The sequence below is a fragment of the Scomber japonicus genome, chromosome 17 (genome assembly GCF_027409825.1).
Source record: "Scomber japonicus isolate fScoJap1 chromosome 17, fScoJap1.pri, whole genome shotgun sequence".
Lineage (NCBI taxonomy): Eukaryota > Metazoa > Chordata > Actinopteri > Scombriformes > Scombridae > Scomber > Scomber japonicus.
The window spans coordinates 27,188,822-27,254,552 of NC_070594.1; the positions used below are offsets into that span (position 1 = coordinate 27,188,822).

At 39.4% G+C, this 65,731-nt stretch overlaps 2 protein-coding genes across 2 annotated transcripts in view; both read right to left on the reverse strand.

Annotated features, from left to right (window-relative positions):
* Positions 1-5,554, reverse strand: part of LOC128376750 (gamma-aminobutyric acid receptor subunit rho-2-like) — a 19,320-nt gene extending 13,766 nt beyond the window's left edge. The window contains exons 1-2 of the mRNA XM_053336571.1: positions 5,433-5,554; positions 2,312-2,418 (exon numbers count right to left, since the gene is read on the reverse strand). Of these exons, the coding sequence (XP_053192546.1) occupies positions 2,312-2,418; positions 5,433-5,554 (229 nt within the window). The remainder of the gene's footprint in view (positions 1-2,311; positions 2,419-5,432) is intronic.
* A 4,261-nt stretch (positions 5,555-9,815) lies between these two features.
* ube2j1 (ubiquitin-conjugating enzyme E2, J1) lies at positions 9,816-58,727 on the reverse strand. The gene is made up of 8 exons (XM_053337170.1): positions 58,418-58,727; positions 39,243-39,316; positions 37,319-37,450; positions 36,751-36,835; positions 28,307-28,412; positions 17,782-17,911; positions 15,847-15,975; positions 9,816-12,891 (listed from the first exon to the last, which is right to left on the reverse strand). Exons 1-8 carry the CDS (start codon positions 58,446-58,448, stop codon positions 12,598-12,600), a joined length of 981 nt encoding a protein of 326 aa, XP_053193145.1. The 5' UTR covers positions 58,449-58,727; the 3' UTR covers positions 9,816-12,597.
* Positions 58,728-65,731: the final 7,004 nt, after the last annotated feature.

Sequence of the window (65,731 nt, forward strand, 5' to 3'; positions counted from 1 at the left end):
CCTTGCTTGGAGATCTCTCAGTGTCATCTTTTAAATCTCTTCTTAAGACTCACTTTTATCACCTTCACATCATTTTAGAGCTAACTTATCACCTTCTAACAGCTCTAGAGCTCATTAAAACACATTGTATTTTAGGTTATTCAGCCTGCAGACAAACAGAAATGTAGACTGATGAACAGTCAAGTTTTGGTGTCACAGTGATGTTGAAGTTCGCTACCACTGCGTCTATACAGAAATCCCAACCTGTGATTACTGGCCACAGGCTGCTGGGTGGTGGTGGTGGTGGTGGTGGATGGAGACACTGATGTACTGTGAACACCACAAACAAAAATTCCATTCAACTGCATTGTATTGAGGTGGAGAAATCCCACAGACAGTTCTCTAATAAATAATCATGAAACTATCTGCATGGGTTAGATACTGGATGTAAATTAGGATCTGTTACAAGCTGCTGGTCAAAGGACAATCCCTTTAATGTATTCAACTGAGCATTAAACTGAGCAACAGAGTGTTTTATTGCTCCTCAGTTCAACTTTTTATTTGTAAGAGATCATTTGTGTCCTGACCTGCTTCAGTTTGTAAATCAAATAGCTCTGATTATTCCAGCTGCACCTTGTGAGGATTCTCAGTTTTTCCATTTGCTCAGCTGTGCTTTCAAAGATGGAAATGTCCTCATGTCATTTGTACAGATGTATGGAGAACAGAGGGGGGGGGGATAAATCCTTCCCCCTATCCATCCTACCTAATGATGCTGGACTGCTCCTCTTTTCAGGGATTATAGCAACTATAAATCCAGCGCTGGTTCACCCTGGCTAAATTAGACAGCTAGGATACATATGGTGTCTCTTTAATGCGAACGTGACTAATGCATGACAAGTCTATCCGAGCTGCCACATGTTTTTTTTAAAAAGCTGCAGCAGACAGGAGGAGGAGGAGCTGCATGAATGGATGTACACAGCGAATACTCCAAATGTCTTCTTCAGCTTTGGCTTCTTGGAAATGTTTAGATTTGTGAAGCGCAGCAGAGGAGCGACCAGTGGGAGCAGTGCAGGTGCTCAAAATTCAGATAACACACACCTTATCAATATTCACACATCCACCTGCACATCATTGATCATGCAAACCTCATCTGTTGCTGCTGGGAAGCTACAAGAATCTTAATTTTTGTTTTTTTAGGATCAGCTTCCATCACAAGCAGTTCATAGTGTGCATTTGGACAATAAAATGCATTTTTGACATCTTCGCCGGCTCCTCGCAACGTGGTTCTCGATAGCAGCAAACAGGAAGAGGCCGCGTAAGAGGCTTTCAATAGTAACACTGCAGTCACTCTTTTTGAAGCTGGGCAGGAACCACACAGCAGCTGCCGCGTACACACACTTCTTCCTCAGCCAAATGAGCGTGAGGCGGTCTCGCAGGCGGCGGCGGTGGCGGCTGCACACACAAGTACAAACAAGTCAGCTTTTGATGATGTTTGAATAAGATGATCGCATTCTTCTTCCTCTTCTTGCAGGAGCTGTCTGAGGCTGTGTGTGTGTGTGTGTGTGTGTGTGTGTGGGTGTGTGTGTGTGTGTGTGTTGGGGGGGGGGGGCAAAAGCTGACAAACATAAGACAAAGAAAGTGATCCTCAGTGGGATCGGCGGCGTCGTCTGCGGCTAAGAGCGTAGTCACAGAGAGGAGCGTGACATTTCATTTAGCTCGCCACCTCCTCCCGCGCTTTAAACGGAGCTAAACACCAGAGTACCACACTCTTTAGTTCAACAAATAAGCTTCTTATTTTTTTTAATTGCCTCCCCAAATCCCAGCAGCGTTTGCCGTCGTCTTGTCATTCAAGGTGTAATGCAAGGTTACATACACACACACACACACACACACACACACACTTACGCTGACCCTTACATGAGTGATCAGTTTTACTTCAGGAAGATGCATACAGGGGAATGTCTGAACTCATCATGAGTCATAATGCTGTATGAAAGGATTTTCTCAGGTTTCCTGTGAGGTGACCTCAACCTGACTCTCCATCAGTATGTGTTCAGAATGAGGCTATGAACTCCACACATCTCCACTACATCCGTCCTCTTTAGGTCTCCAAGTCGAGTTCAAAAGACGACAGGTGGGAAGATGTAAACCTTCCTCACCAGTCAGCGTGGCATCGTCATCATCATTCAGTCCATGCTCAGGTTGAACCAGAGGTGAAGCTTTCAACAGCAGAAAGGATGAGTGGTACGAACGGGCCGCTGAGCTCAAATGTCTTATTATGGCCACGCGGTATATAGAGCGGTTTTCTTTAAAGATGGAGAAGTTAGCTTACCTGCAAAGGCGGGCCTCATGGTGAAGTCATGTTCGTCTATGCGCAGCAGGTGGGCGGTCTTCACCTTTCGGGTTTTGGTTCCATCCGCGACCTTCTTGGACAGGGGACTGACAGAGAGGAGAGAGTGATGTTAGAATAAAATAACAATCCTATCAGCAGTCTCTTCATACTGCCAGAGAAGGTTTATATTCTCCTGTAAACACAGCTTTTTTTAACATTTTGGGGTCAAGATTTCCAAGAGTGGTTATAGCATGGACACTAAGGTGAAGGTGAGGCAACTCAATCACTCTGTTAGGTTTGAGAAAATATTGTGTTTTAAGTCCATCTGTCAACTTTTGTCCTCCCAGATCAATGTTGCCTAGTTTGACTATTAATAAAGTCAAAGTATACACCTGATTCTGAGTTACACCTTATCGGCCAACTTTATTCTAACTTCAAGTTTTACAAATATTGTAAAATAATAAAATAATAATAAAAATAATAATAAAATAAATGAAATTATACCTAATTATTGAGTTAAAAAAGCAGAAATAATGAATGATTTAACTAGATTTAAGGTCCATATGTTGATGGATTATCACAAAGTGGCAGCACATAATCACACCTGTTGTCCTCCTGGGTCAAAACTGACTGTTTATAATAAAGCATAAAGTACAAATGATCACCCGATTCAATGAAAGTAGTGATGATTATACTTGCAAAGAATTTAATATGGAAACATCCCGGTGATTTTCAGGCAATAAAACAGGTGGTTCAATTTGACCCAATCCAACAGGAGGGTTAAAAAAGAGAATGAATATTAAGGATGTGATAGAACATGAAAGCAGCCATGTGAAAGTTAGATCTACAGTAGATGTGTCTAATCACCAGCCAGATGTCTCCACCCTTAATTAAGAGCAACATATTGAGGCATGTGATGTGTTGTCAGTGTTAGCCGTCACACCGGTGGCATCTTATTACACCACATGCTCTGTTTCATCACATCCAGGCTCAGGATGGGCACATCCTGGCTACTCTGTTTTAACTGTGTGACTTGTTCAGCGTGCGCTAAAGGGCAACAAATGATGCAACGATGCACAATGCGGCCGCTGCGTGTTGCTGCATTGGCTTTCCATCCCTCTACATAAAGGGTACACTGCTCCCTACGTCACCACACTGAATGTTTAATGGCATCGCATGCAAATCATGAGACGCAGAAACATTTGATATGAAAATGTTTCCTACAATTCTAGGTTAGATGGCCCCTCTACGCTCCAACACACAATGGTTACTTCTGAAGATGCAAATTTTAAAATAAATAAAATAGATATGAACACATTGTATCTTATTGTTGAACCTCTATCTAAGTTCTATTTTTAAAAAAAAGACTCCAGCTGGGCACTGTGGTTTTCAGTAGACAGGAGGAGATGAATGCATACAGTACAGTATGTGAGGGACTATTTTCAGCAGCGAATTAATATGTTTTTGGTGCTTTGGTGAGTATTTCAGGCAGCAGGATGGTGTGTGTGTGTGTGTGTGTGTGTGTGTGTGTGTGTGTGTGTGTGTGTGTGTGTGTGTGTGTGTGTGTGTGTGTGTGCATGATTGAGTCTAAGTAAACTACAGTGTGTGTTCATGGTAATGAAGGATTATGTCACCCAGTGCAACAATTTTGGCTCATTGATGTGTTTTTAATCATTTTTGGGCAACAATGGAGCTTTACAGAGGAATAAAATGTACCAGGCTTCAACACACACAATACTTGTCAGTAGATGAGTTCAGTGTTGGTTTTGGGTGAAAAGTGAAGGGAGGGAGGGGGGGAGGGAGGGAGGGGCCCCTGGCTTCTGGCTTTATAGAGGATCTTATGTGAGAATATTACAAATGTGAATCCCTCTGGAGACTTTTTTTGTTATATTCTTATTAAAGTAAAGTATCATCTATGAATGTAACTTTAGGTGATGGTTGTTCTGCACATTTAAACTGCACCACAGCTCATTTCAAACATGTTCATCATTGAGTTTGCTGTAAAAAACTCACAACATGCTTAGATGTAGAGCTTAAAAAGGATTAGATTGACTCTGAGCACTGTCAGAAAACAATTAGTTAATTAACTGAATTGTCAGTTTTGACAGCGCAGTCTTTTAAGTTAAAGCAATATTTGCAGCACCTGTGAATGTGAATATTTGCTGCTTTTCTTGATCTTTTGAAAATAAACTGAATATCTTTGTTGTTGTTCATCAGGCAGAACATGTGTCATTTAACTCAGGGAATTTATTATCACTGTTTTCATTTAAAGATCAAATGCTTAATCAATTAATAGAGACCCTACTTTCGGGCCCCTTTTGAAATTGTAATTGAGATGAAGCACTATGTGGTTCTGGCCCCGGAGCTCTATGTTAGGCACAAAGATCAAATCCAAGAGAGCTGTTTGAAAATGACAGAGGAGTGACAAGCAGGAGGAAATAACAAGCACTCTCTCCTCTCATCTCCGCTCCTCTCTGCTCCTTCCTCTCATCAGTCCTAACAAAGACTCTGCGTTCACCTGAATAACAACCAACATGTTGTATAATGATGGATGGATTCTCTGTGTCGTTGTAAAGACGCACAGAAGATGTAAGACGCTGCGCAGAGAGAGCGGACCGCTGCGCTCTGAACGCACGGCTGTTTTTTATGCACGGTTTGGTTCCTATAAATGAAACCCAAAATAGCAGTGATGTGAGGTGTTCAGCTACAAATCCTGAACTAATGAATGACTCACGCTAGAAACTGATAGAAACTGATAAGAACAGGATTTAGCAGTGCGCAGATTTTTATATTGGCATTCTGGATGTACTTGGAAATGAAGTGGAGGGAAAACCCGCATAGACGCACGAGCGCACGAAATGTTTTCTACTTTTTTTTTTTTAAGGATGACATGAATGTTAACAATGCCTGTGCAGTTTCCTGTCACACCGATTCCAGTCTTACCAGGTCTATTGCTCAGAGTTGTGCGTAAATGTGAGAAACAGTGGAGGAAGAACAAGCGATGTCCGCTGATCTGCTGATGTGTGTTTGTTCTATGATCATGTCTGGAGGTCAGAGTTCATATCACAGCTTCATTTCAATCAAATCACATTTTAAAACAGAAAACTTTTTCAACACTTACCTTCCTGGCTTGTGAGTCTCCGCCGGCGCAGACCACCGCTTTTTCCTACTTTTGTGTTTCCGGCACTCAGCGATCAGAATCAAACACAAAAGTAAAAAGAGAAACCTGACGTAATACGGCATGATGAGCTTTAAAAGTCCCGCAGCGAGTCGATCAGTGACGCCTTCGGTCCGCGTGCAGGACGCACTGTGCACGGTACCATCTTCCTGTCAGAGGAGAGAGGAAGGTGTGAGAGTGAGAGTGGAGGGACTGTGAGCTGAACTAGTGCGCCGGCTGCTTCTCAGAGAGAGACGGGATGGTGAAGTCTGATAAGCGCTCTGATTGGTCTTCAGACTCCAGAGAGGCTTTTTTCTGGCTCAGGAGCGCGCGCAGCATCAGCACCACATGCAGAGCGCTGCAAAAAAAACACATGCCCCCCCCCGCCCCCCTCCAACCCCTGACGAGTCGTTTAGAGGCAGACACTGCTGAGAGAAGGCAGCCTATCCTCCTAGGACACACACACACACACACACACACACACACACACACACACACACACACACACACACACACACACACACACACACACACACACACACACACACACAGAGGGAACATGATGACACCAGTATTCCTTCTGCGGATGTGTTTGTGTTAAGTGTTGTACAGATTGAGAATCATCCAATCTGCTCAAATGAGTAAAGTTATTTGTTCTTTGATATTTGAAAACATCTGTCTTTCAAAAACTGGAAGAAAAGTGAAATTATTTCATCATCAGTTCTCTACTTTTCAGAACATGTGAAGACTGGTTGCATGGTTTTATTAAGATGGAGATTTTTTTGCAGTGGACAGTGGAAGAGCAGCTTCTTAAACTGACTTGGATGAGCACATCTGTCTCACTCTGAGCTTCTCTCTTTACTCCAGCTGCAAACTGAACCAGAGCAAGCCTCAATCTGTGTCTGAGGAAAGATTGAGTGTGTAACTCAGTGCAGTGATGAGCTTTACATAGAAACATTCTCAGAAGATGTGAAATTGCATTAGAGATCAGTGACATTATCTCACTCATATTGTTATGCACAATTAAATCAAAGGGAATGTGTGAGGACAGAGTGTGTTGCTTGTTCTTGTCTTGATCGTTGACCTCTATCACACAGCTGCCTGTGGTGCCAGCTTTGTGGCTCTTTGTGGATACTGAGGAACATTCGGTCCACCCAAAACTCCCCACATGACAAAGTGTTTTTGATCTCAACAGATTAAAAGGTATAATCCAGCCAAAATCATATTTTCTAGACGACACAGTGCAGCTGGATGAATGCAGAGTGTTCAGTGATTGAGGAGTTCCAGCAACCGGAAAAGATTCCTTTCTTTTTAAAAAGCTTCTGAAGTTTTAAGGCCAAACTGTGTAAAAGATAGATTAGTTGAAATACCAATTTTTTTATGCCTTTAAAGGCTGTCAGATATTAGACCTAAAAATACACAGTAAGTATACTCTGCCTTCGGGAATGGAAAGAAGAAAATGCAGCAAAACTGCTGATTTCTGACATTCTCTACCAAGAAAATGTGCTTTTTCAGTTTCCCTATCAGTTTCACCTAATGAACTAGTTCATTTATCATCTCTTACACTTACAGATGTGGTTTAAAGACCGTGTAAAGTGAATTCAAACATTTTCTTCTAAACACATTAAATAGGTCATAAATGTATTAATAAAAAAGGTGTAAAAAGCATTTCAACCATTTAGATTTGAATTGTTAGCTAGGCTTCACAAACTGTGTTTCAAGATTTATAAATAAATACGTTCAGCACACACTACTACTACTACAGTCTCCAGTTAGCCAGTTAGCTGAGGGGCTAGCTGCCGGGCTAGCAGCTAAGTTAGCAGCAGAAAGCTCTCAGAAGTAGCGTCCATGTTTCTGGTAGAGGTGGTGACTTTGATTGACAGGTGACACTTGGTAGGGGGCGGGGTTTCAGCGGACTCAGCGGGCACTCCCACAGTGTTTGGGAGCAGAGAAAGAGGCTGATTTTTTTGATCCTTCAAATTTGGCAGGGTGGTTAACAACACACTCTTCTGTGGTATGTCAAACTCAGAACACATATTTATTCTTACTTTAAACAGACTTTAAAGGTAAACTCTAACTCTAAATCATAGTCAAGTCTCAAGTCAAACACGACTAGCCCAAGTCAAGTCTCAAAGTCCTACCACAGCAGGTCTCAAAGCTTTGAAGGAAGTCCAGATCAACTCAGCAGATTGAGATCTCTCAGAGCTCTGAGGCAAGTCCAACATCTGACTGAGGACAGTCCAACAACTATCGACTCAGTCAAATCAAATTTGAGTCAAGCCTCAAGTCTCACCAACGTCTTCATCTTTTCAATTCCTCGAGGGTGAGTCTGAGCCAAGTCTGCAGTCATCAGAGAGCATGTGACTCTGTTCTTCACTACAGTGAAACATGTCAGAGTGAAGCCAACTCTTTATGAGCACACTGCATACTCTGTGCTTTCTGGATGCTGGATTATAACATTTTGCTTTTAAAACTGTTAATAGTGTTTCTTTACATCACTGAGACCAGCTGATTTCAATGCACATGGCCTCACAATTAAATATAAGTATAGTGTGATACAACCTGCCTGTGGCCATATTATTTATTCTTCACTGAGTCAGACTGGAGTTTACAGCAGGGGTGTCAAACTCATTTGAGTTCAGGGGAAACATACAGCCCAATTTCATCTCTTCTTCAAGTGGGCCAAACAGTAAAACCATTGCATAATAACCTACATATGATATATAATATATATTAACTTTAACTAACTACTATAATAAACCATCTATTTACAAAACAGATAAACAATGAGTGCAATTTCAACAATATTATGTCTTTTACAGATGATTTTGCCAAGAAGCTGCTGATTGACAACATTTTGCACAATGTTTAATATATGAACACAATATGGATTCATTGTTTTCTCAGAGTATACTGGTCCCTCTGAAACAACAGAAACCTTTCTGCCATTTTCATACTTTGATTGACACCCTTGGTCAATTTTGCCCAACTATGTAGTGAGTAGATCTAGCTTTGCAGGAGGAATGTGAATGCATGTTTCTATCACTGTCAGATATCAGTGTCTTCAGGTCATCAGTGTAAGATTGAAAATCAAGTAAACACAACTTCATAGAAGAGAAACAACTCTTAATTCAGGGGTACCAAGTTATGGAATAGCTTTTCCCTCCTTTCATCTATAAAAAGTTAGTTGATACATGAGTTTTAAAGACCTCTAAATCATGTTATCACATAAGTGTTTTGTATTGTATTGTGTCTGTTTTCATGTATCGTACAGACGTTGAGGCCAATGCCTCCTCACATACACACACGCTTGCTCACACTTGGACACTCGCACACACACACGTGCCCACACACACACGTGCCCACACACTTACACTCATTTTTCTGTTTTAAGTAACTGACTGACAGTGACATTTTTTTATTACTCGGTCTGTGACTCTTTTTGTTTTTATGAACTTTTTTGTTGTTCTTGAACAGTTTCCCTTTTGCTCGTGAAGAGTTTATTTTTTATTTTTTTATTTTTTCTCTTCTCTTTCTTACACTGGGATGAATTTTTGTTTTGAACTGTATGAATTGAATTTTGTGTTAAGTTTGATCCACAAATACAGTACTTTGCATTTAATATAATGTGTGTTTTTGTGATCTGTGATTTTCTCAGGTTATTTGCATCAGTGAAGATGTGCATGGCCTTTGTGTGTTTTGATGTATTATAATGATGTGGGACATATAAAAGAATAATAATAATAAAAAAACGTAAAGAATTAACTGACTGACAAAAAAAACATCTTATATGTGAGGAGAGAAACCTGGCTGTCACCCCTAGAAGAAACTCCCCCACACATGCCCACAGCAAACCATCACAATATATATTGTAATTATTTGGTTTGTTCTCACTTTGATGTGATCATATTATTTTCTGTAATATTTTGTCATTTTAACATTTTTTATTAAAGGTCAGGTTTTCTACCTCTCCCTGCATTCTATATTTTTGTGTATATTTTAACTAACTAAACTAAACTAAACTAAACTAAACTAAAGAGTTAGTTATTTTAAAGAGACAGGCTGCTTTAAGAAAGAAGAAATATTCCATCCAACTGAACATCTTCCCCAGAAATACACAGCTCACTTCCTGTGTGTCATAGCAGCTATAAATAGTGCAGTGTTGTCTCTGATTTCTGCTATAATCACTGCATTGGTGGTTGCTACGGCGATATCTATTAGAAAATGTGAGATGACAAGGGTAGCTAAATGTATTTTCAACACATTATAACCTGGTAATTAGCAGACATATCATCATGTCTGCTAATTATTTAAAAAGGTCACATGAATGGCAGATATCCCCTGAAGGATGCTGAGGTACAATAAATCTTTATTCAAGCTGACACATGACAAACACATTCTTTCATTCAGTGATTTATTTGCTGTTTATAACTCAGTATACCAGCCCTGGGCACAATAAGTGAAGAGGCAGATATGAAGAGATTCTGAGAACGCGGATACTCCCAGAAGATCTCTGCTGCCTTCAAGTAACACCTGGACACATGCAGGTACGAGTACGTTGCTCAAAAAACCACAAAATAAAACTACCGAGACAGATTTGTTCCCCTCAGCAGGTAGAATGCTACAAACTACCTCAGAGCTACGTGTATGCTGCCAAGTCATCGTAAGCGCTTTGCTTTCATGAAAACCACATTCCTGTTTAACTTGTGCAAATAATCCCTTAAATTATCTCGCTGGTAAACGTTGCCGTGGTGATAGCAGTTCAAAGAACAACGCCCACATGTTGTACTTGGGTAAGCATGCTGTATTTAGCTGATCCTGAATCAGTCAGCTCATTACCGTCACAGAATTGCAGAATTTTTTTTTTTTTTTTTACACTACTGGCTCTGTTTTCATGGCGGTGCAACAACCAGCGCCCTCAAACTTTGCTGTTTTTCTGACTTTAAAATTGACCTCACACACTGAATCCTTCCCAACTTTTTAGTAACTACTAGTTGAGTTTCAATCTAGTGATTTATTCAACCAGGCTACACCATTAAAACTTAAGGAATGTCTTAGCTAGTGTACTGGAAACAGCTGGAATAAAAAAAGCAATAAACTATGTAAAAGGAAATCACTGTATCACCAAAAGCTGTAACATAACTTGTTAAAATTAACCAATAATACCTGTAAATGTTTTATTGATACATACTACATGCATGGAAAATGTTTTGTGTTTATAGCAAAAAAAGAAATATTCAATTACGCCACCCAAGCAACCTCATTTAAACATTTAGTCTTAAAAACATTCCCAATTTGAGATGTATTGTGTTATTTTGTAATTCAATTCTTCTTATTAAAGAGCAATTCAGTCAAGTGTCAGGACAGATGTGACCACCAATAAGCTTCACTCTCCGCAGGTCAGATTGAACTGTTGTGAGTTGGTAGAGTGAGATACACAACAGTGAGTGGGTGTGAACATTCAGTATATGTCTATATAAGGATTACAGTGGTTTATGTGGTGAAACAGGTCTGAATGTTGTAGTTTATAGACACAGGAGCTGCTGCCACTGACTCCAGGTCTGTTTGTGCAGCACTCTGCTGCTACTGTGGAGACTCTAAGCAACAGCAACACAACAGCAAACTAAATACTGTGCAACAATTAAAATAAAGCTCATCATGTAAAAAGCAAACGATTTGAATTAAAGCCTCTTCACTTCCTTTCACCTGCTGAAGGAGGAAATCTCAGTTTAACACCCGGACACACCAGCGGGATTTTGTGATGTCACAATTTCAGAGCCAATCATGGTCCTGCATGTAACCTACACGGCCGTGATGTGGAAAGGCCTGGAGTGCACAAACACTGAGAATAGACATTACAGTGAAGTAGAAGGCATGTGTTGTGATCAGCTGTTAAAATTTGCATGTTGTGGATTTTTAATGAGGGAGAAGGAAGAGGAGACTTTTGTATGACCCTATTGGAATGGATTATATTTTATGCGTCTTAAAAATGTTTTAAAACAATCTCCAACCAGTAGCTGGATGTAAAGGAGCATTAAAAAAAGTCTGTTTCTTACAGTGTGTGTCCACAGTTGCATAATGCTGTATGAAAACCTCCTTCAGGTCATTCTAATGTACAGCCTCTGCCACAGTGCAGTGCCTTTACACACAACCTCCCACTGTGATTACATCACAGTCAAACACTAACCACACATCAGACTGCTTGCTTACTTTACTGTGCCTCATTATTCCCGTGCATCACCGCCTCCTTTCCACCTATTTTTAACAAAGTGGTGTTACGCTGCAGACGCTACTGTGATCATTCACAATGGAAAATGATCAGTTGAGAGTGTCGGATTAATGCGATCACATCATCCTATTAATTAACTGTTACGAACTCAAAGCGCTTCTGCTCACATCAAGACGTCTCTCCATTTGTTGAGCAGCTGTCATGCTTCTCTGTGATTGGTTCAGCACTGCTACAGACTCTCATCCACCACTGTGGACTGGTTGTTGCACTTGTGCCTTTAAAACAGAGCCCCGTGTTGTGCGTGAGCTGATCTATCAGGAAGTTAAAGCACATGAAGAAGTCGTCAGTGTGACACTCAGCCTGCTCATACACAGTGTGCACATGTTCCATGATGAAATCCTTACTTTGAGACAAAATCCCCCTTAATTCCATGTTGTTGACACATTATATTATAGTTTTAATTAAATAACCGGAACAAGTGGCAGCCCTAGGATAGACAACAATTACATGAAAGGGGATGTATGTGTGTGTGTGTGTGTGTGTGTGTGTGTGTGTGTGTGGCTGCTGCTGAACTGATCACAAACATAACAAAGCTTTCCGTTCTTAAAAATGCATGAGACTCTGGAGAGTAAAATTCACATTGATTAAAAGACACCCTGGAGGTGTTGTGGTGAGAGCAGCGCCTCCTCTGCAGGAAGCAGAGTTCCCCTCAGTGGAGACTGAACCCTGTGCTAATGAGCAGGGAGGGCACAATGTCAGTGTCAGCCACCGCCTCGGCTCTGGCCCTGGCTCTGGCTCCACTGCAGCTGATTATAGTTCTGTTGGGCCTGTATAGAAGGAGGTGCTGACTCTGGGTTTGAGGAAGGAGGGAGAGGGGAGGGGGGGGGCAGCCGAGTGCGGTCACAGCTCGTAGTCGAACTTGTACTCGTTAGCCAGGTAGATCCTGCGGAAGATGAGCGCGGCCAGGGCCAGAGTGAGCACCACGATGAGCACGGCTGAGCCTGCGTGGCTGTCGTCCTGAGGCTGGTGAGGAGGAGCGATGAAGGCCAACCGGCTGGCTGCTTCTCTGCCGTCTCTCTGGCCCTGCTGGTTGTGCTGCTGGGCACGACGCTGCCGGGGGCTGAGAGGACGACCTACGCTGGGGGCCGCGGGGGGCTGGGGCTCCTCTTCACTGGGGGCTGGAGACGCCTCTGCCTGTAGAGGATGATGGGATGAGGAAGATGTGAGACTAAACTTAACAACAGAGCTGAAACTAACACTAAAGAAAAAGTAAATGGCAACAATTATGATAATCCACTTTCAGATGAGGAAGAAGGAGATGAGCTTTAAAGAAAGTTTAACCCTTTAATTGCAAACTTTTTGTGGATAAAAAACAGAGAAATTATAATTTTTAAAGATATCTGGAGAAGATTTTAAAGCAACTAACTGACTAGTTTAAGCTTCTCCAATGTGAATATTTTCTGTTTTTTAGTCTTGTATGATTGTAAGATCAATCTTTGGGTTTTGGACAGTTGGTAGGACAAAACTAGACACATATCAGAACATCACTCATAGTTGTGTGAACTTGTGGTGGACATGTTTTACTTTGTTTCCAGACGCTCTAGAGACCAAAAGATTTACATGCACTTTCATTAACACGCTTACATCGACAACTACACAAAACCATGTCTGGACAAGTAGTGTATACATAAGAATAAAAGACTGCTGCAAGCTAATTAGACAAATTGTGTGTGTTTGCTGCCACCAGAGACATTCTCTTCCTCTTAAAACACTTCACAGAAATCATGTGTAATTCATGAGTTTCCTGGATCAGCACATTGAAAACTAGCGTGAATACTTTATGTTCGAGTCTAAAGATAAAGTTATGTTGCTGCTGTTCATTGAAAGTGACTCCTCTGTGGAGGGCAGGAGGCTGTGCGGGGGGGAGGGGGGGGGACTAACCATTGAGTGGAGCTGATGGGCTCAGTTTTTCATACAGAAAGCAAACACTTCACCCAATTAGAGATGGCTGGAGGGAGGAGAGGCGGTAAACAATACACAGTTATCTCTCTGTACTCTTTAAGCTCAGCTGGGCAAGGCAGTGTGGGATACCCAGGACGCACCGGTAACACTTAAATAAGTCCTGTTACCCATACGGATATGGATTTTGAGTATGAACCAATACTAATACCAGTAATAAGCTGTATGTTTCACTGTGTGCAGGAGACTGAGATCAACAAAGAAATACATAGATTTAAATGTACTGATTTGTATTTTTTAATAATGTCATTGTCACTGATACTTGATCCAGCTGTTTGAGTCAGTATCAGATCAATATCTGATATCAGTATTGGTATTACTGCATCTCTACCGCGGGCCAGTCCCTCTCATTTTGGATGAATTTAAAGTCTCCAAGCTCTACGGCAGATGGCGAGTCCTATTTCTGACGTAGCCCTTCTCAATTCATCCAAACTCACAAACATTAATCTAAGTTTACCCCCCTCTCTGTTCCTTCAGACCCGCTCACTGTAACTCTGAGGGTAGCAGCTGGTGCCAAAATCAATCCGCTTAGGCAACCAAAGTTGTCCCAAATCATCCAAACTGGTGAAAAGGAGCCATAGAAACACACACGCACGCATGCACACACGCACGCACGCACATACACACACACACACACACATACAACCAGTACTGGCTGCAGAACCAGTTCCTGCCATTTGCATTAAAAATGATTGTGGAGCTCGCTGGGATGTCATCAGGTGATGAAGCATGCCACCAATTAACAGGAACAATGGGAAGGATGGGTAATTGACTGCACACAGACAGCAGCATATAATCCTTTTGATTGCAGGATGTGGAGCTTGAGAACACCCATCGCTCCTCTGTCCAATATTCTGGAGCTTAAATGGATGAAAAACAAAACTGAAGACGGATCTGTGTTTTAATTAGAACAAACATGAGGAGGAGTATGTTTCAACTCTGTGTTTCATGTCTCACTGAGATTTATAGATTAGTCTAATTGTTCAGTGTCAGCTTTCAGTGCTGCTCCCTCAGAGTCAAATAACAGTAGCTTCTTAGATGAACTATTGGCCAGTTACAAAGGAAGAAGTCCATCATGAAGGTAGAAGATTCAAACATCCTCATTGGAGCTGCAGTATCCTCAACACATGAGAGTTCAAAAAGAGTTAAAATAAATCCTACACTGCACATACTCCAATTAGGGAGGCAGCAATTCAACTCATATGAACTCATACGAATGATTTTTTCACGACACTAAGGAATAAACCTCATTTAGTGTGCATCTATTGGATAGTATAGGTGCATACCTTTGGACCCTGCTGAACGAGTACACCCCCACATCTTCACTTCCTTGCTCAAACTTTGTAATGTGGTTTTTTGTTCAAGGTTTCAAAGTTTAAGGTGAGAAAACCTGATGATGGGTTCAGTCCTCAGACTGTGGAAGGCTCCACACGAGACAGGCTCAGATTCTCCTCATGAAGAATACCACAGAGAGGCTGATGTGTCAAATCAGTGGAGACACCTACCAATGTAGCCTACCAATCACACACTGTTTTATTATATTACAGCCAATGTATTATTACATGAGTCAGTGAAAAGTATCAGGTTTGTTAAAATGTACATTTAGTATTTTTGTTGGTTTTATATCATTTAAATGACATTTGTACCATTTTTACCATTTTCATATTATTGATCAGTTAAGATAACATTATATTCTATAAGTTAAATGCTGGGATCTCAGGTGGTGGAAATAAACATGACGAGTCAGAACCTGAAATCTGTGCAGTAACAGCTCATTGAACAGCAAGCTGTGATGGATGTTTACAGCAGGCAGTGTGGGTCATTATTTTACCATTCACCTTCAGTTTTTTATACCATTGGACAACTCTGGGGATTTGTGTCCAGACTGTTTGACTGTTTGTTTGTTTCTTTGTCACTGATGTCGCCACATTCCCACTTTTCTGCAGTTTACTGGGTAAAATAGTATGATCATAAACTGCAATCTTTTGACTTTCTCCTGAGTTTATTGTTCATTTGGTTCCCTACTAGTTGTTACCTTGGCAACATCCACTGTTCTATAGGAGGTGACCTGGCTGAAGGCAGGTTATGTGCTGACATGTGCAAACCCCACCGTGGCAGTGTAACACCTACCAGTTCAGCCTGGGGCTCCACATCAGCTTCCTGTCCTGCAGATGTGGAGGAGTCTCCCTGGGTGAGTGTGGAAGGCTCGCTCTCTGCACCTCCGCTCTCGCTCGGCTGTCTGGATAAACTGGACTCTGCCTGTACACGTACACACACACACACACACACACACACACACACACACACACACACACACACACACAGCTATCATCATCTCTGCTCCTGACATACAGCTGGACAACATTTATATTCAGTGATGTTAAAGATAACAATTATTCTTTTTTTAAATACATCAGCATGTGATAGTTCCTCCCTCATGCTGGCTCACTGGGTTAATTACCAGTTAAACACATCTGAACATCTGGATTGAAGTGCAGGCTGATAGACTAACTGACTTCTGGTTAGATGTCGTCAGTTGTTATGATTACCATAAATTCTTAAATAAAAGCCATTCATGCATTAAAAAAAGAAATAATGTTCAATAACTAAACATTTTCTTATCACGTCTAGTATTATCTGTTAAACTGCCTGCAGATGTTTCAGATTAAAAACCTACTGAGCTGCTGGAAAGCTTTAAGTGTGAAGTCTCCAGTTTCACTGACTAACTGGGATCAAAAGAAAGAAAGCAGTATTTATTTACCATTTAGCACTATGACTTTTCTCTATTAGTATTTCAGAATATCTGTATCAGCAGAGCTATTTAGCTAAGAGCTGTTTCCATGGTGAACACTATTTTAAGATCAACTTTTAAGCCAGCGTGGATGACAAGTCTTTGAAGTTTCATTAACAAATGAGTAGAAGTGACAATACTGTGAGGTGAATTAAATCATTAGTAGAACAGCTTCTTCACAGCAGCTCTGTGAGGAGAAATCAGAGCAGCGGTGAGTATAACATGACTCATGACTCTGAGAGAAGTAGCCCCGTGATATATTTAAATAATCAATTCATCAAGGCAACAAGTAAACATGGAGGAAGTGTTGAGTTTGAAAGATGTTTGGTATTCTCAATTAAATGATATGGAATATTAAATTGTTAAAGTGATGAGTAATGGTGTAATGTGAGTGCACACAGACAGAAAGAAAGGAAAATGGCAGTGCACAGTTCTTTGCAGCTTATGCCGTCAGCTGTTCTTTTGCTCTCAGGGTTAAATCGTTGAGTGAATGCAGCCATTTCTGACAGACATGGAAACACTAAAACTGTGCTTTACCATAACTGAAATCAAATCACAGCAGAGAAGGTTATGGACAACTGTGACTAGCACTTGATCTATATTACCATGTATTATATGTTTTAACCTTCACATACTGTTCATATTCTGACTCATAATTAGTCTTTACACCAATCAGAGAGCAAACAGAGTGTTTATCTATAGAAAAAGACATAAGCAATCACTATTTTATGGTCCAGGAGAACATTTGATATAATATGATGAGTACAACAACATGTTTGAATGGTCAGTTTTTAATTGTTTTAAATAAACACAGGTCAGATTTGGTCAGGTTTGGTTGAGTGTACAAAAATGTGTATCAGCTGCACAAAAATAAAAATATGAAGCTGTTTTTGGTCATATTAGGAAAAGTCCACCTAAAAGTAATGTATATAGGATGTTTTTACAACTCTCCAACATAATGATGGGTCAGATTTGACCCTGAACAGTATGTAAGGGTTAAATGTGTATGTATATTACTATTAATTATTGCTTTTTTATGTACTGTCTTTTTTTTTTTTTGTTTGGTTTGGTTTTTTTAGATTTGCAATATTTGTGTTTCTGATTCTCTGTGGTGTTTGGGTGGGTGTGAAAATGGACAACATGCAAATTTCGGTATTTTGGCATTTCATACCGACTGTTGTGTTGTTGGAAAAAGGAAAATATATTTTCTTTTAAATTGGCTGAGTGAAACTGAAAATCAAACATGAACTTGTGTATCAGCCTGTGTTTTGTACCTTGAAGCTGATTTGCTGGGCCAGTTCTTTGGCCTGGTGGTCCTCCGGGCTGGGGTTGCTGTTTGGGGTGAGAGCCAGGAGGGCCGAGCGCATGGAGCAGCCGCACGACTCACAGCAGAAGTCCTGGGACCTGCCGGAGAACAGGTAGCAGATGGGGGGGTGAGGTCAACCTGATTGCAGGAGTGTATCGGGCCATTTGGTGACTAATCAGGCAATTCCACTCTACAAGCAAACACGAGTCTTTACCAGTGACACGTAAAGAATGAGACGAGCACAATGGCAGCGGTTCAAACACAGAATAAATGATCTGTTAGTGTTTATTATGAACAGTACTCAACGTGAATGTTCAGGCTCACTGATCACATTACATCAGGTTAACCTTCCAAATTCACTGACTAATTAACCTGCCAAGAGAACCTTCAGTGCAATTTGTGTGTATAATATACAGTATAGGGAAACTCATGCTTGTAATACATGAAATGACATTAGGTTTGAAATAGGAAAGTTTCCACCACATCCAGAATGTTGATTATTAATTATGTCTTTACCTTAAATACACAAATACTACTTGCTTAAAGCTGCACTAATTAGTACATTTATTATTATTATCATAAAGCTGTGAATAAGGAAAAATCATTGTAAAGCACACATAAACATATCTGCATTGGTGGTTATGTGTGAATGCAGAGCTTCATCCTGTCTGCTCTGGTTGACATGCAGAACAACACAGCAACATAAGAAGAAAATACAGGCAGGTAAATACACTGCTGCACACTTCTAGTGAGTCCCAACTGATGATTGTCAATGAATCAACTTTAACAATGGATGGAATGATAATATGAAAGGGGTTGTGAGTAGTGATGAAACCACAGTAAATGATCACCACAGTACATCACAGTCCTCAAGAGGTTTTTACAGTTCGAGTGTTTTACTACCTACAACCAGGCTGTTTTGATTCAGTCTCACGTCTTCCATCAACTTCATTTGCAGCAGCAGCAGCAGCAGCAGGCAGCTGTTTATAGTGAAAATGTTGTGATGGACCCACTGAGCACTACCTGCCGAGCACCAATGAATGTGTAAATGGACAGCTTTCAAATGTAATAATATGTCCATGTTGTGTGTTTACAGCTTGTTCTACTACCCCCTAGTGACTGGTAGATGTCTTGAGCATAGACTGTATAGAAGAAATGGAAGTAACATCGGTGGTTTGCGGACTGCTGCTCGGAAGCCAATAGTTTCGAATCTGGCCAGCGCCATCTTGAAAAATTCAGGTGCATGCTGGGAAAAATAAAAACACAGATTCTACTTGTATGGGAATGAGGCGGGGCCATGGGTGGAGCGGGGATGTTGCTATGGTTGCGAGGGCTGGATCTCGAGGACATTGGGCAATCAACCTGTCAATCAGGACGTAGCCACGCCCTAATGCATACCCTGCTTTATCATCAAATATAAAATCAGGGAAGCCAAAATTTCACACTGCATTGAAGAAGGCTTTAAACTAGCGATTGAGACCATAAACACATTTTGAAAACGTTTACTGAGGTTAGAAATCAAGTGAGAAGTTGGTGAATTCTCCATTGACTTGTATAGAGACGGTCGTCCCCTGGTGGCCTTTTGATAGAATGCAGTTCTAAGTTACTTCTGCGTTGGCTTCATTTCAGAGGACCGTAACTCCCTGCCTGGTCTAGAGCAGATTTTAAGGGTCAGTGTCAAGGCCCATCTGGGCATACTGTAAAGGTGCAGTATCTAGAATTTAGTGGCATCTAGCAGAACTTGGTAGAAGTGGAATATAATATTAGTATGATTTAATTAGTGTAAAATCAGCTGAAAATAAGAATCATTGTGTTTTAATTAGATTAGAATGAGGACTTTATATCTACATAGGAATCAGGTCCTCTTCAGCAGAGCCCACCATGAGGTAGTAGTACCAGAATTAAACACCAAACACTGACTCTAGAGAGGGATTTTTGCTTTTTTGTTTTAATTTCGTGGCCACCGTAGATTCTCCTGCATGCTTGAAACAGGAAGAGGTTATCTGTTGATTGCAACCTCACTGCTAAATCCTACATATCAGTTCTTTAAAGGATCAGTATTGGCTAATATAAATCATCTTATTACACTGTTTTGTCCACCTCAGTCTGATAGAGTTGCAGTGCTGTTTGGCTTTCGGCCTGCAGTGCAGCATTTCACTCCTATATGAGAGTGAAAGTCAGACTGTGGGACTGTAAAAAAAAGGATTTGAGCATGCTGGTGCAAGTGACTCGAAACTCTGATATCCTTGTTGGCAAAATACATAGATTCAATAAACTGTGACTCTAACTTGGCAAATAATAGCGGTCAGCCAGCAGCTTCTCATTTCAAGCTGACTGTGACTTTCACCAAGAGAAGATCTTATCAGCTGTCACTGGTTAACATAATGTTAACCAGTGAATAACCGTCAGTGAATAACCGTCAGTCCAGAACTCATTGTCTGGTTTGTATGTTGGCATTCAGTAAAGATCATTTGTGAGGTGAGGTGGACAGCTGCAAGTCTTTCTATAGTTCCAATAACTCCAGTTAAACTTCCATTAATATCAGATCAACAATTTAAGCTGATCAACTTAATAGTTTTGAAGCAGAATCTTAGGTATTTTGATAAAGTAGCTCATTAAAATATGTGACAAAGTCAGAAGACAACAGCTGACTTTTACTTTGAGAGAAGCTCATTAAATCAACATTACTTATCTTCTGCTGCTGCTATGTCTGCATCACATCACTCTCAGTATTGAGACCTGGATAGGGGCCAGAAAAACATGGCTGGGACACTCCTACAACTTGGGTCTTATTTCTTAGGTCAGCATTGTAGGTAGCAAAAAAAGGTAGTAGAAAGAGTCGCATGGGGCAACAAAGGAAACAGATGAACAGACCGGTTGAACACAAGCCAAGAGTTTATGTAGATTGTCTAAACCACTTTATTTGGAGGTCAAACTGAAAGTGAAAGTGAAAGCACCGTCCATCTGTGTACCCATAGCTATGGCAAATAGGAAAGCTCAAAGTCAATCTGTTAAATATGATGGATGTTTTCAAGATTCAGTTTGGGTAATAATTTTACTGTTTGACTTTTTTATTCTCTGTCAGTGTGGCTAGTTTCTGAGTTTAGCAACGTGTCTGACTGCTTTTACTTCTCAACTTCTTTTTAGTGATCAACATGATTATCAGACTGAACAGTATTCCATCTGATATTGTTAGTTATGTAATAAATGAAAGCCCATCAAAGAAATATACCAGAGTTGTTTTTCTATACATGTACTTACCATTTCCTGCTTGGTGGACATTTTTTTGCATGGAGTTAGCAATGTAAGAAAATAATGTAGATATTATTAATCATACCTATAAAACTTTCTCCAGCTACAACATAACAGCAGACATATTTGACCACTGAACACTTGATGTGAGCTGTGATTCTGGGATCTGACAAGTCTCTCCTAACTTTTCCTTAAAATCAAACCCTAGTCCTCAAATAGATGAAGAAGACGCCTGTCTATACACACGGTCCAGCAGTGTACCAGGCAGCCAATCAACAGTTTGTTAGAGCCACGGTTTAGATTTGTTGGCCGATGATCATAGCGTGCAATAACGTGAACAAGGAATACCAGACAAAGAGCTCTAAATTACTGAGGCACCTAAATGTTACATTTCACAAAGTTATCAGCATGTACAGCGGGAGACTTATTGATTTTCCTGCCAAAGAAAAATGTAACCATCATCTGCTGCTTGGTAATTTGGGCTCTTGATTATAAAGATTTGACTTTTTTTTTTTTTCAGGGTTGTGTATGAACCCTGTAAAACAGGCTGGCAGAAGCCTCAGCATCAAACACAGTGTGCATCTGTGCCTGGCTGTTTGTGTTGCTTTGGTTTTTCTGTTTGTGCTGTTGGCTGCCTCGCTGCGTATCCTCAGATGACAGGTTTGTTTTTGCCTTCACCACCTTTAGCACAATCGCATGCCAGTTCCCTGCTTAGGGTTCAGACCTCTGCGAGCACCTTTAGGCCCTCGTGTCAGTTCTGACAGCGGGGCTCGCTGCAATATCACTAAGAGAAGGATCAACGCAGCCGCTTAGTGCAGCGATGTGGAAAAAAAAGAAAAAGAAAAAAAAAAAGGAAAACAACATAAAAATGCAACACATAAAAGAGGTTTTTGTAGATTTGTCTTAGAAAAGCTAATCATCCCTTGCAGCAGCTAATGGACTGATACAGCTGTGAAGAGGAGGGATGAATCATGCTCTAAGGAACACCACATCATCACTGTGGAGCTCCTCAGGCTAAAGGTGGCAAGGATAGATTTGGATACATTATGGTATTAAATGATCCAAATCTTCTTTTTGAGTCAAATGGAAATTGGATTCTATTCAAGTGAAGTGACTATAATGTAACTGGTAAAGAGGCTTATTAGGAAACAGGCTTATATCATGACACGGTCAATGCTCTCTTACACCTCCGGTCATCATGTCCCTGGTCTATGACCGTTTATACAGGCACCATGCACACAGGCTCTAGGATTCCTCACTTGAAGGACTGTTAGAGCCCGTTTTGGACAGAAGTGCTGATCATCAGGAACTCATCTAAGCTCTTAGAGAAACGCCAAAACTGGAGATTTGGTTTGCCAAATGTGAATTTCAAACTGAGTTGTGTTAAGTATTAATTCAGAAGTGTCCTTCCTGTAATTTCATTTCATGTGTAGTATCATGTAGTGGCAGAAAGGTTTCAAAGCTTCAGAATGCTTCAAACTAAATCCTTGTTGGATTGTCTAACGGGATTTAAAACTACCTCTCAGCAGTTCGAATCATTTTTATAACTTTCCAGAACAGATAATTAATGATGTGTCTGGAGGTATTTTTAAATCATGGGGGGGATCAATCAGGTTTCCTACCTACCTACCTAACTAATAGTATTATAAACTGCCTGGAAACAACTTATTAAAAGTGGATCAATGGTTGAGTTAGATCGTCTCACCTGTACCTACACCAAATATAGCAGGTGTCATTTTTTGTCTAACCATCTGCTGACACCTTTCAAATGATTACAACTCTGGCTAGAAAATTTTCCAAATGCTAGATCACACACAACCAACAAAACCGCTTTAAACATCCTTATGTTTTAACAAAAAATGCCTGTGCAATGCAAAATAAAAGGGGCGGAAACATGCCCCTAATTACTAACATGGCACTATCTTGCATTTTGCCTTGTTATGCCTCCAATGTAGTGTTGAGTTGTTAAATATTAATGCGTGGCGTGACAGTAACCGTGCCCCCCTCTGGCCCACTACGAGCCAGAGGGGACAAATATAGGAGTCTGTGACCACACAATTATTTTCAGAGCTTGAAGCAGTAGAAAATGTTGGCACCATGGCCTGGAGGGTAGAAGAAAATATATACTGCTGTAACTACTGTACACCAAAAAGTTAATGTAGCTTCAAATAATGTGACAGCTGAGGGGAGGTGGAGGGGTAGCAGGAGACAGCAGGGTGTAGGGGTATAGTCTTCCATTTAACATTAACATTATATTAACTTTAGAAATGTAAGCAATAGATTGATGTCATATTTCAGCTGTTGTCTGTGTCATTCATTTGATTTCTACTTTAAACAGCTGTCCACATTTTAGCCACAACATTACAACCTGAAGTGTATTTTATGGATGTAGCTACAGTGATTGTGTATTGGAGTAATGCCCCGAAAACAGCATGTGTGATTGTGACACATGCTCCTACACTGCTACACACACACACACTTGTTGACTATGGCTGGCTCGTGACTCGATGGATGACAGCCCAAGAAGGGAAAAAGAATTTGCTTCCCATAAGTCATTAAAAGATGATAATGATGTATGTTATTATAATATTTTAGCATACACGCTTCTGCTGGCATGCTAACTAGCTAGAGGTGTGGCCTTCTGCAGAAGACTTTGGAATCTTTAATTGTATCAGCAGTTGTCTTCCAAACAGGGATGGGAAATAAAAACAGGTTCCAGTTTAGAGCCGGTTCCAAATTGTGTGATCCATCAGAATTGTGAGGCTAAAGTTACCTTCAGCTATCTTGTAGTTCTGGCAGAAATTGCATTTTTTGGTTTAATGACTAAATACTTAACTTTGTGAGATGAACATGAAAGTTTACTGTGAACTTTTCTACGCCGTCACTGTGATAGGATACTAACTTTAGCAGTGGAGCGGTAAAGACCATTTATCTTATCTAGCAGTTATGTTTCATATATTGATCAGCATGCCAGGTCATTGACAGTGGAGACAATAAATCAGTTGCTTCACTGAGAACCTGTGTGTAGGCCAACTTTTTTTTCCAGATTAAAATTTGACCAGGAATCGTTAAAGACAAGCAGAATTGATAATGGTAAAGTAAGGTAAGGTAAGGTATCTTTATTGTTTCCCCTAGGAAGAAACTCAGTTTCAGTAGCCTCGTAATGGTGAAAGTGATCGAAACTGAATAAAAATGAAAATAAAATACTATATACAATAAACAATCTCTGTGTAAAATAATCTGCAATTATAGACATCTACAATATACATACATTCCTGATATTATATGCAAGTGTGCAATGTTCCTGGGGTTGAATAATAAGGACAGCCTGAGTCTTTTCTGTTTCTATCAAACTAATGACCAACCTTCTGAGGTGGACTCACAATATGTAACTTTGGAGAAGCTCCAGTTTTGTTGCAACAGTCTCAGCAATTTGATAAAACAACCATCCCTTTAGTTTAGTTCAGTGCTGTACAATTTGATTAGAATCAAGAAACTAGTATCACCTCTGAGTTTGAATCAATAGGAGCAGACTTTGATATATATAGTATGTGTGCTGCTTTGTGGGATGAATCTGAAGATTTAGAACAAACTGAATGTCTTTGTGGCATTGTTAAATAAACCAAAATACTGTGTTCTTGTCCGCTTTTAATTCAGTTACTTCTAAGAACCAATATACAGCAGGTCTGTATATGAACTGTGTAGTCAAGTGTCAGCAGTGAGTGACATTTTCATATTTATTTGTGAGATGTCCCAGATCTCCACAGATGTTTGTCGTGCCACATAAGCTGTCCAACTTCTTTGGCAGCTTACTTGTCAGTTATAAAGTCAGCAAACTCAGAAAATATTGGACAGGAGTCTTTTCCTGCTGTGCAGAGGCCCTTCACTGACTGACAGCTCTCACAATCACCAGGGGCACAGAAACAGGAGATGAAAAAGCCAAAGAGAAGTGCTGCCTCAGCCTCACACTGGGTGAAAAAAAAATCCATCAGGGAGATAAGCAGCCACATATTTATAGCAGAGTACATCTTCCTGTCTATCCACACATGTGTCTGTGTTTAGCTGCCAAATACTGTGTCAGAAATTGACTTTTTTAAATCCAATTTTAAGCCACATTTTTACAACTCACTCTTTTTACATACATCTTTTAACCAATTAAGGATTTTAGACATCAGATATAGATTTTAAGTTGTTTTCAAGAACTGTTTATAGCGTTGACAATGCGACTCAACTGGCTTCGGTTCAATGCCAGCCAAACAGCGCTGGAGAAACATAACATTTTTAACATAAAACTGCTTTAGTCTTTGTTTTTAGCAGTTTTGATCACAGGGTCTGGTGATGATGGAGGCCTGGCTAGGAGAGAGAAACTGTATGCATGTGAGCAGTGTGAGAAGAAATGTAACGTGCTTACCAGAGGCTGATCCACGGCAGCAGCTCTCCATTTCTAGTCTCCATCCTATAACATTGTCACATTCTCAACACTGGATCTGCAGCTACATTCTGTAAAGCATCTTTATTTAATTCCACTTTATTTCCTCTCAGTCCAGATTCTTTGGATTCATTTAATAATCAGTGATCCGTCCTCCACCAAATTGCACTATTTAAAGCTAGGAAACAAAAATCAAATAAGGTCCCCTGGTTCAATGATCGCACTCCAGCCCCACTCAAGACTCTGGAGACAATCTGAATGTTACTGGAAAGTGAACAAGTCCAAAAAAAGCACATGACACAGTTTTCTGATCATTTACAGACCAAATGATTATTTGTCAGATTAATTAATGGTGATAATATTTTGTTGCAGCTCTAGTCAGATTAGCATTATTCAATTTAATCATTTCTTTAGTCTGTATAATGACAGACATCTGCTAAAAATGTCCAACTAACTTTTCCAAGAGTCCAAAGTGATGTTTGAATGGTCTGACCTACAGTCTGTTTATGATACAAACACAGAAAAAAAAGCATAAAATCTTGACAAACTGCAGAATTTAGAATCTGCAAACTTGAAGGCATTTTTGCTTGGACAATTACTCAAATGATTAATTCATAATGAAAATACTTGCCAAATATTTTTGTGTAAACCGGCTAATCCATCACTCTACAATTTGTTTTATCCCTCAAGAGCCCTCAAAGCAAAACCTTCTTGTGTGTATAATTTCATTTAGACAACATTTACTATGAGGAGTTTCCACATAATCACAAACTCACATTGCTCCAGCAGAGTTTTTGGCAGGTTTAAAGGATGATTTACAAGCATACACTTACTCATCATCATTTGAAAAGCCCAAAGTTGCCTCAAAATAGTTATTTGTGGTCTTAAAGTTTGATTAAGACCATAAATAACTATTTTGAGGCAACTGAGACATAACTTTATTTCAGTCTGAATTCTTTCTAAATCTAAAGTCTGGAGGTTTAAACTCATATCCTCTCACAGTGGCAGTGACTTACAACAGGACATCAGAGAATATAAACCTCCTCTAGACATTCTGATATGAGTGGAGTCCTACGGCGATAAACAGGTGTAAAGTCTGACAGCTGCTTGCTTTGCCTCTAGCTAACAAGGAGCTAACTGCTAACTGCTAACAGCCACCGCTGCAACTAACAAACTCCATAAATCCATTCAACAGCTCCACCATTGACAGTTAGACACACACAGCTGCTTAATTACTGCTGAATTACAGTAAAAACTTGAGCTAAGGCTGACACTGCTCTGGCCTGAGTGTTTTGCAGGCTAGTGAAACATCTTGGCACTGACTGTTACCAAGCCATTGGCGCTTCAACTTCATGTTGAAGCGCCAATGGCTTCAAATGTCCAACTAACTTTTCCAAGAGTCCAAAGTGACATGTTTGAATGTCTTTTTTGGTCTAACCTACAATGCAAAACCCCAAAGTAATCTGTTTATGATACAAACATAGAAAAAAGCATAAAAATATTGCCCACTTTTATGCCTTTCAAAGGCCTCAAACCTACATACATCTCTGATTTAGAGACCTGGTATGTGCCCTCTCAGTAGGGCTTGGTATCAGTACTTGATACCTTTAAGGAAATAAATTGATACCAAGTAGTATTGAAACATCTCCCGTCAAACGATACCTGCAATCCATTCTTTTTTGCACCCAGAGCTAGAAAATATGATTATTTGTATGGACTTGCTCACAAACAATCAACGCAAGCATTGGCCCACTGTCACAGCAGCACTAAAAGCATGTATGTAAAAATCTAATCATGTAGATGTGGAGGAGTGGTGGCATTTTATGTCATTTAATGCTTCTTTTCACATGATGGGTATCAATGAAATACTAAACTGTTGTCAGTATCAGCTTAAGAGTACTTGGATTGGTGCTGGTATCATATTGTTTTAAACAATACCCAAGCTTACCTCTGGGCCATTCAGATGGAGTCTTGCTGGTTACTCCCAGGTCACGGTTTGTAACTAAGGTTGATCTGGCTTTTGCTATTAGACCTCCCACACTATGGAACTCACTCCCTAATGAACTTAGGCTAATTGAATCGCAAGCTTCTTCTAAATTTCTTCCTAAAACTTTTCTATTTGTGAAAGTTTTTCAAAATGTTTGATTTATGTTGTCATTTATTAAATCTTATTCATTTTACTATCTTACCCTTGTCTGGTTTTACTTCATCGTTACAAAAAAGTGCCATATAAATAAAATGACTTATTGTTACTGCATGTGTTAATGAAACAGCCAGCTGATACAGACCCTTGTCTCATCTGCTAATAGAAGAGCTATTTCTATGGATCCTCTCACCTGGCATTGTGGCATTTGGTGGGAGCAATGCGGTGTGAAATGAAGACCAACGTGCCCGCTCATGCTCCCTCCAGAGACAAGGTATTTTGGTCATAATGAATTTGTCATCTGTCACAAGCGGGACCGGCTTGGGCATGCTCCTTTGCAATTGTGACGAGGCGGTTATTAGTAGGAGGAATGCCCACTGAGGCTCAGGTGTTGATTACATTATGTGCTTGTAAGGAATCTGCTGTTTTAATGCCATCTAATCAGCGTCATAGACGACATGCCGACGCTGATAAAAACAATCCTTGACCCGTGTGTTTGCTAATCCGGCGTGCGAAGATCATTTGATCAGTAGGATACACAGTGTTCCACACCATTCTCCACACTCACCTCATTATCACTCTCCATCCATAGCACTGCATACACACACAACACATCACATGGCGTGCAGGGAGTAAAAATTGGAAAGGTTTTCATCAACCAAATCTTACTTTTTGGCAAGGGCCCTCCTCTCCTCTGGTGTATAATCAAGAGATCCTATTGCTCCCTCTCCTTTTGTTGGCATGAATCCGATTATAGCTATTAGAGCGGTTCGGACTGAAAGAGAAACAGACAAGAGGAGAAATAAACAAAGGGGAAATGGGGGGAAAAAATGGAAAAACAGAGCACATTCAAACACTGCTGGGTAAAACAGAGAAGGTTAAGTTACACGACAGGCTGCACATGTGGTCATGTTCAGTACCCATGTTACATAAGTGGAAATGATGCTTTGTTTTCTGAGCGTAAGCCTGGATTTAGCCCAGCCTCTGTGAGGACATCCACCATGTGTCTGTACTCATATTCTCCAGCTGGCACGGGATGCCTTTTAAACAATATGGTCGGGGGTCAGGGGTTTTTGTGTGTGTGTGTGTTTCTATGTTATGACTGGCTATGTCTGGGTCTGTGTTCCAGTCTAACCATATACTGAATAAAGCATCTGGAGGCACATTATAGCTGACTGTCTTTGAAAGATAAGCCTACTTATAGAGTCTTTTAAATTGGATTTTACTGTAAAAGGTACCAAACAATGGACTTCATGCAAGAACACTCATATGAAAAGATTCATTCAAAATGACGAGTACGAGCGATTGAAAGAAAATTTACAGCGTTCACCAATTTTCTTGCACACAAGTTTCTCTGAGGTATGAATAAAATTAATGAGTGCTTCAGAGCTGTTATATCATTTATGTACAGGCCGGACGGTCTCCATTTGGGGGAAAAGGACAAATTGATCTGAAATCATATTGTCCTACTATGAATAAATTAAAATGTAAATATGACATCATAATTAACTAATACATATATGTTAATTAGAAAGCAAATGTAATATTCTGTTAACCATTTGATCATCATCGTCATGGCTGCTTGTTTACTTAGGTTTTTAGATGTAATGATTGTCATTGTCATATTTCAGCACTGCAGCTACATGTGAGTAGTTTTAGTAAACAGCTGGCTCAGGGTGTTTGTGCAGCTCTCGGTCCAGTATCTGACAGTGTTACATCACCTATAATATTCTCTTCTCTCTGACTATCACTCAACTCCTCTCTTACTAGACTTAGAACACTTTGCTTTAGAAAAGATGTTTTTTAATTTCACATCAAAGCATTCCCTCTTTACTTTTGTCATAGTACAGCTGCTCTGAGAGATTCTTCTAATTGTTTGAGCTCCTCTAATACGACTGCTGACACTGATTCATGTGTTTGCTGTGACCTCAAATTCTACTTTTTACTCTTTTGGAACATTTTTGTGAATGAAACCTGTCCACATATGGAGAGAAACAGGCCATCTGATATGGTAATCTTATGACATCAATTATGCTAATGATCTCTCAGAATCAAATAACAATAATATTTCATAAATGATTTTCATCAGCCCTTCTTTTGCATCTCTATAAACAAACTAAGAATATGAATATGTTCTAAATGAGGCCCATTAACAATAATACATGCACACTACTATCCTGATCATTCTTTGGATAAGACGTCTATATGAAATATATGAAAGCAGGTTATTCATCTTCCTCTACCCATTATTCTAACACATCCAAATAAACACAGCATATCCATAAAAATAACAATAACCACAGTCATAAATTAAATACAAAGAGTTCAAAATGAAATAATGTATTTAAATAAATAAATGAGCATACACAGAAAGGTGCTTTAAATTGGACAAAACACATTAGTCCTCTGAAAATAAGAAGCCAAATGTTATCAAAAACGCCCCTTTGTTGTCAATGAATTACATTTGACTTAGTGGATCTTGTCTCTGATGCACAGGTGTTCACATTGTGTGGTACTTAGTAGGGCTGTGACTAAGGATTTGATTCATTATTGATCATTATCTGGAAACTATTCTCTCCATTGTTGGGTCTATCTACTGTTGAAAATAGTGAAACAAATGCTATTGGGAATGTCTTAATCCCACTCTGATGCTTTATGTTAGTTTATCTTGTCCATCAACAGTCAATAACTAAAAACATGATGCAGTATGCCAGAGAAATCAGTACATCCTCACACCAAATATTAAAGTGTGACATAAAACAAAATTAAAATAGTTGCCATTCATTTCCATTCATAATCCACTAATCAAATTCAATGAATTGTTTCAGCTGCAGTACATTGTGCAGATCAAAGTGTGTCTTTAGCTTTGGAATATGGAACAACCCTGGCTTCATCTGAGTCTTAAAGTGATGCTTTTTGTCACGGGAGATTTAAATGTCTGTTATGTCTTTATTCAGACATGACAGGACAAAAGGGACACAATTCTCATGCTTTATTTGCCAGCTGGTGCGTGAGCCAGAGAGATGTCACTGAGATGGGGGATAGGAGATGATAATTCAGTCACAAATTTTAATGGTGATCTTAATATGGCAGAAGAAGATGTGTATATAATGGTTCTCTCTGCTTGAGTGTTATGGGATAATTAGAAGGATTCAGTTGTCAAATTTGTCATTGACATTAATGGAAGAGGGGAGCAACAATAAAATATATTCCCTCTGTTACCACTATCAGACTTCTTGTACAGTAACTGACTGGCTAATTTAGAAACTTAGACTACTTGGAGGTTACTTGTGCTGACAATGCATCTGCTCACCAGTGATTAGAAACCTGGATCAGGTGCACACAAGCCATTGTAACCCATATTTCTGATATTCACTTAACCAGAATACTGGTCCATGTTCATGTAAACACACTCATCAACAGTAACAATTGTAGTGTGTAACTTATAGAAATACTGGAAGGACTTTATTAGATTCCATATGGGTTCATGCAGGGACATGGCAGCATGAGAGAGTTTAGTCATAGAGCATTTGACTCCAATCTTATTCTTTACAATAATGTATTTAATGGCCAGTTCTAAACCATCTTTCATGATAAAATAGTGACAACCTATAAGGCAGTACCCGCACCAGTCTGTACCATCAGCTGAAAATCCCCTGCTTTGTGAACCGAGGAGTTATTAGATTGGCAACATTTCCCCCTTTTCAAACAGAGCTGCTCCGAGTGACAGTGGATATCGGAGCTTTACACACCTTGTCAAATTATGCAGTGGCAGTGCGGCCTGAGATGAAAACCCATTATATAAATTGGACTTAATTCAAAGTAACCAGAAATATCAAAGTAAAAGTAGTGGAGTTGTGTTAAGTGTGCGCTCTTTGATTAATACAAGAAGAAGCAGGAGCACATTTGACTTTGAACAGCAGTTAGTCTGTTAAAGTAAGTCCCTGCTAACTTCATTACTTATGAGTCTTCTTAGATTCTGAAAAAGATAAAATGAGTGTGTGTGTGTGTGTGTGTGTGTGTGTGTGTGTGTGTGTGTGTGTGTGTGTGTATGCCCCTCCACCTGTTTGGGAGGACTGAAGGGCTCTCTGAGAATGTATCTCACAATATATAGCTAATTGCTGTTACTTTCAGACGGAGCTGAAAAACAGCTGGAGGAAAAATGTACAAATATAATCAGAAATGAGTATATATTTATAAATGAATTGAAATATATAGGAATATGGAAAATATGAAAACATATCAAAGAGAATGTTTAAATGACTTAGACACACTTGATTAAATATGTAGGCGTAGCATATGAAATTAAGCAGAAGCCAACAGTGGTGAGCGTAACCCTGGAATCACTACAGCTGGCCTGCCTGTGACGTCTGGAAATGTAATTATCCTGCCAGGCCTCCTGCAGTCACTCCAAACACACTGAAAAGACACTTTAAGAGCCCAGCAGGGGAAGTGAAATCTCTAAGTCATGGTTGGCCATGTGACCTGCAGTACCGACTAAAAAGAGGTTTAAAGCAACCTTTGTTTTTTAATTTAATTTTGTTATTGATTTTTTTTTTTTTTTGGTCATGAGAGGGAGCCAGTAGGGAAAAAAATGCTTTGAAGAAGATGCACCGTCTCCCACTGAGTTCCTTCTGATTAAAGTCCCATGCTGAGAAGTTACATGAAAGCACCACTCGCCAAAAGAATGGATCGCCAGAAGAGAACTAAAATGAGATCTTGGTAGTAATATATTATCAGTTTTGACTGTGGATGTGCAAAAATATGCCAACATACCACAGTAAAAAATATTGAAGTCAGTTTGTTAGTTTGGGGAGCATTTGGATGTTTTTAGGCAGTTTAAACTTCTAAACTGCATAACTTAGCAAAATGTGATTATTTTCATATGTCCAATGTTTTACAAAAGTCATAACCAGTCATGTGAAATGGAAGGCATAAAGTCTACAGCATCTTACAAAGCACTTTCAAGTGTGTGGTTAAAGGTTTAAATTCTTAGAAGTGGCTGGGGCTGTTTTTTTTTTTTTTTAACTCAGCTGCAACTTTTATTTTAAACAGGCTTTAATTACAATGTACTTCATTCAATTGGCTACTAATGCAACCCTGTGCTGTCTTGATAACTTAAGGACAATCTTTCCACAGCATTAAGTTTATACTCTGAGTTTCTCTTCTCAAACAGAATATTGTTTTCATTCACTAATTATTTCCATCTCATGGATCATTAATTGCTGCTAAGCCAATGTCAATAAAACTCCATATTTGCTGCAAATACAGTAGGGCTTCAAATTAAAAGCCTTTAAGTGGCTCAAAAGGCAAAACTCCTCAATTTCTAGGATTGCTAGATAATAAGAAAAATCTGCAGGAAGCATCAAATTACACCAGAGAAGAAGCAACAGGAATTGGATAAAAACAAATATTTGGACATGATTGCTGTGATTTGTAATATGAGCTATTTGAATATAGATGATTGCTGGGTTCTGTCCTGTCCTCCGATGGTTAGGAAGGCTGTTCCACAAGTGTAGTGGCAGCAGACAACGGGGCTCAATCGCCGCATGGTGCACAGCTTAGCACTGGAGGCCCAGAGGAGCACGCTGCTGGCAGATCTGAGGGTGTGGGTGGAGGTTTGTGGTGTGATCAGTTCCTGTAGGTAGGGAGGTGCATGTTTCTTGATGGATTAAGTGTGTGAGCAGGACTTTGTTAGAAATCCTGAAGGAGACAATGAAAACAGAACTGTCATCAGGATCCTGTCAGCATGGCAGACAGGAGGAAAGGGTGATGTCCTGGCCGTCATAGGTGTTATGAGGTATGAGGATGACTGAATCTGGTTTGGAATGCCAACAAGGAGAGCTTCAGTTTTGCTACTGTTCAACTGTAGGACATTTGTGCTCATCCAGGCCTTTATTTCCTTAAGTAAGATGCTGAGGCGTGACATAGCTGCAGATGGGCTTGGGGCAGTTTTGTTGTACAGTTGGTTATCAGCATAGCAATAGGGGGAGCATGTAGAGGGTAGACTGGATGGTGCCAGAACTGAACTCACAACGCTGAACAAAGCTGTTTCAGTGCTGTGTGCTGAATGAAAGCCTGACTGAAATTTTTCAAATAGGTTGTTATGTTAAAGGTGGTCCTGAAGCTCAGAAGAGACCGCCTACTTCAATACCTGGGACAGGGATAGCAGGTTGGAGATAGGTCTGTAGCTGACAAGAGCTTCTGGGTACAGGGCAGGTTTTTTGAGGAGGGGGCGGCCTCGAGGGCAGATGGAACATTACCAGTTTGAGTGATCGGGAGGCTGAGAATGGGGATGTATGATTTAAGCAGAGCTGTGGGAATGGGAGCCAGGACACAAGTAGGGATTCACCTTCCTGAGGATTCTCAATGTATCTCTGCCTGACGCAAGGCTTGATGGCAGGAGGAGTCAGAAAGGAAGAGCTGGACATCGGACGGAGAGCCGGAGAGCAGATGTTCTTGACCATGGCACTGAAATTGCCAATGAAGGTGTTACATCACTCTTCAGTAGCCTCAATTGGGGAAGATGATTATGAATTCAGGAGGTGTTTTCTGTCACAAGTTTGTTATTAATTAGGTTGGAGTACAACTGTGACTAAGCATCTTTAAGGGGGTATAAGTGAGTCAGACCTTAGATGTTTGTGGAAGGACAGCAAGCCCAGAGTTTCTGAAGCATCGACCCAGGATATATCCAGCTTTTACCTCACCTGTCTTGACAGGGACATGAGGATCAATGACACTGCTCAGAAATGTATTGTAGAGTGCCACTGGTCCATCCACTGATGCAAAAGCTGGGTAGGTGGCGTGCTGGAGGTCCATAGTCATGACAGCTGGGTCAATGCATCTCTAGTTCCGAAAAAGCATTTGACGCAAAGCTTTTATAGGGGTTGACAGGAATGTGAAATCCATTGAGACCACCTTGAAGTCAGACGAACCCAGATCAGTCAAGCGAATGATGACCAGGTTGAGTGTGTGCCCTCTGGTGTGAAGAGGGACATCAACATGCTGCTTCAGGCCAAGACACTTAATCAGACTGAGGAACTCCGGACATGAGAGGTTGTCGACATGCATACTAATATCACCAACAATTGATTGACATGGAGCAGAGTGAGGGGAGGAGATTATGTGTCTTATTAAGGTAAGATGAGTTTAGTTTGGGGGGGGGCATGGTAGATGAGAAACACCATCGTGGAGTATGGAGGTTTAACATTTTAAAGCATTAGAAGAAAGATCTGGCATTGGCAAGGGAGACAGTTTCAGTTCAGCCTGGTGTTCAGCCTCGTTAAGTACATACTTCTCCCCTAGTTTATGCCAGGTTTCAGTTAGAGACATGAAATCAAGCCCCTTGTCCAAGATATAGTCATGTATGAGGAGGGATTCATTGTTGTGATTTGGCGCTATACAAATTATGATTGATTGATCAATTGATTGATTGATTGATTGATTGGTTGGTGAGAGACTATGTATTAAATACTTCCATGTTGGCAGGAGACAGAGCTGAGGATTGAAGTCTCTGCAAACCCTGCAGTACAACATGACACTGTCCATATTTTGTTTCTATCCTGATATACAGCAGTCTCATGATGTTTCCATCAATGACATCTTAAGTTTGTTTTGCTTTCGTATCATACACTGAAACCATGGCACAAGTATCTATGGATGTAAAGAGGTTTGTTTCTTAAAATACCAAACTCTTGGCATTGGATTAAAAAACGCTTGTCGGGTGTAATTAGGAAGATGCATGAACTCGGTGTAGGTAATCATAATTAAAGCAGCTGCATTGTTTGAGAAGAATGGCGGCATTGCTAACAGCCACAGTTGCAGTTACACAATGGAGATCATTACAGCGAACATGAGAGGAGCAGTTGGTGAAAAGCCTCAGTCAGTGGAATCCATCAGTCACAGCGCAGGCTGGAGAAAGAGACAGATGCTGTCCTCGGGAGAAAGGGGATCTCAGTAGAAAAGGTAGGAAGCACTTTATGTTGAATAATCTAAAATACATAATACGTAATACATAAACCCAGTGGAGAAGATAGTATTTTACTTTAGTTAATCTAAAGTCCACCACTTTGGTAGAATGTATTCCAACTCAGGGAGCGATCAAAACACTCAGACTGTCCCAATAACAATAGATATCATGATGCACTTTTTCTGTCAATCCAATGAATAGATAGTATGCAGTTCAAAAATAAATACATTATTATTATACAAAAATAAATTCCTGCTTTGATTTAGGTTTTTTTTTTAACCTATGACCTTTGTCTGACCACATCATGGCTGTGAGGTTCAACCAGTTCACATAAACATGTAACAAAAGACAAGACTCCCTTGATGTTAGCAGTTATATTTCAGCATCAGCATATTTTCTTGGTAGCATATAAAATAGAGGGACACTGACTATGTCTAAATTTCAGTCTCTCTAAACCATCTCTGAGCAGTGTAAGTGATGAGATGTAACACCCTTCATTCATTCCCTTCTGTATTAAAAGTTGAAACCCACAAACAATCTACTAGACTCTAATTAACAACAGAAGCTTGAGTAAGAATGTGTAGATTGACCTATCCTGTCTGAAATGTGTCACAGATGTGTGACTTGACTTGAATTGTAATGTACCAACCTTTTTCTATTAATACCCCTGCCCAGTTGAGAACTACACACATTACATTACATTACTCTAAGTACAATAAAAACTTTGCAAATAAAAAGCCAAGAAGGTTAATTACTCAGCGTAAAAGATGGACACGGTCCAAATGATTAAAATTACAGCTGTAAAGAAAACTTGAGCAAAATGCAGGAAGGCCACATTAATCACACAAGCAGTGAAGTTCCCCATTAATCTAGAGTAGTCTCCCTCCCACTGCAACACAAGCACCAAAACTCATTTTTACAGCCTGTAAAGCCCCTTAAGGCAATTTTAGACAGTTTAAATGTATAAATAAAATTAACTTTACTTAACAAGATACCAAATTTTCTAGCTCAAAATATAATAATCATTCTATTCCCAGACTACATTTAGATGCTGACCTACGGTTGGAGATGGAGGTAACTGGAGGAGGTCAGGGCATGAACTACATGTGGAGAACTGGAGCGTTGTCTTATAGAGAATACTTACTGCTCCACGAGGGCTGCCAGGTCTCTGGATGGTGGCCAGAGATGCTCAGACAAATCTTCTTCCCAACTTCGAATCTTCCATTTGGCTGGAGGGAGAAAGCAATAATAAGAACACAGAGCTGAATAAAACATACATGCTCAAAATATTTCGACGAACAGGGTGGTGTGGAAGTTTGAATTGGTGAGGGATGAATGCAAACTGAAATAGAAAACAAGAAAAAGTCGATGGACACGATGAAAAAGTGTCTGTCACAACAATTCAGAATAACCTGGCTTTTCTAACACTGTCATTAGTGCAGGTGTCATACAGCTGCCTGAATATAATAAGACAATCTCATATTCTCACTAAACCAGTGCAATACCCTTTGACAGTGTGATGACAGCCCTGGCTTTGTTCTGACAACTGCCACTATGTGTGATGCAACCAGGAATGGCTGAGGGTTAAATGACAGGGCCGTCCATTTTCCACTCTTTGATCATCTGATTTGACGTCTCCCTGCTCCGCTTCAGCGGTTGAATAATGGGATGCGATTGGGGAAGCGGCCTTCGTTTGTGCGAGTGCTTCTTACTGTGAGGAGGATGATGCTGGGGGGCTTCATGGGGTACTCTGGGGGGAGTACGATCCTGCCGTGATAAACCCCGCCGTCGAAATCTGAATCCGGGGGCCCGCGTACAGAGAAGTGCCATTCAAAGAGGTTATCCTGCAGGAGGGAAGGAAATGTTGTACTAAGCACAAACTACCAATATGTTCATCAGGAGAGACCCAACGCTGTGACTTCTCATGTATGTCTAACATGACAGTTGTGCTCTGTGGAGTGTTGTCTCCACAGCTGTTTGTTGTGCTAATGCCGTGCAGCTATGTTGATTGCACAGTATCTAATTATTAACCCTTACATACTATTTGGGTCAAATTTGACCCATTATGACGGCTATATGGACACCTTTTACTCTGAAATTTGATGGCTTTTCTGGGACAAGTTTGAACCATATGTATTGACATGTCTTTTAGTGAAATGAATAGTTAATAGTTTTAATAATTCTTTTTATGATGTAGCAGTGAAGACTGATGGCTCTAATGGTTCTACAATAAACCCCACACAATCATTATGTCTATGTTATATTTTCATGTCTGACGTAAAATAGGACATGATATTGTGTGATAGTAGATGTTTATTGGTGTAAATCCTAAAACATGAATCAAGGTTTAATCACATTTATTGATCAGTCAGATCCACTATTGATGCTTTCTAAACACATCTGTGGTTCAACATTTGGTATAGACACTTTTTATGAGGAGATTCTTAGACCAGTCCCCAGATGCAAAATACTATTGTTATAAAACATCACTGTATATCTTTAACAATGAAAGCTATCTATAACTAAAGAAAACTGATGGCTTATCACAACTAATCTTATTTTTATCTTATTTTGGTTAACATTTCTATCAGTTATGATAACAATGTACCATTGTAAATTTGCTAAGGTCACTGAATATGACAATATTGCAGGACACACGAGCAGTCAATCAGGTGATCAAACAGGTTATAGTCAACCATGTTGCCAAATTATATAAACCACTGCTTCCAAAGTGTTGCAGACAAATGAACAAATTCTAACTGTGTGTTCAGATAAAATGTGAGGCAAATTTTCACCTTGCACCATTCATGCCTATTTGACCACTGGATCATTTGTGTTTATTCGCTCAAACCACCAAAAATACTGACTGTATTATCTCAGTCTCTGATGATCCAACTCTTTCTCTTATCTCTCTAGTCTCTGTCCTTTCTCCTCTCCTCTCCGTATGTTCATTAAGCACATCAAAAAAACCTTGGAATACATAGTCATTTTTGTTTTTTTAAGTGAAACATTTTCAACAATCAGCTTGCACTGTTGGGTATCGGTACTCGATACCTTTATGGTATCAAATGAAATAAATCGATACCAAGTAGTATGGAAACGTCTCCAGTCTACCTGCAATCCATCCTTTTTGCACCCAGACCTAGAAAACATGACTATTTATACAACTATATAGTTGTGTTGACTCTGTATGTAATCGTGCTGCATCTAAAATTCACTTCACCTTCTGTCTGAACACACAGTAAGTGGACTGTATGTGGGTCACTTTTGGCCTTGCTTGAAAAGTGCTACACAATCACATACAATTATTATTAGTGTTGTTATTCTTATGATTTGGGGGTGAAATTGAAAGTGATAATCCCTGAGTGTGGACACAACTACAGTTTACTACAGACAGTTTGGGGGTTCATTTACTGTTCATGTTGGTAAGTTCCACTAACCCGATGGAGGTTTGATTCTTGCTCTGATTTATTTGTAGTAATGTTGCTGTGTTTCCTCTTACTTCAACTTTTTTGATAATAACTGTATGACTAGCAAAGATGATCTGACTGTACATCATCTAAATGTTCAGGACAGGAAGTGTTGTTCAAGTGTCTCTCTACTATCTAATGGAATTGTGTCCTGTGGTGAACTTACTTCCAGTGGCTGGGCATGGTAGTGCTCTGTGGGGTCCCTGAGCTCAGCAGCTTCTTTCATCAGCCTCTTCACAGCTGGTGGAAACAAAGACAACACACAGAGGTAAGTGTACACAGCATGAGACAGTTGACCACATTCCCCGTGATGGTTGCAGCTTATAGCCTCGCAGTCCATCACCTTGACTCGGTTTGAACTCCTACAACTCCGCCCTAAATGTCTGGGTACATTTCCAAAATACAGCAGTTTTAGAAGCCAGAATTCCTGTTTTACACATGCAGAGAGCTGTGTAACAGGATGTTAACACAGCAGGACAGACGAGCAGAGCGTGCACAGAGGACAGACTGTGTGCAAAATCTCTCTGACTGTCACACTCGTTCAGACAGAGGAGTGAAACTGCTGCAATAACAATGCTTTATAAAAAAAAAATGTGCCATCCCGAAATTAACAGCTAGACAAAAAAAGACTAGAAAAGTGTTATATAAGTGCAGTCAATTTAGCATTTAGTTGAGTAACCAGGTAACAGTGGGTTTTCCCCTGAGAGCGGATGTCTTAACTGTCATGTAATCAGAGTGTGGGATTAGATTAATCAGGTTTTCACAGGTCAATTTTACTCTCTGAAAGTTACAGATTCCTCTGTCATGTATACACATAACCAGGTTTCTACTCAGCTTTTTACGAGCAAGCATGAGCACAATAACAGACTGAAGACAGAGAAAACTTGGTGTCGAGTGGGTGGATGAAAGGAGAGATCATTACGCAGAGCGAAGCATCTTCATATCTAAAATAACACAATCCAAAGTGTAGATGTCTCATAAAGTCAAGTTTCCACTGTTTGTTAAATTCAGACACATTCCCGCTGTGATGAAGACTTTCTTTTCTGTCTCCTGACACACCATGTGCTGGATTTACAACACAAGACAAAAAGCAGAGCGTCATTGTGAAACAGAATGGGGCGCGATAATCGTTTTATCTCCATTATCTTGTTTACATAATGGTTTGGAAGCTAAAAGGGCAGCAGGAAGTTGATTTTTCAACTATATAAAAAACACAATACTTTCAAAAAGAAATATTATATACTATATATTTTGTTTTTGCTATAAGTTTATTGAAGAAATATGACAAATTAAAAGCCATTAAAACATCCATTCCAAATCTTCTGATGAACCCAAAGTTTTTGTGTATTGAAAAGTTTAGCTGAAGATAATATGAAGCTTCAGTCGTCCAAATGAGCCAAATCAAGTAGATTGTGAGGTTTTAGGATAGAATTCCCTGGTTTAGCTGAGGTGGAAGGATCGTAACAATAAGGGGGACATTTAGCAATATAAAGGTTGTATTATTTAACTGCAGGGCCAGCAGGGCAAAGAGGTTAAAAACATAATGAATACCCAACCAAACACCTCACACACATACACATGACAGGGATTAAACTGAACATCCTGCAGTTCAATGATTGAGCAAATATCACATGAGCATTGTCTCTTTTTTAAGCTCTTTTAGGAAATGTGTCTAAATAGAGTGATAAGTAGGCTTACATGGAATCTGCACACATAGACTTTCCACGAATTTTGCAGTTTTTCCACCAATAAAGATGCTGTTTGTAAAACTCAAAATAGTAAGACCCAGTGAAATGAATGACTTTTACCCACTTTTAATCCTGTGGCCCTGTATTATTTACTTATGTATGCCAAATACGTCATAAAATCTCTTCCTATAAAATAGTTTCAAATGTTTGCTCATAATGTGCCACAACTTGTGGATCACAGTAACAGCTATATGGAGAGAGATTAGAAGAGATATGTGTGTTGGTGATGAGGATCATTAACATTAAAGTCCCATGTCTACATGACAAAAAGCCATCACTGTAACAGACTGATGAAGCCAGCAGTGTTACATGTTAGGCCTTCAGCTGCTTATTAAGTCTAGCTTTCTGTTTTTGTGGTTTTTTTGTTTTGTTTTTTTATTACTAGCCAGGTTTACATGGAGACTTTTTTTCATTCTGATTGAAGATTTCAGGACAACTGTTAACATGTGACGTGATCTATTCCTATCTGGTGTTTAACATGTGCCACCACATTTAATCAGAACAGATGTTTTGCAGCTGTGTGACATGCGCAGATTGATGGAAGCATCACGTGATTGACCAAAAATGGAGATCTGTCAACTGATTAGCTCAGTAGTTGCTGTTGTTGTGACACAGCTTGATAATACGGCTCTCCTACTGGAGGCACTAAGGAGGAGAAGGCATATAGGATAATACATGAGATAATATTTTAATCTTTTAGAGCTTGAATTAGAAACAAACTCTCCGTCGTTGGATCAGTTGCTCAGCTTGGAACATGATAAAATGATAAATGAATTTGATAAATTTTACCTTTGATTGGATTGGGAAAAGGAATATTCTACCCTCTGAAACCCAATGAAATTCCATTGGTTTGGGCCTGTTTATTCTGATTGAGGTGTAACATGGAGCCGATTCTAATCAGAATATTAGGCTCCATGTAAAGCTGGCTACTGTTTTCTTTTTATTCTAATTGGCTTTTCTTTTTTTTATTATTTTGTTATATAAAGCACATTGAGTTGCCCCTGTGAATAAAATGCACTAGGTTATATAAATAAAGCTGTCTTGCCTTTCCTAAATATGACCAGATATATATGTATCTCATTCTCAAGGCAGAAAGAAAGTCAACACTTCTTTCTTTTTAATTCATTTGTTCTATTGAAGTTGTGCTTAAGGGGTCAGCCGCTACCCCCTGATGACCCATTTTTCATATGCAACCAGCTTCCTGGAACGAGGCGGCGGACAAACATCTGCTTGCATTAACCCTTGTGTCATGACCCTGGCCTGCAAACACAATGCTGCATTAATCTGAACATAAACAACTTCATCACTCTAGGAAGGATGGACACACAAGCCTAGCTGCTGCTGCTGCTGATGATGATGATGATGATGACCACTGGGTGTATTTACTCACACTGTTATAGCAGCAAAGGACAAGAGGACAAACACAAGAGTCCACTGCCTGAGGTTGAGTATCCCAGCATGCTTTAACACAATGTCATGAGTCACAACAACAGGTGCTCATGTCAAAGTCTCAGCCTCACGTTAACAAAGTGCTCATTGCCGCTTCAAAGGAGCTTTTGAGTTATGGAGACAGCAAGGTCAATTTGCTTGCTTCTGCTCTCTTTACAGGCTGTGCTACCAGAGCTGCAGCTATCAGCTACCAGGAAACAAGGATGGGGCTGAAAATTGGAAAGTAATTGTGAAAAGGAAAGCGGAACTAAGAGGTATTCATGGAGGCAAAATTGGTTTGGAATCCAATCGAGTGCGGACTGCCGGGTTGTTGAGCTGGAAACGGAGACTGTGAAATGATGGAGGAGGAGGAAGGGAGGGAGGGAGGGAGGGAGACGACGAGGTGGTGGGGGGTGGGGACGGGCGGGAGGGCAAATGACAGGGGATGAAGGCGAAGGCGAGAGGATGTGGGGAAGCAGCAGTGGAGCAGAGATGGGTCTGACACCACGCAGCTTTCAGGGGGGCACGTGTTCAGTCTGATGCTGCCTGAGGACAAGCGCTCCTCAGTGGAGATGTGAACCAAGCACAGTAATCCTAACATTGGACACACAAGGAGAAATGGAGTGTGTGTGTGTGTGTGTGTGTGTGTGTGTGTGTGTGTGTGTGTGTGTGTGTGTGTATACAAGGCTTCCCCTCCTCCTCCTCCTCCTCCTCCTCTTGTTTACACAGAGTGCACGGGGGTCACAGAGGGCTCACAGCCCTAGTCAAGCTTAAACATATTATAACAATGAGGCAGATGAGAACTTGATAAAAAGCAATTCAACCTTAATGCATCAATATATAACGTCTTGGCATACGCTTCATGTTTTGGCACTTTTCAGGCAACTGTATCCCAGGGTGATAAAACATAGATGTGTTTCCAAGTTTTATAATGAGGAAAGGAGCCTGGACTTCTTCCTCCTGTCGTAAATCTAAAAACTCTATCTACATGTGCCAAATGACAAACACATCTATTTCCCTGAAAGACGATTCCAAAATAGAGGAGCTCTGAGCTGCGCTGCACTTCCATCACAGTGATGAAATAACCTGCTGGGAAATGATTCTTTTGTATGGGTTTGTAATGTTGAGGGTTCAGTTTCAGCTACGAGTGTCCCCTTCTGCTGTCGCTGTGTATGAATACATAACATCCACCTTCATTAATGACAGTTTAAAGCGGTTTTCCGATCATTTGTTAATCTCCAGCTGAAATATGACGGAGCTGTGTGTCCATGTGGTGCTTGCACATGAGAGCCAACACGTTAAATAACAGACAGGAGGCTCAACTGTGCAGTGATCTGTGAACAGCTGCTGTGAGCTCCATCAGTCACCTGCAGCAACGCTACAGTTCAACATGCATGAATGCTGAGTCAGCTGGAGGTAAGGCAGCTGGTACTTGTAGCATGTCCATAAAAAACGACATTAAGTATCAATTTCAATATGTGGAGGATGACAATAAGTGCTTTCTGAATAGCTTTTTATCCGATCCAAATTGAGTATGTAGAGCCTGGCCCATATATCAGTCAGCTGATATTACTGGCCAATACTGGCCTATCACAGATATATCGGTATTGGTTTTTATATAGTCCGATATGCATTTAAAAAGCATTTGATGCTTTTTCTAGTTCAAGTTAAATATATGTGCATTTTTAGTTATATGGGTTTTTCCATTTTATTTGGTTAGTTTAGTTATAATGATTAAACTCCCAGTGTAGTGTCCCAGTAAGTGTTTGATAACTACATTTAAGGGATCAATGAAAATGTTGTATGTATATTTTCTTTATATATAAAATTATCGGCTGACATATTGATATTGGAATTTTTTTTACACCTTAATATCGGCATTGGTATCGGCCCCAAAAATCCAGTATCGGTTGATATTGAGTAAAACTAATCCTTTAAAATTCCGTATTGAAGCCATATGTTTCACTTTCACTAAAGGTAGAAATACTGATACTGATATTATATTATATGTAGTATATATAAGTATATATATATATATAAGTTTAACTGGATTCTCCTGAAACTGACTTGAGTCACCACTCTATTGGTGTTGTCAAACTACAGAAACAAACTATCCACCAGCAGAGGTAGAGAATTTTTAGAGTGGTGATTTGTTTGCTAAAAATAAATCAATAATTGGCAGAGTACAGAAAGACAGCAGCTTGCAGACCGCATGTTAACAAGAAGGCAGTAAAAAGTCTGATTATAGCTGTTATGGAAGTGAAATGATGTACGGCTGATATAATATGCTGGGGAAGTTTGCCCATTTTAACCAACAAAATAAACTGTCAGCACTTGCTCTTCTTCAATAGGCAGCAATATACATAATGTCTGTGAGGAGCACTAGATTTGGGCGAAAGCTGTGTAGAGAGTATATCAATGGTGTTACCATCTTACTAACACTTAGAACTTATTAAAACAGCAATATATAAGTCACCATTCTGGGTACAGCTGCCTAGCCAGCCATGTATAGCCCTTATTCAGATTCTAGAGATTCACATAAAGATTGAAGCAAATGAGGCCTTTCATATGATGACAGTTATCAGATCCTCACTGAGCAGTTTTCATGCTGGAAAATAGTTTATTCCATACTGTTAACACCTCACAGTTCCATGTTATTAGCACATTGTTCTTATCATGTGGAGCTGAATGTTTGATCCTTTCTTCCACATGATTCTGGACAGTAATATAGACTCATGTGTAGTAGATACACAGCAGGGATTCCTCTCATCTGCAGCAACAGGTCTGATTTGTTCAAAAGAGCAGTGATTACACTTTCTGTTAACGGTCCTGATGGTCCTGCTGCACTTCTGCCTCCATTGTTCATTGGACTTATTCCAGTAGTTTTATCTCCTCTCTGTTAAGTCCGGCTCAAATAATTACAGTTGAGTCCGGCTCAACTGTAATAAAATGAGATGACTCATGTTCATCCTCCTGATAGTCCACATGATAATCTTTCATTGCACTGAGGTTTCCTTACAGTCTACATGCAGTGAAGTCAGTCTCATACATGGATATAGATCTCCATGTAGTTAAGTTCATGTGTTTAATTTAGACTCAAACACAAACTTTTCAAGTCATAAATGTAAACTTCTGACGGTAAAAGTGTAGCAAAAACTACTGTGATACAGATTTCAGATATCAATATTATGATACTATTATTAATTTATAGCTGAGATTTGCAGGTATAATCACTGAGAATCATATGAACGGATATGATGTGAGCAAACAGGAAGAGGCTTTTATTTTGTATTGTTTCCTGCTGGAACACTTTAATAAGAACTGGGGCCTGACCGATACTGGATTTTTGGGACAGATCCCAATACTGATATTAGGGAATTAGAAAATTCTGATATCGATATATACTGGCTGATAATCAAATATATACAGAATATATAGATGAAATGCATTTTTTTTACAATGTGGTTATCAAACACATCATCAGTGCACTGAAACACTAAACTTCACTGGGAATTAAATAATTAGAAATTCCTAAAAATAAATAAATAATAAAACACACATACGTATATATTTAAAAAAATCAAATACACATCAATACATAAATAAAATGCTACCTACAAAAGTTAAAAATACTGAAACTGATACATCTGTGATAGGCCAATATTGGCTAACCGATATATCTGCCTGTCTATAATAAGAACACAGAGTTGTGACACATTAAATATGAATATTCTTATTATGGCATTAACATTATATCCAAACTCATAGATTTGAGTTGATAGAATATGATCCAGTCTAACAGTCAGACTATGAACATAACAATAAATCAGAAACTCTGACAAAAACAGGAGAGCTCATAGTCTATTTTTATTAAATTGTCTCCCATGCTGAAGAGAAGATAAAAGCAGCGGATATTCTCTGATAGTAGGAAAAGAAGGCTGCATATCAGCAGCTATGCTGTATGTAGACAGAACCCCAGACACTGGAAGCCAGACAGGAACCTTTTAATGTTGGGCACAAACAGTATCATCCTTAACTCTTGTTAAAACCCAAAAAAAAAAAAAAACTACAAGCAGCCAGTAGCCGGTAGTGCAGGGATCAAAACTAAAAGTGTCCTCATGATGTTTCTGCAGACCACACTATTGTTATGCAAGAGAGAAAGAAGAGGAAAGAAATAATAGGCAAGGAGAGCGAAAGAGCGAAGGAGAACATTTTTTGACAGCAATTAGAATGAAAAGAAAGAGAGAGAGAGAGGGGAGGAGAGAGAAGAAGGAGGATGGGGGTGAATCAGCAGGGAGAAGGTGACGTGAGGTACCTCTTGAACAGAGGCTGTTGTGACTGGAGTGAAGAAAAAAAAAAGTCATTCTACCATTGTGGAGCCGGGAGGGAAAGTTAAATGTTGATTGATATGCCAGTCTTTGTGTGTTTGTGTGTGTGTGTGTGTGTGTTTGTGTGTGTGTGTGTGTGTGTGTGTGTGTTTGTGTTTGTGTGTGTGTGTGTGTGTGTGTGTGTGTGTGTGTGTGTGTGTGTGTGTGCTTGTCAAGTCAAAAAGCAAGATGGAGGAGGAGGAGGAAAGACTGGAGGACATGTGTTGCATCGCTGAGTGTGTGAGAGGGAAAGTGAAAGCTGGTGTTTTTCTATTATTACTCTTTTCCCCTCATTTCATAATTCCAAAGCTTACTTATGACCTTAAAATTCTCTACTACATTAAAAGATTTGAGTCTTTACTCGATGTCCTGTGCTGACTATCACAGAACAACAAATACCTCAATTAAATGAAGAGCTTTGGCTGTACAAGCACACTTAATATATAATGATGTGTGTGCTGGGAGTCTGGGACATATCAGCAGCACTTTGCATATTCCTGCAGACCTCTGCTTAACACTTTTCTAATTCAGCAAATTCATTCATTCTTCCTATTTAAGCCTGAATGACATTAGTGAAATATGTATACTGTCTGTTTATTGTGTTTCTACATTATTGGAAATCCATGTTTAATCATGACATTTACATAAGGCATATTATGTATTGATAATAGCTAGTTTAGTAGTTTGCCTATTGTGGGAATAATTCAAAAAGTTAGCCTTTGTGTTATAACAGAATAAGACAGAATGGAGCTAAATGGATTTAAATAGAGAAGAAAGCTGGCATATTAAAAGAGTGTGACACATCGTCTGGTGACTAAAACCGATGAGACAAGATGCGTCACGGTCTGTCAGACTGAGTGAAGCAGGTGACAATGATTGATCAAATCACATCATGTTTGACTTTGGGGTAATTAATCAGAGCTGTGTGTAACATTATCAGTTTTTACAACAGAGAGAAAAACACAAACAGCTCTATTATTTATAATCAGGTAGAGTAAGAGAGATATTTGACCTAATAGAGTTACTGACAGATCCTGCTGCTTTATGGTATCATTTTTAATTCTAATTAAAAAATAGTTTTGATGATGAGCATGATGATGGTAGAGAAATGTGTCTGTTTGCTTTGGTCTTCAGTGTTTGACAAATATTAGCAAAGTAATTGATGACAGAACACATTAAGAACTCTATTGATTACACAGACAGCAGATGTCCTACTTCAGAAGAAACACATGTTGGCAACAACTAGAGTATTAGAAAGTCCTTCATTTTTATATATATATATACACCACAGATGTTTATGTGCTTTGCTTTTTAAAGCAGAGCCATCACTAAGCTGCACTGCTGTGTGAGATAGGCTCTGTTGTCACATAACAGGCCTGTGTCATACCAGGAAAATACACACTTATCCTCAACCTTCCATTGAGAATGACAATAAAAATAAACATAAAAGCTCAATCTGTTGATTTTGTAGATTAAAATGGTTTGAGTCTAGTTATTAACATGTTCAGTTATTTTTAGCATACATTTATTTTATGAATAACTGTATTTAAAACTAATCCAAAGGCTAGATAAGACATGGGATTAAAAACATGTTCCCCCTTTAAATAAACATATAAGATGACATTTATGTTTCCAGGAAAACAATACATCTTGATAAGCCTTATAGTGAAGGTGTCAATACATGTATAGAAAGAATGAACAAGGTCTAATGGTTCTTACTTACAAAAGTTCTTATCAGTCAGTAATAGGTGTGGTTTTAAATATTAACAGCTATTTACAGACTGTGTGGCTAAAATACACAACAAGCTTAATTCTCCTTTACAATGATTCACTACACGTTTACATGACTACTACATGACTACTTTTTCTCTCTCTGGCTGGTTGCTCCATATTCTTGTGAAAAGCTCTGTGCTGAGCAGCTGGACTTCTATCAGTGAGCTTCATGTTGTTTGCAGACAGAGAAGCGTTCCTGAGGGAAGTCTTGCACTCTGCTGAACTACATAAACACACAGCCCACTGGTACTGTGTGATTTTAATATTAATGTTCAAAATGAATTCAAATTAAACTTTCATTAAAGTTAAACACAGCACAGTGTGTCTTCTTCCACTAAATCATCTTTAGTTAAGCATAACAGTGTGTTCCCTGCTGTATCTAACTGGAGAGTGACCTGATGTGAGGCTTAAGGCTGTATTCACACCAAATGCACCGATCTGGTACTATGAAGCAGCATGTTTTGATGGTGGGGGGTTAATATTTGAGGTAGCAGTGACAAAAAAGAAATATGATCCAGGAAGTTGAGCTTGAGTGACAGATTAATGAATTTAAGGACTTATTAGAAGGCAGCTGGGGTTTTCTACACATATGTGCTGACAGGTAGTTAAAGCAGCAGCTGTGTCACAAGCTTTTTAGAACGACTCATTTCAATATCAGAATTTGATCCATTGAGTCTAGAGATAACATTTGAAAAGTCTAGAAGAGCTGCATCATGAATGGTTTTATCCCTTCCCAGTTAAAATGAAAGTTAGTCTGCTTGTCCTGAATGATGACAAAGCCCACCCGCCTCCAAGCAGGTTCGGGTGACATAGGACGAGCTTTTATAACGACTTCCGAGATGGTCCATCTCAGGCACGACTCAGTGTGATCCAGTGTGTTTAAACTGGCAATTGAGATGCAAACTAATACAGCTCAGCACAGACAAAAGTGCCAATGGAAAGAGGCAGGATTGAACAACTCCAGAAAGTTTTCACGGTTGCAAATGTTTAATCTTTGATTAGGATGAGCATGAGGTAAACAGTCCAATATGGCAGTCATGTTACAAAGTAATACACCAGGAATGTGCAGTCGGGTTGTGTTCTGGCAAAAACTGATTTTGGTTCATCTTCTTTTCCAGACAACCGCTGTGTTTCTTTGCTGCGCTCCATGTTGTCTCAGCTCCCGCAGTGTTAACGCAGCGCCTCTATTCAAATGAATGGGAGGACTGCCGTTTTTCATGCATTGCCGGATTTGGTGTGAATGTAGCCTAAGTAGTCCTGACAGCGCGGGGAGTAGTGGCCTCCTCCACAGATACCCAGCAGGCCTTGGCACAAGCCAGTATGACTGGGCCTTATTCCCACAGCAGCAGCAGTAACAAATGAGGCATTTAGTTACACATTATGGCTGTGTGGAGGAGGGACTGAGTGTGCAGAGAAGACAGACTCCAGAGTGTGACTGTGTCCATCCTCCCTTTCACTGTCTTCTATCTCTACATCCTGTATAGCATGCATTACACTGTTCATCATTTGTTTAAATAGTATACTTTTCATCTTGCTTCCTAACGCAAGAACTACTAAGAAAAAGAAAGTTTTACAAACCTCACCAGTCTAGAAAATGCTGTTGGCAGGGGTCAGAAAGCAAGAGACACTTTTGGGTGATGGGAAGGGTGAGGGAGCTATAGCTTAAAGCTATTGAGCCTAAAACATCCTCTCTATCTTCCTGGTCACAAGTTCTCCACGATTTCCCACTTGGGGAATCCATCAGTAGCCTGCAGAGAGGAATCAGAGGCCGCTCAGAGGTGTGATGGGCTTTCAGGGGCTGGATGGGCACTTCAAAATGAGAGATGTAGTGCTTGGTAGAGTGAACTCAGAGCTTCATTTAGCAGTATCTCAGCTGGCAGCTCCCGCTTTGATGGCAGGGCAGGTGGCACCGCTAAGCTCCTCGGGTCATCGGCAAGATATCCTGGTGTCTGGATCAAACCTCAGAGGGAAGTGTTTGATCTCCACGTGTCAAATCATCTGTTGCTATCAGTCTGTCTGCTTATCCATCTGACTATCCATCAGTCTCGTAAGCTCATAAATCATTTCAATTATTAACTTAAAAATACATTCTGGATTAGGTCTTATTTTTGTAGTATAAATCTTACAACAATACATATTCAATGTATGATATTTTAACATAAATAGACATTTGTAATAAGGTTCTTTTAATTTTGGTTATTTAAGACTAAGAAATGTACTGAGCTGAACATTTTGATGCTTATTTGACATTCTGTACTGGATTTCCTGTTTCTTATTAGCCAACATGCATGCTATTAATATTTACATATATGTGTAGTATTAAGACCAGACATTGATATTAACTCAATAAGGCAACAAAAAGAAAAGTTATGTGTGTTAAATTGGAACTACATAGGGAAAAAAAGTACTGAGCACGTAGGAAGAAAAAGCACTGAAGCTGGTGATTCCACTAAATAGTCCTCGAACATATACTACAATTAGTTGGTTAGTGCCTGTGGCTATTAGAACTTCCACTTTTAAAAAGGGTTAGCCATTTTGTAAGAACCATCTCATGATGGATAGAGGCAAAGAGCTCTCACAACAAGATTGTTGAGTAACACAGAATCCTAAATGTTCCCATAAACAACACTGTGTCCATTAACTGGAAGTGGAAGAAGCATCACTCCACCATCAACCGACCACGCGTAGGACTCCTCTTAAGATTGTTGACCTTGCTGTAAGGAAATTAGTCAGAGGAGAAGCTCAAGATCCAAAGACCACTTGATCTGGAAGAAGTGGGTACGGCAGTCACAGAGAGATCAACAGGCAATGCACTCCACCGCCACGGTCTCCATGCACAATCACCCTCCATTACTGACGAAAAGACGTGTTGAAGCTCGGTCCGAGTTTGGAACACAACATTTGGAGAAGCCTGGAAGAATGCGGTGTAGTCAGTTGAAGGTAAAATTGACATTTTTGGCAATAATACTACACGCCATGTTTGGAAGAGAAAAGGCTCTACATACGACGATAAAAACACCACACCAACAGTGAAGTTTGGAGGTGGAAGCATTATAGGATGGGGCTGTTTCTCATGGTAACGGCAGATTCCAAATTGTTGGAGGGAAGATGACCGGAGCCATGTATGGGAGTATTCTAGAGAAGAATCTGCTGCCATCCACCAGGACAATGAAGAAGAGACGGCGAGTGATGGACGCAGTTAGACCAGGACCCTTCAACTGGGTCCAGAGAAACAAAATAAAGATGTTGGAATGTCAACCCAACCCAATATAATATTTGTGAAGATAAGGATACACCTGCAGACCCTTAAACATTTCATATAGCCAAATTCACATGCAGGATGTGTTCATGTGGTTGAGTGGTTTGCCCTATTTAAACCACAGTATGATTGCTTTGTCAGTGAGGCGTCTGATATTCAGAGTTCAGGTGCCCTTTATGATGGCTGAAAGTTAATGAAACGGGTGTGAGCACAATATAAATATGTACTCGACACCAGCCTTTCAAGAGGGTTCCTTTATTGCGGTGTAGTTGATGATGAAGTAGCAGTTGGTGCCATTCTGATAGTTAGGGAATAAGGCTGTGGAGGTCTTTATTGAATAATCAATCACTTGGACACATGCTTTGTTGTCAGTGTTAGCTGGGTACAGTAATGTCCAGCTTCTGAAGCCGGCCTTGATTGTCTCAGAGAGAACAAGCATCTGGAGCACTTAAAAGGACTGTCAACACTCCATCTAAAATATGTGAAAAGGACATTCAGGTCAGTGGTTATAAGAAAAACTACAATTGTACGATAGTGAAGTTTGCACAAGCCCAGCTTAAGTTCAATGACATGTATTCTAAAGGTTTTTCCTACAACTTCTCTGCATGACAACTACAGTATGGATAGGGTTAGGGGATGATTGTGTGATTGTGTTAGCTAATCATCTATAATCAATGATATGGTTATTAGAAAAGTTTGTTGTAGAAGCACACATCCAGAGTAAGAAAGCAGGTACTGGACTAAATAACAAAATATGTAAAAGCAAGAAAAAAGTCAGCACACTGCAGCTGCAAATGCAGGTAGATTTAATAATACTTTTTTCTTGCTTTAATATATGGTTATTATTGCAACTGAAAACTTGCCCAAGGTTACAGATAGATTGCTGGCGCTTTTATTATGTATAAGGTTACATAAGACACTTAAAAGAGTAATGAAAAGTTCTCTAAATGTATTCAATAGCTATTTATTTGAGGGTTAGGTTAGGTTAAGGCTAAGTAGGCATCATATGTAAACAGCTGTAGGTGCAAATTGCTATAGCAACCCAAGTGCACAGCAATGCATTATCAACTATTAATGAGTAGATTTCTATATGTGAGGTCAATATAATAAGACAAATTCATAGGGTGCAATGGCAAATAATAACTCCTAATGATAACTATATAGTCTGATGACTAGCATGCCTCTGAAATGCAGGTGGAATACACTCTGCGTGCCTATTATGAGTAGTCTAGATGCAATACAGTGATCCAGGAGTGTCCAGATTTGAATACAAATATCTGTAAAATACTCAAATGTCTGAGTCCTCAACCTTAACCCCAATTCAACTACTACCACAATTAAAACAATCAGTATGATATTATTGTTGTGCTTACACTATGTTTTATCATGTTCTGTCTCACTCAACTAACCAAATATAAAAACAATGCCCTCAACATTGATTTGTCTGTACGTCTGTCAATCAATCAATGTAACCTTGTCAAGTCTGTTGCTAGCCTGTAACAATTGTGTCTCTTTCTGACAGAGCCTTGTCAGTATGCTAACAGTTAGCTGTCATGTCAAAGAGAGAGTCAGTCTTTTTTAAGAGCTCCAGGAGGCTTTCTCCTTACTACATCAACTACCCAGCAATAAAAATGCTGCATTCTGTTCTGTAAGGGTACATTTTGGGTCGTGAACAGTGGAAATGTCCATATAAAGATTATATTAAGACAGCCAAACATAGGCGGTGGTTTCACTGAGAGCTCCAGAAAAGAAAGTCTAACAAAGAAGAGAGACTGCAGAGTGTAAAGTACCTGGCAATCTTCTTAAAGGTACCTTTTGTTATTAACAAAGTGCAATTGTGATATAATGTTTGGATGTTTTAATCTTTGTTTGGCCAGCTCATGGCATTGTGAAGACGTAAGAAAGTTATTCTTATGTTATAGTCTATGAACGTATTTATAGGCCACAAACAGATTTATACTTGTTTTTTGTACGTCTGGATGAAGATCATGTGCTGCTGATTCATCCAGTATGAAGGTAGTGAGGAGAGGGGAGGGGGATTCCAGGTTGTGCTTGGATGCACTGTGACAGGCGTTCCAGTGCTCCATATCCCCCTGCTGACTTTCATATCCCATGCCCATTTTTGGTTCCTCCTTCCGGAAAACAGTGAGCCGAGATGACAAGGAAAAGCCCTTTCCACACACAGAAGCCTCTGGCCTCTGCTGCGTTCGCAGAGGTCCGGTCACTGGCCCAAGGCAACAGGGTGATAATCCTCGGACGCCAAATCATCTTATGTAACACACATTTTGAATGTTTGCCACCGGGAATGATTCAGAGTCGGCCCAGAGGGGAGAGAGGAGACACTATTGCATAATATGGAGCCAACTTTAAATCTATGAAAGGCACAGAGGAGGAAGGAAGAGACTCCTCCACAGTCTGAGCACTTTTTACTGCTTCCACTACATTCAGCTAAAAAAGTTAAAGCCTCAAGTACAAAAGACAGATAATCCCACTCTTTGAGTCAGCTCCTAAATTTAGTCAAAACAGTATAGGGTATGATAAGGTACATTTAACACCGCACACTGCACTGGCTGTACTTATTAGAATCTAACATAAACTGTTCAACACTGTGAATGTGAGCATCAGGGATACACACAGAAAAACAAAAAGCTAGCCACGAGTCATAAACAGCTGTAAACATCACTGTATCACTTTACACTCATTGTCTCAGTCTCAGTATTTATCAATGGCCTTCATGGCTGCTTCTACCTTCAAGCAAGGGATGTTAGCAGGAGTTTCCCGATGGAGAAACGTTTAAATGTAATGTAGCGAGTCCTTAGAGGAAATAATGTTACTACAGCTGCATGATGTAGATCTTTTAATGTGGTTGATCATTACATTTATTTAGAGGCTTCTTTCCATCGTCACCCAATGCCTGTTCTAAAAGAGTGCTAACTGAAAGAGACCCATTAAAAGAAATGCTCAAAATAAAACCTCTGAAACAAAGTTAAATGTGGCTTTCACTAATATTAGCAACTGAAGAGTCAGTCTGATGATAAAGTTATGAAGTTACTTAAACTACATTCCTCACAAACTGTCACTAAACTCACAGATTTTTGTTGGTCTGGAAGCCGATTTATCAATATTTATATTTAAACAAAGATGTCATTATTAATATAATTTTGAATAATCTGCTTATTGGACAATAATAAATGCTATAGTGTTATAAGAGACTGTGTGGATGGACTGGATGTAGAAATATTGTATAGAACATGTTTTGAAGAGTCACACTCAGACAACCTGTGTTATGATATCCTATTGTTATGAACATAAAATGCACTGAGAGCAGTCACCATGACGATTATAGCAGTAAAATGAGCTGCTGATCCCAGTACTGTGTGGGGAAACATCACCTAATTATAACTGTGGTGTAAATGGCACTCAGTGTTTGTCTGGCCGCTTTAAAAGTATAACAACCTTATGAATTCAGAGATAACAATGACACCAGATCACAGCACAGGTTAGTTCCTATCATATATACCAACACTGAACTGGGACACCTAATACTGAAATGAACAGCAGCAGAACTAGGTCAGAGACATGCTCCCTCTATGTGACTGACTGTGTTGTTAAAAGTTCAACTAACTAAATGAGTGTGTATTATTCTAACATGTTGTAAAATACGTGAGGAAATGGTGATGAATGTGCATGAAGAAGAAACCACAGTAAGAGTAGTACCACTGATACAAGAACTCTGACTCTAAATATCAAAACTGAGAACTAGACACACCAGTTCCAACTCAGTGCTTCCAAACAAATCATGAATGTCTGGGGAATTAAGCACCTGTGTGTGTGTGTGTGTGTGTGTGTGTGTGTGTGTGTGTGTGTGTGTGTGTTCATACAGACAGAGTTGTACAGCTGTAGAGCAAACATTAAAAGGCGCCCTCCAATCAGAATCTTTCCCCTTGTTAACATGTCCACGTGTTATAAGACTTATCAGTAGTGAAATAAACAGTCAGCATCATAGCTGAGCATTTCCACTTGAAACTGCAGTGTACTGAGGACAGTTTTAAGATGTGCAGTGAAGAGTAACGACATGTCGAGTTAAATAGCTGGGTGCAGTATATTGCTGTTTAGCCAAGTTTCCATCTGGAGAGAAACACAACAGTTCCTCGTCTCCTGCTGAATGCTCAGTTTCAGTTGGATCACATCTATTTTGTTATTCGGTGAACGAACGTTGACCTGAAAGAGCGATGGAACAGCTGGCCTGGTCTCGTTAGCTTTTAGCTTGGCTAACACGGCGGCCCGCTAACCCCTCTTCTGCGTCTGTGCACACCTCTTCCCCTGACCTCTGAGCTGTTGCAGTCTGCTATGCCAGTCTGCTGCTGCAGGAGCCGCAGTCTGCTTAGCGCTGTGCTAAGCTACAGTGGAAGTGATGCAGGCCAGTTGTTGATAGAGTTCAGAAGTTGGGTTGGAAAGTACATTGTTGGCCAAGTTGGACTGGCCTTGATACCTGCAGAGCCCCTATCACTGGAAAACATATCCTGCATGATAACACCTGAATGTGAAAGAGGTGCAGTGGAAAATCTATCTGTTAATGTGTAACATTCCACAAGACCTTATAATCATAATAATAATAGTAATAATACCAAAAAATTAAAGGGGAAAATAACTACTAACTGAATATTCACATGTGTCTTGCAGCCCATGATTGTCTCCTAATTATAGGTCATGTGCAGACACATTTCCTCAGATGGCCCCACAGGCCTGTTCCACACTGGGACACACACAGAAAGTTTGAAATATGAATAGAAAAACAGACAAGCCACAAATGTCAACATAAAGTCATGCATGCATTCAATATTCATTCACTTGCATGCTCCTAAATACCACACATAAATAACTACCAAATGAACTTATGTAAACTTTATACAAACTTTGACTTTCTCTGCTCTGGGTTTTTAGGGAGTTTGTTCCTATTCTGAATGAAGGTTATAAAGCTGAGAATACACCATCACTGCAGTGCTACGGGACTTCTTATGACATGCATCAAATGCTGCCCCAAGCAACAATAGGAAGAGTCAGTCTACACAGTTACCTGAAGTACTATCAGTACAGCACAGGACAACAAAATACCATGGGTGAGCTGCCTATCATAGTTGTCTATTTTTAATTCATAACTTGAAAAAAATAATCATTTGAGCAGCGAGATTATGTTTTGAAAGCAGAACAGCAAACAAATCATTGTTGCCATGTAAACACAGGTCCAAGCGGAGTAGTTCAAACTCTACAAAGCTCTCAAACTCTCACAAGCTACAAACTAGTAAATAACTCATAGTTTGGCCAACATGTGCAGCATCTTGCACCAGCTAATCAGGTGCCTGGGGGAGGGGGGCTGACAAGGGTAGCCTTCAACTAGTCTACTATAATATTCATATACATGGACATATAGTAACATAGATGTACCTAAGTACAGTTTATTTTAACGCTTGTAATCTAAACACTGAAACCAATCATTTATACTTTCATTAATGGAAGTATAAACTGTAGGTTGAACCTCCATTTATTTTTTTCTACTTCTATTTTATTCTATTCTTCTTTAGTAAGTGCATTTTATTTCACTACATATACAATCATCTGCAACTTTATTAGGTACACCTGTGCAATCTACAACAGCTATACAGCTTATACATTTTACATTTTTTGTTGACATTGTAATAAAAGTGATAATTCTACTTTATGTTTATTACTGAGGTCGTACTGAGCGATGGTGGTGTACTGGGGGTGCATTTATTGAACACCATTCAATATAATGAATCCTAGTACACCACCATCACCCACTATGACCTGAGAAATGTAGAATTTAAGGCAGAGCTGCTGTATTGGATTACATTAGATTGCACAGGTGTACCTAATAAAGAGGACAGTGAGTATACATATATGATTTATTCAAGAAGAATACAATTTCTATAGTCTTTTCTTATTTAAAACATGTGTAGTCTGTCTAACTATGTCCCAGTCACTTTGCACATTATCTTATTTCAGCACAGTAATCCTTCAATGCAAATGTTGCTAAGTTTCAGTTTTCAGTTTCAGCATTAACACAGGGCAATGATAACGGATACTCACAGGGCTACACAGAAGACCTCATGTAAATTAACACCTTCACAGACAAAAGCTTGTACTTTTATTGTGTATAAACCTCAGTATGTAGACTCAATCTTCCACACACACTACTTTCTTGCATAAAGGCTCACATTTATAGTGCATGAGTACATAAAAACATAACCCAGAGAGTGTTTTTTCCTTGTTGTATGTATTTAGTCACACATCATCTTCAGCAGTGTCATTTTAGATAAACCAAACACAGAAAAACAGCTGCACATATGGAGTTTTAATACTGCCTGTGACTCACTTGTTGCTAGGAAAATAACACATCTACTGAATGAATACTTACAGTTACACTTTCAGTACTTCACTTCTGTTCCAATTAAAGATCATTCAAAAGACTGTAGCTACACAAGCAGACGTGTCCTCAACTAAGCGCACCACGTACTCTTAACAAGTCAAATAACCCTTTAAGCCCACAACAATAGCCATGTCAATGTCAGTATCATATGGCAACGAACACATTAATATCCGATTATATACGATTAATATCACTGCACCAATGTCGTTTAGAAGAAGGGAGTTCAGCTGTGTTGAATAATTGAGGAATGTCAACAGTGAACTGCTGGGTTTTCAGCACAGAGCTACAGAACAACATGGCATTTAAAAGTGAGCTTACCTGGACTCTTGAGGTTGTATTTATTCTCCATGCTGAGAGCCGTCGAGCACTCTTTTTAATAATGAAGTGCTGCTGACTTTCTGTTGCTAACTCGCTAGCAAACTTAGCTCCTGGCTACCAATTTCTCGTTAGCTTAACTCAGCACCTCCAGCTAGCTTGGTTGGTTTCTCTAATAAGAGCAGGGCAGCGGCAGCCGTGAGTCGTCCGCTTTGGCCGGTGTGAAGCTCCGGTAGAAGGTGTGTTGCAGCCAGGTGTGAAGGAACTATAGACGGCCTGTTTCTAAAGTTGTCAGGTTTTCAAACTGTTTATTTGACGCTAGGTTTCGCGTGACGTCGTTTGTGGAAACGTAAACAGGAAGTGACTCAGTGGCTGCTGATTGGCTGGTTGGGTCTCCACTTCTGAGCTGCCGCATGCGCATTACTGCAAGAGATGTTTCAGCATTCAGTAGTGTCATGATGGAAGAAGGCCTGGTTTTGATATTTAATCACCAATAAAGTGACGGAAATATTATTTAAACTCGTTCATAAAGTATATTCAGCTAAAATCATCTAAAAAGAGATTTAAAAGAGACACTGATGTGAGTTGTAGTATTTGTTATGATATGTCCAGAAACTACAACCCCATTCAAACCCCCCTAAAACCAAAAGCAATTAAAAGTGTAACACATTGTGCTATGTTAAAAATCTTTATATATATCCCCATAGCGTTAATTATTAATAATAATAAATAATAATAAATTTTATTTGATGGCGCCTTTCATGGTCACCTTACAGAGAATAAAACATCAAACATTATTAACACCAGACATCAACCTAAAAACAAGTGTAGTGCACAGTGTCAGAGTGAATATGCCAGTTTGAACAGGTGTATTTTGAGTTTGCATTTGAATGTTGTGATGGAATCTGACTGTCTTATGTGTGGGGGGAGGGAGTTCCATAGTTTGAAGTCTTGGGCACCCATGGTGCTGAGGCGTGATGTGGGGATGGTTAATAGACCAGCAGAGGTTGAGCAGAGGGTGCGGGAGGGGCTGTAGTCCTAGAGGAGGTCGCAGAGGTAAGAAGGGTCTAGACGGTGGAGGGCTTTGTATGTGAGGAAGAGGTTTTTGTAGTGGATGCAGTATTGTACCGGGAGCCAGTGAAGTTGTATGAGAATAGGGGTGATGCTTTGGAGCCGATGAGCAGGGCCTCGGTTTTTATTGCCGTTGAGCTTCAGGAAGTTCCTGTTCATCCAGCTCCGGATGGCTTCCAGGCAGGTGATGAGGGAGGTGGGAGGGATGGCAGTGGTTGGTTTGGAGGAGATGTAGACCTGAGTGTCATCGGCATAGCAGCGAAAATGGGTCCCATGATGACGGAAGGTTGTGCCCAGGGGGAGTAGCTAGATGTTGAAGAGGAGTGGACCCAAGACTGACCCCTTGGGGGACACCCTGTGAAACACTTGAACACCCAGACTTGTGGTCCCTTATTAATTTATAGTTGTAACATGTACATTTTCTTTACATATACATTCTTTGTATTTGGTATGGTATGTACCCAGGATCTATATGGTTTTGTATGTTGTGTCCATATATTCTTTTTGTTTTGTTTTTTGTTTCTTGTCAATAAAAAAAGTTTTAGGAAAAAGAAAGTTAAAAAAAAAACCTGTAACCACCTTTCAGTGGTCGTCCAGTTTAAAAATAATTTTAAACTATTACAGTATTTGCTGCTATAAAGAAAGAAAGAAAGAAAGAAAGAAAGAAAGAAAGAAAGAAAGAAAGAAAGAAAGAATATTGATTTAATAATTCTTTTGTGACATCATTTTTCCAATATAATATAATTTCAGAATTTATTAACATACTCACCAGCATACATTGTGTTGAGCAAACATCTAATTATTAATTTTAAGACACAGTTACATTGTGGGTGCATATACGTTCTTTTTTACAAATACATGCTAATATTAGTAATTAGTTACATGATCAAAATTAAAACAAGACACTATTATTACTAACTATTATGACCCCTCCCTGCAATGTTTCTACATATACAGGACCAGTTTGGACACACCTACTCATTCGATGGTTTGTCTTTATTTTTCCTGTTTTGTGATTGTAGAACATTACTGACATCAAAACTATGTATTTAAACATATTCAATTATATAGTGAATAAAAAGCATGAAACAAACCAATATAGCTTTCATATTTTAGATTCCTCAAGTAGCCACCTTTTGCTATAATGGCAATTTTGCACAATCTTGGTTTTTACAGCTTCGTTAAGTCATCACCTGGAATGCTTTTACAACTGCTTTCCAACAAGCATAAATTGCCACAGTGTCACCAGCGGAGCAACAACACACCATCACACCTCCTCCTCCTCTGCTCACCTTCTCTGCATCTCACAAAGTCTTTGCTGCAGCTAGAAAACTAGATCATACACATGTTTTTAATCATACACCGCATTATGTATATTGTATCTTATATTCAAACTTAAAAATTTAAATTGCTGATGGAAGTTCTTCCTAACTGGTAAGATCCCTTTGAGAGGTGCTGTCAGGTGGAGAGGAAAAAATATATTCCATGATAGATATTCCATGTCTCATCTGCTGTTTAATGTTCCCTGCTTGTTATTTTTATGAAGTCAAGGTAAAAGACAGTGACAGTCATTCTACTCCATTTGGCTTTAATAGATTTGATACAGCAATGTTGTTTTAAAACCTTTCCACTACTGCAAAATGTAATCAATTTAAGCACATTGAAACACTCATCGATATCTCTCCACTGATCCTTCTTTCTGTTTAGACCTTACTGTCTCCATCCTGTCACCCTCCTCCTGCCACCAAACATTCTGTGAAGATCTGAATATGAGAAAAAAAAACCTCACTATCTGTCTGTCTGCCTGTCTCTCTCACTCAATATTAATGCAAAAGTAATTCAGCGGCTGAAATGTCAAGCAAATGTCAGTTTCAGAGATGAAGCAATACACAGAAATCTGTGAGTCACAGAGCAGGCTATTTTACCGAGATTTCACAGAGATTTTACTGATGCTTTAAAAGCTTTATAGAGGTTAATATGACTTACTTTGATCTTGACCTGCTTGTGACTTTGTCCTGCCAGTACAGATGAAGTTTGGACCATTTTATTCAAATTTAAACATAGGATTTGTAAAATTACCAACTTAACTAAATTATAGTTTCCACATGGCAGGATTGATGAGCAACTACAAAAGATACATTTCGGGTGTTGATCGATGATTAACAAAATAAGAAAGCATAACTGTTTGTTTCAATTGGCAACACAAAATTAAAGAGGACCTATTATGTTCATTTCCAGCTCTATATTTTTTTTATTCTGGGACTCAAATAGACTTCAAAAAACTCCTTACTTATCTCATGTCAGCCCTTTTTGCAGCCCCTCAGTTCAGCCTCTGTCTCTAACAGGCAGTTTTAGCTCCTGTCTCTTTAAAGGACCAGTGTGTAAGATTTAATAGAACCTTTTGTTTCTTCATTTTATTAAAAAATGTATTTATTTTTATATCGGGACCATGTACAGAAAAAAACGGAAACATTAAAACATAGAGTAAAACTTAACATCACTCAAATAAGCCAACATACTATTCATACCCACACAAAACACACAAACACACCTAGTGTTTATGTTGCAGATTGCAACCAACTGAAGGAAATAAAAACAGGACAATCCTTATTTTCAAGACATACCTATGTCATGACCCAGTGGCTCAAGATAATCCACAGACCTATTTTCTTTCTACCGAACTACGCCCGCCAACCGTCTCACCACGCAGAAGGAGCATGCATGTACTCATGGTTCGTGTGCATGTGTATGTGTGTGTGATCATATGTGGATATTAAAATTTGTGCTTGGGTACAGTATTTTTTAAGGAGAAAGAGAGGAAGCGGGCAGAGGGGGAGGGAGTGGGTTGCAGTAGCAGGACAGCATACAGGGGATAACAGGACTATGGTTTGAAGACAACATCTTGGTGCAGTTTGCCTCATTGGATCAGTATTATTAAGACTACATTTATTATTACAATTATAAGCAACATCTTCACATTTTCACAATATTTGCATTGTCTTTTACATTGGCTTTGAGCTCCTACAAGATCCTCAGGAGGGTGCTAGCCCTTTACCGGTCCAATCCCTGTCAGAACCGTCCTCCAAACCTCAGTAGTGCTGGTTCATTTGGGACTTACAGATATATTCAAATGCAGCTACATTAAAGCTTTTTTTCCATTTAAGCAACACATCATCACATTTACCTCAAGACAATTTGTGGTCAAAATGTTATCATATCCACATAGAATTAAAGAGGATTTAACAACATTGAGCCAGTATTTTTCCATCCTTCTGAGCAGATACATATACCTATGATCTATACAGACTGTATGGATGTGAGTAACCCTCTTGGTGATTGCTCTTGTGGAGATCCAGTCCTCCACACAGCCTCCAAGCAGGCGGTGCAGCCCCATCACTGTCCTTGAAAATGATTTTCTTTATCCATAAAAGGAGGGAGCTTACCTGTCCTTTGTCTGGGAGTATATTATAATGTCTTTTAAATTGTTGAAACAGCAGAAAAACACAAACTATGATGCAACATTAACCAATGATGAGCCTATGACTGAAAAACACTGTGCATCATCATTTCAAAAGAACCACTGTGCAAAATGAATTCCACTCAACGTCATATTTCCAGATCATATTGCAAAGCAACAAAGGGATGCTTGACCACTGGCTCATGCCGCACCACATCAAGTGCAAACCAGTTCTTCTACATGTGTGCCCACGCACTTCAAGCCTTGCAGTTGATTGCTCTAGTCATATAAAGATGCCAAGGGCATTTTGCTGCAATGTCAAAACCCACAGAAGCTATACACATGTCATATAGAGCAGTGACCTTGCCCTCAACGCATGTTCTTGCTGCATGATGTACATTCATAAAACCAAGGTTATTGGAAATAATATGTGCTCTGCATCTTGTATTCCTATTCTCTCTAATTGCTCAGTAATTTTTCAATAATAGTAGTAATGCAGTCACCTGCCACTTCATTAGGTACAACTGTGCAATCTGATTCAATCCAATACAATAGCTCTTCCATAAATTCTACCTTTTAAGTTTCTACATTTTCAAGTTTTGTTTACATTGTGAAAAAAGTGATAATTCTACTTCATGTTTATTACTGAGGTTGTACTAAGTGATGGTGGTGTACTGAGGTTCATTATATTGAATGGTGTTCCTAATATTTGGCCCCCCTCATGTATGTTAATGGAGTGGACAAAATATTAGGAACACCATTCAATATAATGCACCTTAATACACCACCATCACCCACTATGACCTCAGTAATAAACATACAGTAGAATTATCACCTTCTTAACAATGTTAACAAAAACTTAAAATGTATAAACTTCATAAATGAATGAAAGAGTCATGATGTTCCAAGAATAAACTCATACATTAGAGAAAAAGTTACAATATAACCCCAGAAAAGTCAGAATAATTAAAATATCATAATATCATATTGCAACAAACCAAAATCGTCCTACAATGCAATGGACAAAGAAAACGGAGGAGTTTCCATGAAGTTCCATCAAGGTTTTTTTTCATCATGAGGCACCTGTGACTCAGGAGGTAGAGGTTCAATTCCCAGCTCCTCCAATCCACATGTCAATATGTCCGTGGGCGATATACTTAACCCCGAACTGCTCCCAATGTCTGCACCAATAGTATATGAATAGGTTGGCACCCTGCATGGTAGCTCCTGTCATCAGTGTATGAATGTGTGTGTGAATGGGTGAATGTGACATGGAAAAGCACTTTGAGTGGTCAAAAAGAGAAAAGTGCTGTATAAGTACAGTCCTTTTACCATCAGTCTTTACACAAAAACATTTTGCTGGGATGAGATCATGTTTAACCATTGACAATCCTGTCTAATGTAAATTATATATGTATACAATATATTAAATACAGCAAATACTTTCCCCAATTACCAGTATGTTGTTAAAGAAATGGATTATGTTCATAGACTTATGTTTCTTTCCACTGAAAGGAGTGCTATATTTGTGTAACACACAGATGTCATTTTATCTGTAAAAAAAACAAGACCATGATGCTTCACTTTAGCCCTAATCAAGTGCTGCCAGTGTCTAAAGTAACCATGAAACAGTTCAATCATGTTGCAGATTGTATATTGTAGAGAAACAAATGAAATATGTTGGCAGTGCACATTTTTCTGATCACTGTTAACATTTTGACACTTGCCAGAAAATTAAATGAACTCACATTATATTAACATTATCTGTGCAGCATTGCAGCAGATTTGCTGTTGCAAATTAACGAGCAGATAAACAGAATTTCTGGGGGACAGAGTTGCCTTGGGATCAGAATGTGTGACAAAATCATTTCCACTTATAAGCTTTTTTTTAAACCACAGTCTTCACCAAGTAAATGGAACTGACTCAAGTGTTATTACGTGACCTAAGCATGGAACACCTGTCTCTTTTTTCACCACATGTACTGCTCCAACCTGAACCTACATGAACCCACCTGCCTTGTTGGTGTGGAGGAGGGTACAGCGAAGGAAGTAGGCAGTGAGTTCCAAGAAGTGGATGATTCAAACCCCACTCTGACTTAAAACCGAAGTTTCAAACCTGGAGTAATTGACTTTTTGGCCACCTGGGTGGAATGCAACAAGTGGTAAACACAACATTTGAAACAACCTTATAAAGTTGTCATCTCACACCAATTTAGACAACCAGTAGACACACAGCAACAGTAATGTTCACCTTGCAGAGTCATGTTTTAGGCAATTGGACTCTCCTCTTAGCTTTGTTTTGGTCTTCACCTGTGAGCCTCTGAGAAAATATCTAATTCAGCAGCTAGTCTACAACATTGTCTGCCATGTGTTTGGTGCTGGCCAAGTAGTGTATGGTGGATTTATCAGAGCTTCTTCACTGAAAAGTCTTCCATTCCAAAAGTATTTTTATAGTGTTTTTATTTTATTTGTTTTGATGTTTAAAAATGTTGTTCTACTTTATTTCATGTTATTTTATTATTCTTTATTATGATTTAATACTTTTGAACTTCTTATTCCATTTTGTATTTGTCTGTTTATTTTGTCATTTTAATGTCTTTTTTTAACCTATAGTTTTAGTCTATGTTTTGTTAAACTTTTATTTTACTCTATTTTAACCCAGTTTTTACTCTTTTACTCCAAAATTTAATAAACTGTTAACTATTATCTCTTAGTTTTATTTATTTATGTATTTATTTTTCTTATTTGCTTTACATTATTATTATTATTATTATTATTATTATTATTAT

Coding starts and splice junctions, on each gene's coding strand:
- ube2j1 (XM_053337170.1), bottom strand. CDS start 58,448: ATGGAGAATAAATACAACCTCAAGAGTCCAG. Junction 39,317..58,417: donor ATACAACCTCAAGAGTCCAG/GTAAGCTCACTT, acceptor TGTTTCCACCAG/CTGTGAAGAGGCTGATGAAA. Junction 28,413..36,750: donor CTGGCAGCCCTCGTGGAGCA/GTAAGTATTCTC, acceptor TTTCTCTTTCAG/TCCGAACCGCTCTAATAGCT.